General features: G+C 44.1%; 1 long non-coding RNA gene across 1 annotated transcript; it reads left to right on the plus strand.

Moving 5' to 3' along the window:
* Nucleotides 1-2782: 2782 nt before the first annotated feature.
* LOC131896070 (uncharacterized) lies at nucleotides 2783-8805 on the plus strand. Its single transcript, XR_009375356.1, has 3 exons — nucleotides 2783-2873; nucleotides 4938-5086; nucleotides 8354-8805. It is a non-coding gene; the product is annotated as an uncharacterized LOC131896070 (long non-coding RNA).
* The last annotated feature ends 63284 nt before the right edge of the window (nucleotides 8806-72089 follow it).

Consider the following 72089-nt stretch of genomic DNA (forward strand, 5'->3'; position numbering starts at 1 on the left):
TTAAATTTACCTATGTAATCTATCCATGGCCACAAGTTTGAGCAGGATTTACAGCCTGCCAGATATATTACAGCACGGGAGAGTTTCCTCTATCAAACTTCACACCGTCATGTCTATTTAGGAATAACTCAATGCCAGCAATATAAGCAAAATTAGCCTTCAGTCAGCTTGGCTGTAAGTCTTTAATGGTTTTCAATCTGTGGCATCTGAGAACCCATCTTTCCTTTATAAAGCTGCATTTTAGATTTTAACCACCAGATGTCAGCAGAGAGACAGTTTTTAAAAGAACAGTCGGCATTTGATTCTTTGCAAATGAGAAAACATTTCTCATCTTTCATGCATGCAAACTGGAATGTTCTTGGTGTGATCTGTCAGTGGCAAGAGAAGGAAGCATTCTAGTTAGAATTCTTAGGCAAATAAACACACTTATACTCTTGGATCCAGACTCTCAAATGGAGCCAACTGACATCTAGTCTCTAAAACAAACCCAGTTTCCAAAATTTTATATTAAATATTTGAATTCTTTGTTTGTGAAAAACCATTACAATAATTTCTTTGAATCATTCTATCATCCACCCCCACCCCTGGGAAAGCACTTGAATAGAGAATACTTCCAAGTGTTGTCTCAACATTGCCCAAGGACCAAGACAAGAACAGTTCAGTCAGTTATTCCATCAATATTCCTATAACTACATTGCACATCATATTTATATGAGCTGCCTTGGCCTCCAGCTGCTGGGACTATTGGCCTGCATTCCCCAACATGGCGGGAAGGTTCCTCAACAGTCCTTGGTTTGGTGTTAAGTGCTGAATGTAATGACCATATGATAAAAGCAATTGAATGAATGTGACTCAGACTTTCCAGGGCATTGAGTGGTACTGAGGTCATACCATTTCACTGAAGTCATTAGTCTTTTAGGACACACGTGCTTTGAATGAGAAATGCCCCCCAAAGGCTCATATATGTAAACACTTGGTCCCCGGTTGGCAATGTGCTGTCTGGGAAGTTCATAGAACCTTTGAGGTTGGTGTAGCCTTGCTGGAGGAAAGACATCAAGGCGGACGGACTTTGAGGTTTTTATAGCTTCACTATACTCCTAGTTCACTCTGTTTTCTGCAGGCGGTTGAAGATGTGATTTCTCAGCTTCTGACCCAGCTGCCTGCTGCTATGCCAACAGCTCACCCCCTGACAGTATGGACTCTGCCTCTGGGGCCATAAGCCAAATAAAACCTGCAAGTTACTTTTGGTCCTGGTGTTTTATCACAGCAGCAGAAAGTAATTAATACCATCGCTTGCTACCTTTGAGGCCATTTTGTATTTGGAGAATGTTCTAAATTCTCAGAGTTGGTGCTCCAAAGGTGAAGTTAAAAAAAAAAAAATCTCGTGACGTCTTAGACTTCAGGATCTAGGGGCCAGACCCTACCAGTCACTGTCATCTGACTGAAACCTCAGGAGGAGGGACGTGATGTCCCCATCCATCATGGCAGGCAGATGGAGATTCAGCATTTTGTACACCATGGGAAGAGATCGCTGCAGGAGTCCCTGGTGCACACAGCTGGCCGCTGGGCTGCTCTTGTCCGGGGACAGCAACTCCCAGATTTCCCTGCCGCCCCCCTGCTGTGTGACTCCTATGTGACGTCCATTTGTTGTTTGCTGGCCCCTCTCTGAGGCTCAGAGACCTGTTCAAAATCTTTCCCGAAGTTGTGCTCCTAAAGTAGCTAGAGACGGCTTATTTTCTGAAATTAAAAAAAAAACAAAAAACAAAAAAAAAAACACCTGAGTCGTGCTACATAAAAATAAACATTGAGCCGGGCGGTGGTGGTGCACGCCTTTAATCCCAGCACTCGGGAGGCAGAGCCAGGCGGATCTCTGTGAGTTCGAGGCCAGCCTGGGCTACCAAGTGAGTTCCAGGAGAGGCGCAAAGCTACACAGAGAAACCCTGTCTCAAAAAACCCCCCAAAATAAATAAATAAATAAAATTTTTAAAAAATAAACCTTGAGTTATCGTCAAATTATATTATAAGCCTAAAGTTGTTTATGTGAGGCAAAGCTCATGAATTCCTATAGTATATTCTAGAATCACAGAGTTTTAGAATCTCAAGAGCCTCTTTTATCATTCACCTTTTGCCTTTGAACAAATTTTCATATTACAACATTTGAGAAAACCAAGTTTCTACTGAACACAGGAAAAAAAGTCATTTAAATGGGCCGGAATGACTCCCTGTCAATTATTCATTTGGTGAGTAGAGCTGAAAGGGCACTCTTGGGAAATTTTATTTATGTGAAAGACAGGTGAAGGACCTGCAGGCTGTAATCTACTTTAATCAGAGGCCTCTGCCACAAAACAACAGTGACCTATAAAACTGTACTTTCTTCCGTTTCCAGGGAAACCGGGTCACTATTTCTAGTCCTGTTTTGTTCCCTGATCTCTTAACCCCAAACTATGTCACCAATCTCCTTTTGATAGGGCTGATTGGCTAATCTGTAGAAAAAAATAGAAACTTAGTCATAACTCGAAGACATATTTGGAAGGCATCACCCCAGAAGGGCCCACTTAACGCTCCTAGAACGTCACGCCTGTATTATACTAAGATCACAATTTACTAAACTATAATGGTTATCTTTCTTCCCTTACCATTCTTCTAAAAAAAAGAATCAGATGAAGATTGTCTCTGAATTGGAACAATTTCCGTCCTGAGGGGATGGAAGGTCACAGTAGCCCACTGTGTCGCCACGTTTGATCTTTGACTCTTTAAGGAACGCTAAATGAACAGCCTGTGAGTCAGAGAGCGTGGACAGTGAGTGAGGTTTGCCATCAGCAAGGACCATGTTACTGCTCTCCTTTCGCAAGATCCTCAAATGCTGTTACCAGGTGAGGGCGGCAAAGAAACAGAACTCTGAAATTATTATTATTATTATTATTATTTATTTTATTTTTTTTTTTGTTTTGTTTTGTTTTTCGAGACAGGGTTTCTCTGTGTAGCTTTGCGTCTTTCCTGGAACTCGCTTTCTAGACCAGGCTGGCCTCGAACTCACAGAGAACCGTCTGGCTCTGCCTCCCAAGTGCTGGGATTAAAGGCGTGCGCCACCACCGCCCGGCACATTTTTTTTTTTAAGATTATAAAAATGTGTTTATTGTAAAAGAAATTCAAGAATAACCAATTAAATTCTTATCCACATGCTACTCACTACAGCCAGGAAGCATTAGCCACTTTTATATCAGGACGGACACAAGGAATACTACATCAAGGCCATATTTCAGGGAAGGGTACTCAGGTCCCCCAAAGTCAGCTCAAGGGTTTGGTTTTGTTGTTAAAATGTAGGCAAATTAGTGAAGTTGTTTATAGGTGTAGCTTGGGGTAGGCAATATTGTTCTTTTGTGGGGGAAATCTGTATTTCCTGGCTTTTTACCATTCTATTTAAATCTTGGTTATCTCCTTTCTACATATGTACACACCATAATATGTCTATGGTAGTGTGATAGCAGAATGTATCTAAGGCTCCCCTCCTCGGTTTATTTTTTAAATGGTAGCCTTGAACATATGCATTTAGAATACATGACTGGTAGTTTATGTTTCACAAATAGTCAAAATTATGCTCCCCTTCTACAGGTAGAGTAGCTCTGTGGATGAGGTCAGTGAGGGTCAATAGTCTTTCTGGGCTTTCCTTGGTTTTATCAGTGTAGATGAGTAGAAATAACTTCTGACCTAGAGATATTAAAAGGCTGGTTTTCTGTCTGGGTATTGGCACACAGGCTGATCTTAAGAGGCAGACCCTCCTGTGGTCTGGCTCTCTGGTGGCTCAATGGGACAGATGTGTCTTTCCTACCTTTCACCCACCTGGACCTCACATAAGTAAGTAACGGGTTTCATCAGACTCCCGAAATTTCAGGGGATATCTGTTATAACCAGCATCCGTTACCTCATAGGAACCTGCTGCAGGAAAAGTCTAAAATAATGGACCATACACAAGAAAATCAATTACTGTGTTGTTCATTCTAAGAAAAAAAAATGGAATGTATTACTCATATAATGAAATACTACACTGCAGTTAAAAACTGTGTGTATTAATGTGGACGTACCCTTAGAACAGAGTAGAACAGGTGAGTCATAAAAGGGTGTGCATAGGATTTGAAAAAATTCAAATACTTGAAACAAAATATTTGTATAGATAGATAGCCATATGCTGTGGGATGTTCTGTATGGCAAATGTGTTGCTCTGATTGGTTGGTAAATAAATCACTGATTGGCCAGTGGCCAGGCAGGAAGTATAGGCGGGACAAGGAGGAGAATAAAGCTGGGAAGTGGAAGGCTGAGTGAGAGAGACACTGCAAGCCGCCACGACGACAAACAGCATGTGAAGATGCTGGTAAGCCACGAGCCATGTGGCAAGGTATAGATTAATGGAAATGGATTAATTTAAGCTGTAAGAACAGTTAGTAAGAAGCCTGCCATGGCCATACAGTTTGTAAGCAATATAAGTCTCTGTGTTTACTTGGTCGGGTCTGAGCGGCTGTGGGACTGGCAGGTGAAAGAGATTTGTCCTGACTGTGGGCCAGGCAGGAAAACTCTAGCTACAGCCATATAGTAAGATTACCAAAATATCCATGAGAATGACATTTGAGCACTGGTTACCACTAGGAAGAAAAAAAGGAAAATGATGTAAGGATGAGATTGGTGGATGCTTTAATTATAAAATAACTTTGACTCATGTTTTGACTGTTTTAACTTCATTTTTAATTCATTTGCAAATTAAATTAACTCATAAAGATGTCTTTCATGTTGGTGAGGAAAGCGTTCTTCAGTGACAATGCTCCATTCCCCCGAGACTCACTGGAAAAGTAACATCACTAAGGCTGAACATCTTTGCTGTGTATGGTCAAAATGAACACTTCCCATGCCCGGGAGTGTGTCCAAAGCAAGCCACTTTCCTCTAGGGAAAGAGCCAAATGGACCATCACACCCTCCTGAGTCACATCCAAGTTTAAATGACATTTCTCAACTGGAAGAAGCCTTAGTGAAGCGGGTGAGTGCTTCTGCGCCTAGCCAAGTCTCCCCGCTGGCCGGCTAACTGGAGGAGCCTCTGGTGAGTTTCTGAACTTGCTATTTCCATTGATTGTCTCACTTGTCTGGCCAGGTCATTTGTAAGGCTGCACCTGGCAGAGCCCAACAAACTTAGCAAACAAGGCTTTCATGGAACTACATTGTGTATCATACGCAGTTTTCCTCACAACTCGATAAATGCTCCTCTGTTTAAAGTCAATCTAATACTTTTCACGTGCATGAAGTGTGTCTATTTTGTCTAAATATAACCATATTTCAAGTACAATAGATATATGTGATTACCCAATAAAGAGATACGTTATATCCTAGGGAAGAATCTCGAAGACTCCTACGTCTTCCGTCACTGCTGCTCTCACTTACCTGTGTAGCTAACTCAGGAGCTGTTTAGATTTGTGATTCTGTTGTGGGATATTTATTTGATTCCCAGTGCGAAAGGAAATTTTAATTTAACTTTTTTTTTTTAAATGAATTTCAGTGCAAGGAATAAAACACAGGCCCTCACCCATGCTAGGCAAGCCCTTTCTCACCGAGCCGCATCTTCAGCCCACAGAACTTCCGGTCTAGGCTATCCCGAGGGCAACTGATAACTGTGCTTTGATGTTTGTGAGACTAATGGAGCGCTGCTCACAGCTGCAGGGCTACTTTCCTTGTTGGGCTTTTGTATGTAACCAACTTTTCATATGTTTCAAAGAGTGAATCAAAAGTTCAGAGTATTGTTTTCTGAAAGAGGACATTGACTTCTTGTGCGTGTGTTTGGGTTGTTGAGTCAGGACCACACTATATAGCCCAGCTGGCCTTGAACTATCAGTTGATCCCTAGGCCTCCAGAATATTGGAATTGCTGGTATGTGCCACCACTTCTGGCTTGAAACGTTCTCTTTTGACTATGACCTTTGAGATACTGAGAATAATTGTCCCAAGGCTTTAGGTAGCCTTGGTGTTTGGGGAATCCCCCTGGCTGCTGTCCTTAGGGCTGTTTGTGAAGACTAGTGAGGAAGAATGGTATTTCTAATTAACATGCACCTCTATAGCTTTCCAAGTAGGCTGTCTAAATGTCACAGGCTTAGATCTATTTATGAAAATGGATATAGAAAGCTCATCCTTAGAACATCTGTCCCTACCTGCCACCTTACTGAACCCCAGCTACACACTACACTCCTCCTTGACCTAAATTGGTTTTCTCCAAAGAGTTACTATTTCCTTCTTCAGACTTTCAAGCAACAGTTTCTTTTAGTTGCAGGGTAAAATCTTGTCGGCTTGCTCATTTATTGAACAACTGTTTATTAAGTACCTATTATGTCTGGTTAGAAATTCCAGCCTTTGCAGAACTTACATACTAGTAATGAAAAAACAGACAATTACAAAGCAAGCAAAATAATAAACAAGATTTTTTTCATTTGTTCTGAGTCTGTAAATAAGATATAATAGGATGATGTGATCGAGACTGCAGTAGGTGTGACCTTGAGAAAAGCCGGGTTGGGGACATGCCTTGTGGTTTGAGATCCAGCACAGAGCAGGAAGCAGCCCTGTGAAGATGTGAGGACACAGCATCCCAGGAAGAGTGCAGATTCTCTAGGACAGGCCCACACTCAGGGTACCCTGGAAACAAAAGATGTCTTCTGTGGTTGGCCACTGAGGGAGCGAGAGAATTGGAAGATTTGAGGTCAGTGGTGTAGACAGAGCAGGACCATGGAACTTGGGGTTTGTGCAATTTTATCAGAGAACATGATCTGATTTGTTTTCAAAGGTCACTCCCCATGCTGTGCACAGAACAAATCCATTTTACTCCAATGGTTTGGGTCGCCGTTAATTTATCTTCCTGGGTCAGTGAAAGGATTATTACTTTCATTTTCCCATTTGCAAACCCAGATTAGCATATGATGTCTCATTTAAAAAATATGATGTTATTTTTCTTCATTTTTAGATTTGACATCTAGAAATAACAAGGCCTTTCCTATGCCTGGAGAACATGCTCACAGTGACCTAGGCTAGAGAGACAATGGGTCCCTTGACTCCTACTTTGCTAGGAAACACTGTTGTTGTCTGGCTTGGAAAAGCCTCATTCAACCACGCCAAGTACCAAAAGTTTCTAATAAGTCAGCTCTACATGGCTCATCACGGTGGCCCTATAGTTTTCTTTCAAAGAAGGAACCCTTTCCTGTCAGGCTGATGACCTCATGACACAGATGTCCAACAACCAATTGTGTGTTTGTTTTGTGTTCAAGTCAGAGGCTTCAAAATTATGGCCAAAGGATAGACTATTAAATATGAACTGTATTAATAGATGGGAATGTCTGTTCTTCAAGATGTCAAAGTGAACCTTAAGATTAATGGTAACAATAGTCAGCACTTACTGTGTAGTCCAGTAGTTCTCAACCTTCCTAATGCTGCCACCTTTTAATACAGTGCTTCATGTTGTGGTGACCCAAAACTATAAAATTAATTTTTTTAAGATTTATTTATTTATTATGTATACAGCATGTATGACTGCAGGCCAGAAGAGGGCACCAGATCTCATTACAGATGGTTGTGAGCCACCATGTGGTTGCTGGGAATTGAACTCAGAACTTTTGGAAGAGCAATTGGTGCTCTTAAGCTCTGAGCCATCTCTCCAGCCCTAAAATTAATTTTGTTGCTACTTCCTAAGTGTAATTTTGCTTCTGTTATGTAAATATCTGATATACAGGATATCTGATATTTAACCCCTGTGAAAGGATTATTTGACCACCAATGGGGTCGTGACCCAAAGGTTGAGAACCCCTGCTTTAGTCGGTAAGTTTAGATTAGGTCTTTCCAAGCAGTTACCTAAATTAGGTGTTGGCAGATGTTTTCTGCCAAAGACCAGAGAGTAAACGTATTCACTGTGGTGGGCCATATGGTCTCTGTCACAAGTACTCAGTTTTGCTCCTGTAGTGAGAAAACAGCCACAGGTAACACCCAGAGAACAAATAAGCCAGGCACTGTTCCAACAGAACTATTTCCCAGAACAGAGCAGGGCAGGGTTGATTTGGCCTGTGGGATACAGACTCGTGTTCTGCATAGCTGATGAATATTAACTTGTTGGGTTGTCTGGATACCTGTTTGTTATTACCCTGAACTCACAGGTGAAGAACCTGGGGCAGCGAGGCCATGAAACTGGCCTCCAAAAGCCTGCTACACAGTTCAGAGCTCAGGGGCTACCCACACAGCGGCTCCAGGAGCTGGGCCGGGATCAGACCTTGCTTGGGGCTCTGCAGTGACAATTTTATGACTTACCCGATTTCTTTATCTGTAAAAATGCCCACTCACAGGATGGATGTTGGAGAAATGAACCAAGAGCACCGTCCTGGCTTCAGAGCCAACACCCTGGAGGAACTGTCGCATCTGTCATCCCATGCTTTTCAGTCCTTTGGATGCTTGGAGTCTCGGGGCTACTGGCGACGCCTATGAGCTGGCTTGGGATGGCTTTAGCCATTATAGAAGTGATACTATTAGCCTAAGACTTTTTTTTTTCTTCTTCTGTTTTTCTTCTACATGTCCCTGCAGTTGTTTGGAGAGGCAAATGGAAGGGAAAGAAGTACAGAGAAGTGTGGAGAAATAAGAAGCTGGGGGATAACAGAAATTCTGTAACAGAGCATGCGTATGTGAGAAATATGTGCTGTTGTTCTCTTTCTCTAAGACCATGAATATTTTAATAGCCATGCCAGGAAACGATGTAAGCTTAGAACCAACCCCTTGATTAAAGACAACGTGAGTCTTTCCACATTCTTCCCCCACTGCGCATGCTTCATGTGGTTGATCTTTACAGATGTTCATCCCTTTATTTTTATGAGAGCAAAATGGTCCCCATCGCCCTCCAGGGGTATCCATACTGTGTTTCTCCTCCTTTCGTAAACAAAAGATATAATCTGAAACCAAGAGATTCCGCCAACATTTTATAGCTTGACAGCAGAGGATGCGGGCTCTTATTGGATTATCAAAAGCGTGTCTGAAAAAAACACAGAAGAACTTGGTTTCTCCGCCCTCTTCTCCTTTACATTTGTATATAGAGAGAGATAAAAAGACCGGATCGCAGGAACTTCCTTTTTTTTTAAGTGCTTTTAAGCACAGCAAGCGTTCTCTCTATAACAAGCAAATAAAAATGAGGACAGGGGTGACACATTTTCAACGTGTCAGAGGGAAAGGATCCATAGTGGCAATATTTATAATCTGCGAACTCACGGTGTGCTAGACACTGTGGTGGGTGCTGTGGGAGGTAGACAATTTAGGATGAGAAATGGGATGTCTTCCCAACATTTACTGGCCAGCTGAGAGACAAGGGGATTGTGCTGGAAGAAACTGGAGCTCTACAGCCCTGAAGGGGGCGTGTGTAAGCCTCCTTACCATAGGCTCAGGGAACGTGGGAAAGGGGAATGGAAAGAATGCACGCTAGAGCAGGTGGATGGGGCGGAGGGCTGTGGACTCTGTCTTCCGGACATGACATGGCTGTATAGCTATTGCCATTATGATCTCACAGCAGCTGTGGTTATCTGAGTCTTTGTGGATTTTGAAAAATATTTCATGTTACGTGTACATGTACATAACTGAGTGTGTGTGCGCGGGAGTCCTTGGAGGTCAGAAAGGGTGTCTGATTCCTTGGAGCTGGAGTTCACAGGCGATTGTGAATTGCCTGATGAGTGCTGCGAACCTAACTCAGGTCCTCTGCAAGAGTAGCAAGTGCCACGAGCTGCTACGTCATCTTTTCAGCTCCCAGACTTGGGTTTTGTGAGAAAGGGTCTCACTATGTAGCCTAAGCCGGCCTCCAACTCAAAATCCACTTGCCTCATCTTCCTGAATTGTAGGGTTACAGCGGTGCACCACTGTGCCCAGCCCAAACACAGGCATGCTTTAAAGGCTTAAAGTTCAAGCTGTTGTTAATCATTCACACCTGAGTTGAAGCAAAGAATGTAAAAGATTTGAACAACTGGGGAAAAGAAAGTTAAAAAAAAAAAAAAAAAAAACGTGGGAAGAGGCAAATATTTTCCCAGTAGGGAAGGGGGCAAAGTAAATAAATGAAAGATGAAAGATAACATTCCGGGATCACAATGCCACCAAGATGCAGCCTCTGGTGTGGGGTTTGCGGCAGAGCCCCTAAGCAGGCAAATTCCAGTCAGAGCAGAGCACAAAGCAGATGGACAAGGACTTTGCCTGAACTGGCACTCAGAACCTTAAATAGAAAACACCGAGTGTGTGCTCAGCTCCCAGAATGTGACGGGGAACGCAAGGACATCCACCGCTTTTAAAAACAGGCAAATTTAAAAAAAAAAAAATAGATTTTTATTGCTTCCAAAGTTATTCTCTGTTCTTTGGAGGCTTTTGTGCTTTGGCACCATGTGGATTTTATTTTGGATTCTTAGGTTAAAAGAATATGATGAATATTTTCAACATTAAAAAAAAAAAGGCCAAACACCTAAAGCTCTATTTTTCATGGAAGGGAACTTTGCCCTTGTGTCTCTGATGTGAATCTTTGATATCCTGCCAGGATTTGATTTTGAGCCGTTAATCCATTCAAATGATATAAAAATATCTGTGTGCTCTGCCCCGTGACCCACAGCTGGAGACACTGGGGGGGGGGGAGGCAGCAGCACAGACGATGTTTCAGGGGGCCCAATGGTGGACGTCGGGGTCAGAGATTCCTGAAGAGGACCATTTCCTAGAGCGTCTCTATATAAAGATTCTTAGCAAGTGTCTTTCTTTGGCGTCTTCTGAGTCATTTACCTTCCCTTTTCCTCGAGCTGAAAGAGATCGATGAGACAAGATGTTAGACTGAACATACATGCCTCTCTTCAAATCCTTTTAATTATCTGGATTTTTTTTCTCCTTTTTTTCTGTTCTTCCTTTTTTATTTCTTTTTCCTTCCTTCCTTCTCTCCTTTCTTCCTTCTCTCCTTCCTCCCTTCCTTTTTTCCTTCCTTTCTTCTTCTGACTTGTTAGTCTTGTGATAGGTTAGTCTCTAATTCCTGGGATAGTTCTGCCCAGGCTAGTTTCTTACTTCCTGGACTCAAATTACTGGGACTCCTGGTGCATGCCACTATGTCTGGCTTAGGATGCACACACACCCACACACACACACACACACACACACACACACACACACACAGAGAGAGAGAGAGAGAGAGAGAGAGAGAGAGAGAGTTACTTTTGAAACTTTCTCTTTGAGCCATGGATTGTCTGAAAGCCCGATGCTGTTTCCAAGATGGATTTAGTTTCCGAATACTTGGAGGTCTGTATTAGTTCTCTTCCGTATTAATTTCCACTTTAATGCCACCATGGACAGAGAATTCATTATGTATTGTTGTTCCAATTGCTCTAAATTTTTTGAAGTCTGCTGTGGGACCCAGGATATATTTTAGCTAAAACAAACATTCTGCTGTTGTTAGAGGATTCTGTAAGTGCTGACTAACCCTATTAGTTCAAGGAGCTGAGTCTCCTCTCTGGTTTTCTATCTTATCTGTTTTATCTGATGTTCAAAGACGATGATGAAGTTTCCACAGTGGTTCTCAGTTTTTCTTGGCCTCTCTTATCTCTATTATTTTGCTTCATATATTTTTCAGCTCTGCATTTTTGATGCACCCGTTCAGAACTTTATGCACTTTCTTAGTGTGCTTTCTCTTTCTGTTTCTGATAATTTTCTTTGTTCTAAAGTCTACTTCATCTGACATGAACATGATAATTTTTTACCTTATTTGGATGAATCTTTAAATGATAGCCTGTTTTCAATAGTTTGTCCTTTTTCTTTATTGTTAAATTTGGAGTAAGCTCCTTATCAATGATGTATAGTTGGGTCATGTTTTTAATTCTATTCTGCCAATTTATTTATTTTCAAGACAAGATCATGCCATGTATTCCAGGCTCTCATTGGCCTCCTAAATTATAAGTCTCTGTCAATCTCTTTTAATTAATGTGTTTTGGCTGTTTACATTTAATGTAACTGTTGAGATGTTGAGGCATAACTACCATTTTATGTTTTGTTTCTTTTCTGTTTTCTGAATTTTTGTTGGCTATGATTTGCTTATGTTTTTTTTTTTCTTCCCATAGGTTATTTGACCACTTTTCAACGTTTAACACAACATTTCAATGTATGTGTAGCATTCACAAGTATACTGTTGTATAGTTTTTCAGTGGTTGCTTTTGGTATTAACAGTTATTTATCAGTCTATGGATGCTATCATTTCACCAGGTTCAGTGGTATATAGACATCCTACACTCTTCCTCTGTAATGTAATTATTACAAACATTTTCCCATATACTTTTAGGATAATACCAGACATATTTTTTTGGTTCAATCCGCAAGTATAATTCAGAAAAATCAAGAGAAGAGATTTTAAAAATTTTTTAAGTCTCTTTTCTTCTTGAACTTGCTAATTTCCACTGTTCTTCTTTCTAATTGACAGATTCTTCCTTCCCTCCATTCTGCTCTTGAAGCCAATTAGTGGGATTTAAAACTTAACTTTTACTTCTTGGTCCTCAAATTTCCACTTGTCATTTTAAAATATGAATATTTCTTTCCCAGGGCTAAGTTTTTATTTGTCTCAAGCAGAACTGTAATTGCCTTTTGAAGCAGCTTTGCTGTGGATAATTCAAACTGTTCTTAGCTCACTCAAAAATAAATAAATAAATAAATAAATAAATAAATAAATAAATAAATAAATCCCCATTGTTCTCAGTTGGTGAACTGCTTAGGAAGGATTGGGAGGTGTGGCTTTGTTGGAGGAAGTGTGTCACTGAGGGTGAGCTTTGAGGTTACAAAATACCATGCCAGGTCCAGTCTTTCTCTCTGCTCTGCTCTGCCTGCAAGTTTTGGGTCAGGTGTGAGCTCTCAGGTATTGCTCCAACACGCTTCGAGCCTCCCTGCTGCCATGTTCCCCAACACCATGCTCACGGACTAATGCTCTGAAACAGTAAACAAGCCCCCAATTAAATGCTTAAATGACCAAGACAAGGCCGGGCAGCGGCGGCGCACGCCTTTAATCCCAGCACTTGGGAGGCAGAGGCAGGCGGATCTCTGTGAGTTCGAGGCCAGCCTGGGCTACCGAGTGAGTTCCAGGAAAAGGTGCAAAGCTACACAGAGAAACCCTGTCTCGAAAAACCAAAAAAAAAAAAAAAAAAAAAAAAAAAAATGACCAAGACAATATGTTGTCTTGGTCATATTTTCTCTTCACAGCAGTAGTAACCCTAACTAAGAAAGTGAGTGTGAGCAGGTGAGTGTTTAAGAGCCATGTGGACAGCCCGTGGTAGTGTCTGCTTTCACTGTGTTGTGCACCACTGCCCACCCTTGAGGATAGGAGGAGACTCTCGCCATCTCACTGAAAGTACCAAGCAGACGCCATAATAGGCTGCTCAGTTTTCTCCTAGGATCAGGCCTCAATTTCAGTTTCCTGAGACTTGAGTAAGCAGTTTCTGGGAAGGCCATGAACAAAAGACATAGTCCTTGCAGTAGCTCCCTTTCTGCACGTACTCTGACTGTTCAAGGTCCAGTCAGTTGTTTACTATCTGGGACCCCTCACCAACTTAGAGCTGCATGCATGGGTCAACATGAACGTGTGAAGCCAGAGAGTCTCCATGGCAGCTCAAGGACAGAGCCTGGGCTACTGAGTCAGCCCCCACAGTCAGTAAGTGCTAGGCCAGCCAGCCCCCATGGCAGCTCAAGGACAGAAACTGGGACTTGTCCAGGCCTACCCAAAAATGATAACTGTAACCCCCAACCAGTAAATTCAAAGGTTACACACCCTCACCCAATCTTATGACACCAAGGCTTGTACCACCTGTTCATGGTTTTTCTCTTTAAAAATCCCTCACCCTGAGAGCTCAGGGCCATCCTCCTTCACCTGGCTAGCCAGTGTGTCGGATGTGGACCAAGCTCAAACTTGTAATAAACCCCTTTGTGTTTTGCATCGGATATTGGCTCTGTGGTGGTCTTGCTTGGGGGTCTCGAGGCGCAGCCACAACAGGTCCACCTAGGGTCTTGTTGGGATGAAGGAGTCCAGTATGTACGCTCAGTTAATCTGGATTAGGCAGTGCTAGAGACTTTATACTCGAGGCATGAATTCCAGTCCTGGCTTGCAGCTGTGACCTTGAGTCTTGTAGCTGTGACCTTGAGTGATTTGAGTAAGTTAGCCTTCCTCCTCCACTTCTTTCTCTGTAAAATGGGCATGGCAGATACAGGCTTGATGTGAAGGTTAAGGGGCTTGAGAATGAGGCCAGACACTCCTAAAATCCGACCTGCTTCACATCCGGGTTTTCTAAAGCCAGTGCTTTTTTTCAAGTCACAGAGGAGTCATAGTGCATCTTGGAACCACCGCCACAGCTGTCTGGATTTCCCTGCCCTCCTTTGCTTATTTTGGATAAAGGGGATGGACAGTCAGATGTGTAAGCAACCTGTGTGAGACAGGTTCGGGGCGTGATCTCTGAATAACGAAGGAGTCATGGACAGATGAGCGGGCAGGTATGTCTCCAAAGGACAAAGAAGAGGCATGCATAGACACTCACAGCTGTTTCCCAGGTTAAAACTGATTAGTGAGCTGTGCTTTCCCTATTTAAAAATATTGTAGGATGCTGTCAATCAACATCTCACATAAACGGTTTTCAGTGATGGAATTGCCATAAGCTATGGAGGAAGGCTTTTTTGTTGCCTCAGAGGATTCAGGGGAATATAAAACTGTCTATACAGCATCAGGTGGACGGGCATTGTTTCCCCCCTCTGACTGTAGACCGGCGATCTTCTTGGTTCAGGACGTCTTCCATTCCTTGTCCCTGTCCCCATGCTCATCTTCCAATTAGGACGCTCTGGAGACTTCAGGCCTTCTGATCATTTCTCTCAAAAGCAGACTCTAGAAAGAACAACACTTTTTTTCAGTCCTGTGTTCTGAATGTTGCCTTCTTATCAGATTTGGTAATTCCCCCCACCTTTAAACAGAGCCGGGTTAATTGCACTCAATTGTTTGAAGCCAGGCTGAAAATAGGCGCAAATTACACTCATTAAACCTTTGAGAGACGCACGAGTTAAAGAAGGCTACTGTTCTCTTCTTCAATAAATGGTACAACAGCTTGGAACCTGATTCACAGCTACTTTCCAACACTCTCAATATTATGAGATATATGAGCATTCAGCCTCCCAAAGCTATTTCCACCCCACCATCCTGAAGCATGGCAACGTCTGTTGCTGAGCCTATTCCAGGGATGTTCATGGATTTGCATACTGAATAGGGAACTTCCCATAAGAACACAAAGACGCTAGTGGAGAAATCCTTCCTTTCTTAGCAGTAGCTGGTGGGACTAGGTTGCAGTAGCACATTCATTGGGAGACCTATACCTGATGGAGAGTGAAACTTCATGACAGGCACCTACAAGGTGTTAGCTAATGAGGTGCTGTAGTGGAGCTCTCTCAAACCCACCGCTTTCCAAGACACACAGCAATTGCAGTGCGTCTTGAGGACATGGCCACAGCTTTCTGAATTCTGTCACTTTCAGTTGATGACTTCGGACAGAGGGACAGGAAATTAGATGTGTAAGCAAGCACGGCAGAAAAGATTGAGTGGTTTCTGAACATCCTTCACCAGGCACTGCCGTGTGCAATGTGAGCCCATGAAGAGAGTGAAGAGTTATCAGTTTCCTCTGCATAGGAGGTTTCTCTGCTCCAGTCCAAGAGGTACTGATACTGTAGTTACTGTTCTGTTGGAAGCTCTGCCTCAGCAACCCCCATCCTCTACAAACCCTGCCCCTTTCAAAAAGCCCACCTAGTGATGGCTCCTCCCCTGGAGCTGCTCAAGACCACCCTACAGGGTATTTAAGCTCTGGTCCATAGACCTGACATGTGACTTCTCCTTCCCCCAAGATCACCCAGGAATGCTTTGCTCATTAAAACTGGACTCTTAGTTCGGCTTAATTTGGCTCATTGCCTAGGTGGAGAAACCTAACACTGGGGATTCAAAATTACTGATTAGTTACCATAATTAGAACCAGAATGTCAATTTTCGTTCAGATTAAGAACCACTTCTGACAAGCAAAATCTCATCGACAACATCATAGATCAGTGTTGTTATTGTTTGTTTGTTTTAGGTTTTTTGTTGGTTTTTTATTGTAGTTGTTGTGATTTGGTAAATGTCTTAATCATTATTTTTGGTAAGCTTTTGATTTTTTTTCCCTGGGAACTTTGAGTCAGAAAATCTCCCCCCCCCCCTTCTCTCAAACCAAGTTAGAGTCTCTTAATTGCTGGGGGAGCATCTTTAACTGGCTGTGTCTGTTCTGCACATAGCTGGTTCCTAAGTAAGAATTCTGACATTCAGGAGAGTTGCTGCTCTCCTCACCACCCCCCATGACACACACACACACACACACACACACACACACACACACACAGCTGTGATCCTTTGGCCATTGTCCTCCATCTCATTTTGAAAAGAAAAATTTTGGCATGTGAAAAGATAAACAAGAAATAGAAATAAGTAATGTTAGATAATTGGCACCCAAAGACTCTGGTACATTTAAGACGGCACTTCTCAAAATGTTGTCACTGTGTCCTCCGCGTCAGGAAGCTTCATGGAGAGTTCTTTAACAAGGGAGATTACTAGGCACCACCCCAGGTAAAGTCACTTAGAGATTTTGTGGCATGAGCTTGGAAACCCTACATTTCCATTAAAAATGTTTGTTAAGCCGGGCGGTGGTGGCGCACGCCTTTAATCCCAGCACTCGGGAGGCAGAGCCAGGCGGATCTCTGTGAGTTCGAGGCCAGCCTAGGCTACCAAGTGAGTCCCAGGAAAGGCGCAAAGCTACACAGAGAAACCCTGTCTCGAAAAACAAAAAAACAAAACAAAAAAACAAAAAAAACAAACAAACAAACAAAAAAAAAAGTTTGTTACGGTTTTACTGAGTGTGTGTGTGTGTGTGTGTGTGTGTGTGTGTGTGTGTGAAGGGAGGGGCTGGAGAGAAGTACACACCACATCGGGCATGGGGAACTCAGAAGACAACCTGTGGGCCGGAGGGCAGGTGCCTTTACTTGCTGAACCATCTTGCTGACCTTGGGGACCCTAGGGACAAGCTTCCTGCGTGGTTCTTATGTTCAAGGACATTTAAAGAGAGTAAACTTGGTTGAAACAGTTGTTCCTCTTCAGCCTCCTCCTCCCAAGTGACAACTTAACAATCACTTGGACCAAACCTGACTTTTCCATTGATAAACACAGAAGGGATGGGAAGGAGGCAGAGTTAACAGGTGTGTGGTATGCGCTGGGCACAGGGCTAACTGGGAAACTTACTTAAATATTACATCTCTTTGTTGAGATGTTAATGAGATGGAGAGTTAAGGTTATAAAAAGAACCAGGGTGAGTATTCCATCTCTATAATCAGATAATTGCACCAGGAAGCATCTCCCGCAGCTGGGAAAGAGACCAGCAGCTGTGCAGGGTCCAGGGGATAGACAGACAGACACATTATTCAGAGAGACCTCGTCGTGGCACTCAGTGGCTAGAACCCTCCAGCATTCTGGTGAGTAGTAAGCTTTTCTGTCACGTGCCGGAGGCTAATCACCAAGACTATCACAGCTCCCTAAACTAGTCTATCAGCTACCTCCTATTGCAATCCTCCTCGGACATCCTGGAAGCGCCCTTCTAGCATTTTCTCTTCACATAGACCCTAGGAGGGAGGTGTCAGTATCTGTTTTAAGAAAGAACGTACCATGGAACTTCTGCACTGCAGCAGGGGCAGTGAGCAGCTGAGGCTGCCAAGTCTGCTTGATTCTAAAACCCCCGAGGCCCACACGCTGGGTTCGATGAGGTAAGGCACCGATGCTAATACCTGAGCGTTACAGAAAGTCGGTGCGGTTACGCAACTACAGAAAACCTTCCAGAGGTGGCTGTTTGTTATATATTCACTTTCTTCCTGCATGGGTCCCCTGACCCACATTTATTCTTTTAAGCCTCAAATTTGCACATTTAATCTATGATGAGAAGGCAACATGTTGCAACCGAGAAAGAGAGAGAGTGGTTCTGGGAACCACACTCCTCTGGCGTTCCAGTCAGCACTGCCCAGTTATCAGGAGCACCCCAGTGTGGGCGGAGCCTGGGAAATGACTACTCATCGTGACTACGGATAGATGGGCCCAGGATGTAACCCCACATCAAACAGACGGTAAGTCATACAGCAACACAGGTATTAGCCAAATGCTCCAAGGGAGAAACATAAACCCACCTGCAACCATATTTCACACGGGTTCTTAAAAGCAAAATGTGTGGACAAACAACAGAAACAACAGAAAATGATTTTCATAGCTCTTGGGTCTGGGAAGTCTAAAACTGAAGGTACTGGCAGCTTGTTGTCTGGCAGGAGCTACTTCCTACACACATGCTGTTTCACAATACCTTTACAGAAGCAGGGAAGGAGCTTTGGGGTGGTTTTAAAAAATCTGTTTTGAGAGTAATTTTTATGTGTATGGATAGTTTGCCTGCACCACCTGGATGCAGTACCCATATAGGCCAGAAGAGGGCGACAGACCTCCTGAGACACGAGTTACCTACTGCTGTTAGCCACTATGTGGGTGCTAGTGATCAACCCCGAGGTCCTTTGGAAGAGCAGCCAGTGATCTTAACTGCTGAGCCATCTTTCCAACCCCATGCCAGGGTGGAGGGGTAATAGGGGAATTTTTCCAGTCATAAGGATTTTGTCCTTATGACCTAGTCACCACAGAAGGTCCTGCCTCCTGACTGTAGTGGTCAAGAGAGGCCCCCAGTGGCGATCCTAGCTGACCAGAGCACTAGGAGGCTCCCAATATTGGTCTGAGATCTGCAGCAGCAGCCATGACTGAGAACCCTGGGTACAAAGGCTGTCAGATCTTCAAGCAGAAACCACATAACACACAGCTTCTGTAACCAGTTTGACAGCCCATGAGCACAATTGACTGGACAGGCAGTGATACCAGAGTTGACAGCCTTCTGAAAGCCAGGTGTCCTGGAATCAAGGGGAATCACACACACACACACACACACACACACACACACACACACACACACACGCCAGGTTTTGCAGACGCACGCAAGAACTCCCAATACAGCAAACTGTGTTTGAAAGCCTATAGCAAAAGTTGGGACAGCTCTAGGTGGAAATTACAGCTTTAGTCAGGGCAACCTGAGATGAAGTCCTTGATAGCCAACAGCCAAGAGCAAGCTCAAATCCCTGGCTAGCACAGCACTGGCCAAACCTTCAGAAGTCCCCTCCCAGGGACTGGGGAAAAGGGATAGAGCTGAGGACCTGATTGGGCTCTTTCTTCTCTTTGGTGTGACAACTCTCTCCTGATTGGTCCCATTTCACACCTCATTTGGCTGCACATGCATCCAATCAGAGCCCCCGGGTTCCCCAGGCCCTGGAGAGACAGGAGTGTCTGGTTGCTTGTTGGTGCCAGAGGAGAAGGAAAAGGTCAGATGGGAGCCTGGCTTCCTGGAGGGATTCCTGATGGGAGTCTGGCTCCCTGAGATGGCAGCACTAACCAGGGGCCGGCTCCCAGATGCCCGCACTCTCTTGAGAGGAAGAAGCCTAAAGACTCAGTCAGATCCAGCTCTGGCCGGGAATGGGTCTTAGACACTTGCAAGGAAGGGAAGACTATTCCAGAGACAGACCTTGCCACGGGCAGGGGAACCTGCGTGGGTTCCCATTGCTCTAACTCTGAAGGACCAGAGATACAGGTCCTGCTCCAAGACCCACCATTCCTGCCCCGGCCTTGTTGGTTACCTGCCCTCTGCAGGCGTGTTCTGCAAGGGGTTGTTCTTTGTTGAGATCTCAACATCCTCCCTGAGCTGCCATGCTAACTCAACAACAACAACAACAACAACAACGGCTCAGTTGGGATTTCTATAGATGTGATAAAACACCAGGATCAAAAGCAACTTGGGGAGAAATGCGTTTTTTTCGTTCTATAATCCATCATCCCGAGAAGTCGAGACAGGAACTCCAGGCAAGAACCTGGAGTCACGACTGATGCAGAGACCAGCAGAGACCAGGGAGGAGTGTCCCTTAATGATTTTCTCCCCTGGCCTTGATTAGTCTTTTTTCTGACACTATCCAGGACCACGTGCCCAGGGGTGGCACTGCCCACAGTGAGCTGGGCCCTCCCATATCAACTGTCAATCAAGAAAATGCCCTTCAGACTTGCTTACGTGGAGTCCTGGGTTCCGACACTCTCTCACGCTGTGATCTGCTACAAGCAGATCTAAAATCAGATCGCACTATCCTTCCCATCCAGAGGTGTAGTGGTGACAGTCGGGAGGAACAGTTGGCTTGGGGGACATTTTTAAATGTAGCACAACAGTCGTTCTGAAGTGTGGTCTACAGAGCGGCATATAGCAATCTTACTCTGGAGGGAATGCCACTTGTACTTGCTCATCCAAAAGAAATACATTTTTCAACCCAATTTTGCAGCCCACCTCCCTTTTCAAAAGAAGCCGCGCATTCCCATCTCTGTACATGACTCAGTTGCCACAAAATCTGAATCTTTCCCTGAGATCAAAGAGAAAAAGGAAGTCAGGAATAATGCTTTCTAGGTTTGGGCCAGAGCGGCACCGGGACAGGCAGGGCCATTTCAGGGCCATGGCACCCTAGGGAAGCATGAAGCTTCATGAAGAGCTACACACATCTGGCAAGATTTGCCTCTGCACAGTGGTCCCCACACCTCATCCTGCATGTATCCCCAACACTTCCTCAGTTTACACCATCTTTTCCCTTGGTATTGAATTCCTCCCGTTCAGTCTTCCAGGCTTCCTCTTCCCTAAGAGCTGACTTTCTCTTCCCTGCTTCAGAAAGGGAAGTAGAAACCCACAGCAGGCTAGGCTAGTTCTCAAAGTCGCAGGCGGAAGCTTTAGACAGGGCAGGCGGTTGTCTGCTGACCGTGGTCGATGGGTTGTCTCCGTCATGTGAACATACTCATGACACTCGCTTGGGTCCTGCAGTCTTTTGAACTTTGCATCCACGATGGCTCCCCGAACCTTCCTCTGCCTGTGTCACGTAACCACTACCGTGTGTACTTAACAAATGCCAACTGAATCAGGAAAGGAATCGGGGCTCAGGGTCGCGCACACACGTTTCTCACCAGCAGCAATCCAGTCAAGGAAAACTGGACATATTTTCATGCTGCTCTTTTTTCTTATATTTTCTTCTTTTGCTTTTTTGCTGATTTTTTTTCAATTAAAAAAAAAAAAACTAGGGATGGAGAAGAAAGATCTAAGGGTAGGGGAAGGAACTCTTTTCCATCTGACTGGTGATGTTATTCGCTCTGATTTTAAATAGCCATCTGAGTTCATTTCATGAGAAAGCAAATATTTCACGCTAGAACCGAAGAGCAGAAGGTAAATTTTATCTTCTCCTTGGTCAGGCAGGCTTGTATGATGAAATAGACCACTTCACTTTTAATTTAAAAGGAAAGAGAAGAATTGAGCAAATATTTTCACTGTAGACTATTTGGACAGCTTTTATTAATAAAATCCATTCCCAAGCCGAGCCTGGAGGCCAGACCTTAGGACTCGAAACAAGAATAAAGCAAATCCACTGTTTATTGAAATAATATTTCTAAACCTATCTGCTGTTCACAAACACAAAATGTTGCAAAGTCCAGGAGCAGCTTCCTCGGGGGAGGGTGTCAGGCTGTGGAGACCCAGTGACTCATTGTTTGCTCTAGCAGTGTTGATGTATCTCCTTGTCAGTCTCTGTGTTCCCGCTTGATTCCCAAATCCCCATCTTCTTTCTAATGAAAAAAAAAACATCTTTGAAAAATTGCTTACCATACTGCCATCTCAGAGAAAAATCTCACAGTGTAGCCCTGATTGATTACATTTTCTCAGAGCTGGATTTTGCTAAATTACCTCTAGGAAGCAGGCAGTGGAGAGAGGAAAGAAAAACGCTCACGGACATTAACTGGCGCAATAGATCACTTCTTCTCGGTGCATTATAAAATCAAGCTTTGGATTGCTTCCCAGCTCTGTGACTGATGTGCGCAAGTGCATGTGTGCGTGCGTGCGTGTGTGTGCGTGCTTGTGTGCATGCTCGTGTGCATGTGTGTGTATCTCTGTGTGTCTGTGTGTGTTGCTAGGGTTTGAACCCAGGGTCTTCTACATGCGAGGCAGAGTCTCTGCCACTGATCCATCTTACTAGTCTTCTCTCCTACTCTTCTTTTTAGAAATTGTCTTCAGGAGAGTATTTTGATGTATCTAGAGAGAAAGCATTATGGTTTTGTTTTATTTAAGATGTGTTTTGTTTTAAAATTATGTGCATCTGTGTGTGTGTGTGTGCCTGTGTGTGTACGTGTATGTGTGTGCCTGTGTGTGTGTGTGTTTGTGTTTGTGTGTGTGTGTGTGTGTGTGTGTGTGTGTGTGTGTAGACAAGAAGAGGGTATCAGTGTAGCTGGAGTTACAGGAGCTGGTGAGCTGCCAGATGTGGATGTTGGGAGCCAATAAGGATGTTGAGTAGCAATAAGGAAGGAATTGTTTATATTCAACCTCTCACAGAACAAGGGTGCCTCTTCCCAGCTAGAGGGTCTGCCATCTTGGGCAGGCAGGAGGTGACAGGGACGGTGCTTCTCCACAGATTCACTGGCTCACCTCCACAACGCTTGGAGACTCAGTCACAGCTGCAAGGCAGAGGCACCCAAAGATGCTTCTGAAGAGAAAGCACCTGCCCTTGCCTGTGAGGAGAGCCCTAAGAAGGAGAGAGGCTGGAGGTCGAAGCTGATCACATTGCCTTTCTCTGCTCACACTGGGCTCTTGTGGCACTCCTTCAGCAGCAAGGGAGAAGCCAGAATACCGAGAAAAGGGTTTCCTTCTTTCCTTCATGTTAGGGAGGCCGCCACTGCTCATTCTTTCTCAAGTTAAAATAATGCCCATATGCATGGATAGCCCTATACATGTATCATGTATACAACACATAGACTGAAAGATATAGAACATGTATTTTTATACACTGACATATACCCAGATGCTATGTATTCTATATACGTTGAGCATAGTGTATACATTTGTGTGTGTACATTTCTGGATAAATCACTAACTTCTTTTCTGCAGCAGACAAGATCCCAGTGCACAGATGTCCAACTCAGCCTTTCTCAGCTGAGGCTGTGTGAGAATTATTTCCCAAGAATGCATGTAATGAGTTAAGTCTGGTCTATGCATCCACAGTGATACTGGTTATGAATTAACTTGGGTCTAAGTGCCCAGAATGGTACCAGCTATCTGCCGTTTTTAGCACGATCTCTGGACAAAATGTCCACTTGCATAATTGTCTCTGCATGTCTTCTTGTCTTCTGTAAATGGCCTTGGATAGCTCCCCTTATTTAGAAGTTAGAAAAGGTAAGTCAGGGATGGAAAGACACTAAGAAAAATATGTCACCTCTGCACAACGGCCAGCTTCTTCTTGCCTTTCTTCTCCAGCTTCTCCCCTCTGCCCTCACCCCCAGAGGGCAGAAGAGCCTCCTCCTTAGACATGAGGAACCAGCATGGAGGTGGACCCACAGCGTCTGAAAGTGCACTTTGGATGCATTCCAGCTCGGCTGGGAGTGATGTGAGACTGATTTGTTCTCCTAGGGAGAGACTCGTCACTTATATAGTGATATAAAATGTACTCCACTTTATAGCATGTGCAAACGCTGCCTAGGTGATCAAAACAATGTAATAATAAAGGCTCGAGGAACTGCTCAAAGATAGGATGCATTATTTATGCTTCGAGGGAGTAATGCTTCCTTTCTCTTAAGCACTTGACTCTTGGCAACCCTGGCTGGCTGGCAGTTTACAAGGCTGAACTAATGTTTGTCATTAAGAAAAACCCCACTGCCTCCGCGTGTATCATGTAGTTGCCATGGGCCAGGTACAACCAGGGATTAAACGGAAGCACATATAATGTGGTAGTTTAAAAATAACTCTGACGGTGATAACAGTAGCGTGGATGGTTGTTCTTGCCACCACACAGCCTCTCCCCTACCCCGGTGGCAGCTCCTGTCCCTCAGGACCCCTCTTCCTACTGGAGTCTTTCCCTGGTCCTGGACAGAAGGCAGGATTCAGGCCTGAGCTATTAAAGGTGCTGTGTGTTCCTCTGTCTATAGTGATTGGTTCAGAGATCCAATCAGACAGTTGACAATACTTCTCCTTCTTGAGCTCAACTACAGCCTCGGAGAAGGGCCAGCCTGGGGGTGCCTAAGGCTAGAACCCAAGCAGTCTGCAGCAAATGGAGGAGATCAATTGATTGCTAACAACAGTCTAAGCTACTAAATCTATCCAAGCTGGAAGCCAGCCCAGCCCCAGGGCCTTCCAGCTTTCTGAGCCCATAAATTTGCTGTTTGCCATAAGCTGATCTGATTTGGGTTTTTTAACCATTGAAAGCTATGGAGTAACTAATCAATGCTGATGACAGCCACACAGAGACTGCGCCTGTGTGTTGCGGTAAGACAACGGGCTTTTGTGAAGAGGGAACTGCTATTAGGTACTAAGACCATAAAGATTTCATAGGAGCCCTGCCTTGACAAGATGCAGGCTGTAACAACTGAACCCTTAGGATAGGACACATTTCTGCTCCACCTTGGGGAGACACCAGGGTGAACAGACTGATAGGAGCTCCATCCAGACTAGCTGGTGCAGCATCGCAGTCGGGTACCTGCTCTAGGGGAGTCCACAGAGCCTTAAAGCAACGAGTCAAAATAACAAAACAAGCAAGACGGTCTGGAGGCTGGAGAGATGCTTCAGCAGTGGAGAGATGACGGGCGTGCGGTTCCCTGTGCTCACAACAAGAGACTCCCAAACACCTGTAACTCCAGCTCCAGGGCATCCAACACCACCCTCCTCTCACCTCCAGTGACACCCTCATGCATGAGCACATGTACACACACACACACACACACACACACACACACATACATACACACATACACACACACACATACACACACACACATACACACACACATACACACACTCACACACACACTCACACACATACATACACACACATACACACACATACACACAACTCACACACACACTCACACACACACACATACACACACACACAATCAACAAAAGCAAAAATAAATCTTTTTTTATTTTATAATTTAATTAATTTTACACATCAGCCACGAATTCCCTTGTTCTCCCCCCTCCCGCCCACCCTCTTCCCCCACAAAAATAAATCTTAACAAAAAATCTTAACAAAAGATAGTCTCCAGTCCTCAGATATTAGACGCCAGATGCACAGTTACATGCGCCGCATCCCTAAAGTAGAGCCGAAGAAAGGACCTGCCTGATGGGAAAGTAAATAGAACATTTGCCTGAGCGGCCACTGTGCTCAGTCAAGCTGTGTTCAGACATACTCTTGGTCTCTAACCAAAATGAGATGCTATCCTTTTTCCTAGACAGCCCCCCCTCAGTGTGTACATCACTGGGGAACCTGCTGAAGTTCAACAGTCTATTGATCACCCTCTTTATTTCCTTAGTTTGTTCATTTATTTTTGAGACATGGTCTCACTATGTAGCTCTGACTGTCCTGAAACTCACTGTGTAGATCAGTCTGGCCTCAAATTCACGGAGATCTGCTTGCCTCTGCGTCCAGAGAGCTGAGATTAAAAGCGTGCACCACCATGCCCAGCTCCTGAAGTGTGGCTGGCTAGGGGACTGACTGCAGACTTCTTTCCTTGGTTGATTTTTCAAAGTCATAGAAAGAACCAAAACCAAAACCAATGACAGAGAGAGAGAGAGAGAAAGAGAGAGAGAGAGAGAGAGAGAGAGAGAGAGAGAGAGAGCGAGAGAGAGAGCCAATGACTGTGCTCTCAGGCTCCAAAACTCTTTGGGTCCCCAAACTGCTGAAAAGTGAGATTAGGACTGGATGTGTAGGCAGAGGGAGTGGCTGCCTTGAGACTCTAGGGCCTACCTTTACCAGCCAGGCCACTGAACACTTCAGCGTATAACGTCCTGTGGATGCCAAAGGATGGTCACTGCGCTGTTAAAAACTCATGTCACTGAATGTTTTCTCTATAAATCCCCGAATGCCACCCATCCATTCAGAGAGTAAGACTGTGTTTCCAGAAGATGGCTACAGAACTCTCTCCGGCAGTGGCTGTGTGACCATGACACTCCCATTTCAAGAGCTAAAGTCTGGTTTTCTAGCTCACCGTGCCCTTGGAGCCCAGGCATGTTTCATGGCTGCTTTGACCAAAAGAATGCGGAAAGAATGCTGAGTCAGGCCTGGGTATATTGTGTCTGTTGAAATCCAGGTGTCCTGTGTGACTACTTTGAGAAGCCTCAAGAAATGAGAAGAGATGAGACATTCTGTGGGAAGGGAGAGGACAAGAATGGGGCGCAGAACTCAAGGAATCTCCTTGGATGATCTGCCCGGGCCAGGATCCAGGTGATCCCAGAAACAAACACTACCTGTCTACACCTTTGTGAAATCCAAAGAGGAAGCCATATGGCTGGACCCACCTCAAGACAATGAAATATAATCAATTAATGTTTAAAGCCACTAAGACCTGGGGAGGTTTTGTTAGAAGCAGTAATGGCCACTTGGAACAGACAGATAGTTTACCAATCTAACTGCCCCTTAAAGTATAGTGGATGTGGTAGCTGTTTTTAAAATATTGAATTTCATATAATAGCATGTACCATATTCATCAGGGTTCTTCACACACACACACACACACACACACAAAAAAAAAAAAAAAAAAAAAAAAAAAAAAAAAACCAAAAAAACAATTGAGGCCGTTTGTGGCTGAGTGGAGAAAAGCTTTTGGAAGGACAGGGAGTAGTTCATGAATCATCATAAGGCCTGAAAATTGATCTGTGGACAAGCAAGAAGAAACACTCAAAGCTATGGCCCCCAAATCCTTCTGGAGACGAAGACACTGACCCACTGTCATAGGGATGACAGGGCACTCCAAGTCCCTTTGTTTTGGCATCAATAGTCTATTCATAGTTTAGGCATAGCTGGGTGGCATAGGCTTCCATCCTGGCTATGAGGGAGGCTGGAGAAATAAGTTGTCAATATTTTGGATTTTGCCTTCAGGAATATTCGTTGTACTTATCAACTCCATAAGGAATAAGAGTGGTTCCTCCAAAGACAGAACATTAAAGTCCAGAAGCCAAAATGAATATCACTGCCACTAGGAACTGAAGCCTTACTATAAGCTTATGCGAGCATATGCATATCAAGAAAGGGGTATTTATTTCATATCGGGCCATTTCTATATTATTGCAACCCCTTTGCAATGAATACAGCATTCTAAAAAATAACATTAAATTTGTCATCCATATTCAAATTAATAGGGCTTACAAGCAAGATGTGAAGTGCTGTATCTTCTTAAAAATCTCTGTAGATTTGTAAGTAGGACATAACACAAATATTAATAGTCACACTGAAAATATTAGCACTGCAAAGGCAAGTTAAATTTGTGATGGAAAGAAATACTAAAATAAACATTTTTTTTTAAACAAAGTGAACGCCCCTTGATGGACGGGGAGGGAGGGAATACAGAGGGTAGTGAGTGAGGGTGGTAAGAGTCAATGGTGTAATGTTTGGGAGAAACCACATGGTAAACACTTTCAGAACAAAGAAGTGAGTCACGGTGAGCTGAGAGTAAAAATATGTGGAGGATTGTGGTTGGTTGTTTTTGCTCTTTTGGGGGACCTGCCATCCAGCTCCCAAATAAATCACACACGGAGGCATATTCTTAATTATAAATGCCTGGCCTCAGCTTGGCTTGTTTCTTGCCAGCTTTTCTTAACTTTAAATTATCTCATCTACCTTATGCCTCTGGGCTTTTCCCTTTTCTTACTTCTGTATATCTTACTTTCACTCTTACTCCATGGCTAACTGGGTGACTGGGTGGCTGACCCCTGAAGTCCTCCTCTCCTTGTTCTCTTGTTCCTTCTTCCTTCCAGATTTCTCCTTCTATATAGTCTCTCTGCCTGCCAGCCTCACCTATCCTTTCTCCTGCCTTGCTATTGGCCATTCAGTTCTTTATTAGACCATCGGTGTTTTAGACAGGCACAGTAACACAGCTTCACAGAGTTAAACAAATGCAACATAAACAAACACAACACATCTTAAAATAATATTCTGCAGCCGGGCAGTGGTGGCGCTTGCCTTTAATCCCAGCACTCAGGTGGCAGAGCCAGGTGGATCTTTGTGAGTTCGAGGCCAGCCTGGTCTACAGAGCAAGATTCAGGAATTGCACCAAAACTACACAGAGAAACCCTGTCTTGAAAAAAAAAAAAAAAAAAACTACAACAGTGGATGATGGGTGGTCTCCTAGACAGTGTCTTAATCCTGTGCTCATCATGACCATCCATGAAGGTTGTGGTGGTGTGAATGAACAATGTCTCCCAAAGGCTCATGTGTTTGAACACTTGATCACCAGTTTGTGGTGCTGTGTGGGAGAGGACATGGAACTTTGGTGATATGGAGCCTCAGTGGAGGAAATACATCACCGAGGTGGGAGGCTTTCAGAGTTTTTAGCTTCACCCCCACTTGCTCTCTCTGTTTCCTGTATATGCAGCCTGAGATGTGGCCTCTTAGCTTTCATCTCCTGTCCCCAGGCCTGCCACTTGCTGTCATGGCCTTTGCCACTATTATGGACTCTCCCTCTGGAACCACAAGTCCAAATAAACTCATTATACCTTACGCTGCCTTTGGTTATGGTGTTTATTACAGAAAAAAATAATGAATACAGAAGTTGATACTGAAAATGGGGTTGCCCTTGGGAAGGCCTATTGTGATCATGGAGTTCGCACATTAGCAGGCTAGTGAAGTCAAACAGGATTTCCATGTTATGTTAGCATTATTTTGATATTTACCAGGTATTCAATATATGCCAGGTAATGTTTACATGAGCAGAGTTTTGTCTGTCTATGTGTGTAACTTCATGCAGCCTCGCAATCTGGGTGTTAGTCTTGTTTTGGAAATGAGGACATGGAAACTAAGAGAACGAGAATGCTAAAGCGGGTCAAACAGAGGAAAATATTAAGTTGGGGTTCGGCTAGCACTGTCAGGATACCAGAGCAACACTCTTTTCACCCTTCCCAATGGAATGTTATTTACTAAGAAACCAGCTTCCACGTGGAAAATGTTAGAACCCCAACTCCATCTTGGTAAGCAGGTACAAATGTAGGTTTAAGCAGTTGGCCATGTCTCTAGGGGTAAAGGCTGGTCTAGTCTGGTTTTTCTCCAAAGTAGAGACTTGATTCCATGGACCTCCAGTGGCCCAGCTCAGCCCAGTCAGAGCTGCCTTCCTAAATCTATGAAATTGTCAGGTGTGACTTTCTTCTTTTCTTGTTCACTTGGCAGTTAGTGATCAATTAATTATATTAGACGAATTTTATTTCCAAAGGGAGTTTCTGATTTCTTTAGAAAATATGGTATTTTTCTTGCAGAGCAAAACTTCCCACTTCTCACTGAGACCAGGAGAGAACAATTTTCCCTTTTAAGCACAGGCTTCTGCTAATTTCATTGCCTGCGATCTCAAATTATGCATAGAACAATTAGTCAAACAAACAAAAATGCCTGAGTGGGAGCCTGCCAAGGAATGGATTAAATCCAATCTCTTGAGACCAGGAGACTCTGCCAAGTACTCTATAGCTAACGCTTAAACACGTAACACTCAAGGGATGGTGTTCCCAACTCAGCCAGTCAAGTCAGGGACTGCATTTGGTTGCATGAATGAGCTCCACGTTAAATGCACACAGGTTGGCAACCAGATTTAAACCCCTTAAGAACATTAAGTCCTGGCCAGGTCTGTAGTAAAGGATAATTGCTAACCATACTTTCCAACCAAGTCATGAAACATGATCAGAGGGAGGCATCACCACTGGACAAACCTGTGTATTCCTTCAGCATGGTGCTAAATGGCCCACTCAGGGACCTGCAGAGTTGCTATGTTCTCTGAACTGAACTTGCCTGGACATTGAATAGTGGCTCTCACGGTGTGCACAGACTCGGCTGCCGAGCTTCCTGGAACAGGATTGCTGGGCCAGGAGTCCCTTGATTCTACAAGTCTAGGGTCAATGTGAGGAATTTGCATTTCTACACATGCTCTGCGGGGGGTCCCCACATTACCTGAGAGAAGGCAGCCCCACTTGTTCTATGTGGCAAATCCAAGGCCAACAGTCCTCAACCCTCACCAAAATCAGTGCATTTTCAAAGAAATCATATTTTTTTCAAAAACCATATTTCACCATATGTGAACTGCCTGTCCTAAAGTTCTTTAGGTTTGATTATCTTGAAGTATAGAGGGAAAACAACTATTTTCAGTGACTCAGAGAAACACTCTGCTTGCCTTAAGTGAATGCTAATAGGCTGACCTCTTTGTTTATATCTGCATGCGAGCATGTGTGTGAGTGTGCATGTGTGTGTGTGTATGTGTGCATATGTGCATGTCTGTGTGTGTGTGTGTGTGTGTGTTTCTCAGAGCACATTTGTTTATTGGTTCTCAATGTATTATTCATGTGTATAAAATTACCAGTAACAATTTTTAATAAGGCTAGGGATGCTGTTTCCTGATAGAGTACATCCTAGCATTTGCAAAGTATTAGGTTCGATCCCTGGGGCCCACAACATAAAACAAAACAACAACTACTTACAAAACTTCTGGACAGAATTCTTGCTTTATCTGCCATGTTTTCCTGAAATGTTTTTGAAGCAAATCTCAGGTATCTTACCTCACCCCTGCAAACCTCAGCATGTGCCCTTTTTAAAAAAGAACTTTCTTCTTTCCTATTTTAAATTTTCCACCTCCCCCCACCTCTGTTTCTTCCTCTCCAGTTTTTTTATCACTATCACGCCAGTCTCATAACCAACAATGCTGACCACTTCCATGGTGTCATTAATGTAGCACGAATCTTAAAAGGTCTTATTAATAAAAACAAACCCGGAGCCAGGTGTTGGGGTGAATGCTGAAAGATCAGAGAAACAGAACCAGTCACAGCTAACCTCGCCTCGCCAATTCCTCAGCTGATCTCGTTTCCTCAAACTGGATGCCTTTGTGTCCTCATTCGAATGGACCTCAGCTGAACTGCTGCTTAAAAGCCTAAAAGCTTAACCAGGCTCTAATTCCTAGTCCTCAGGCCTTATATACCTTTCTGCTTCCTGCCATCACTTCCTGGGATTACAGGCATGTGTAACCATGCCTGGTTGTTTCCAGTGTGGCTTTGAACTCACAGAGATCCGGATGGATCTCTGCCTCTGGAATGCTAGGATTAAAGGCACGTGTGCCACCATTTTCTGGTCTCTACGTTTATCTAGTGGCTGTTCTGTTCTCTGACCCCAGATAAGTTTATTAAGGTGCACAATATATTGGGGAGCACAATATCACTACACATTAATAGTAAACTCTGCCCATGTTGCTCACTGACTCAATCTCATCCCCGTCTTTCTGCAACAAGCAGTCTCCACACACGGTCACAGCATTTATTTCTTTTGGTGTTGTTTTCTTTAAATAATGCTTTTTATGAATTCTTTGAGAATTTTTACAATGCATTTTAGTGATACTCTTTCCCTCCCAATCCCCTTCCAGATCCTCACCTATTTCTGCCTCTCTAGCCACCCAACTTCAAGTTCTCCATCTCTCTGATTCCCCCCCACCTTTCTCTCTCACCCATTGAGTCCACTTTGTGTTCAGCTACCTCTGGGTGTGGGGCCCACCCTGGCGTGTGATCAGCACACCAGATGTCACAACATCAAAGAAAACTGACTTTTCCTCTCCCGACAGCCCTCAGCCCGGGAGGTGGGCAGGGGATGGTTGGTGGGGGGACTTCCTGTCCATCTCCACTCCTCTGTGCTGGGATTTTGTCAGGTTTGAGCCTACACATATTTTTTTCCATACTATGATAATCATTGTGAGTTCATATGTGTGCTTTCCATGCTGTGGCCAGAAAACACTGTTTCCTTGAAGTCATCCACCACCTCTGGCTCTTACGATCTTTTTGTGGCTTCTTCCATGTAGACCTCTGGGCCTTAAAGGGAAGTAATATAGGGATGAGTATTTGGAAGTCTCTTATTCTCTGCACATTGATCATTTGTGGTTTGTGTTAATACTGTCTTTCAATTAGAGTAGATTCTCCTCCTCCTCCTCCCCCTCCTCCTCCCCCCTACTCCCCCTCCTCCTCCTTGTCCTCCTTCCTCTTCTATCTTCTCTTTCATTAAAAAAAAAAAATCCTAGCTGAGATCCTCAACCAAGCACCAAGCTGAGCTCTGGGAGTTCAGTCGAAGAGAGAGAAGAGGGATTATATGAGCAAGGGGGATCAAAAACATGATGGGGAAGCCTACAGAGACAACTGAACCAAGCTCATAGGAACTCACAAACTTTAGACCGACAGCTGTGGAACCTGCATGGGACCAGACTGGGCCCTTGCATAAGCGAGACAGTTGTGTAGCTTGGTCTGTTTGAGGGGCCCCTGGCAGTGGGATCAGGATCTGGTGCATAGGCTGGCTTTTTGGAGCCCATTACCTATGGTGGGATGCCTTGCTCAGCCTTAATACAGGGAGGAGGGGCCTGGTCTTCCTCAACTGAATGTACCAGGCTTTGCTGACTCCCCATAGGAGGCCTTACCCTTTTGGAGGAAGGGATTGGGGGGTGGGTCAGGGGGAAGGCTGAGGGGAATGGGAGGAGGGATGAGAGGGGGATCTGTGATTGGTATGTAAAATGAATTAAAAATTTTTTTAATTAAAAAATTGTGATTAAAAAATCTTAATGCAGTGTTGCAAAGCCAAAGCCCTCCACCTTGTTAAAGGGGCTAAGATCTGGTTTTGACTGCTTGCTTCTTGGAGGAATTAAAGTTTGTGCCTTGCCAGTGTATTTCCCACGAACTGCAAGCTGGACCTCAGGATTTTTTGCAAGAATACCTGACAGCTGGCACTGTACCACACCAAGAGCTCCACTGCTGGTTGTTCTGATCTTGGGGGTGTTGAGTCCCCTGGGTGAGTTCAGGCACCTGCCCTAGAGTCCCCACGGGAGGGGCTGGGGGGTGTGGTTGAATGATAAGAGCCAGATCTGGTAACTGTTGTGGTTCCATTTGTACAATTTCCCCTCAACCCTTGTCTCCTGCGTTCATCACTGGTGACACTCGGGCTGGGCTGTTGCATCCTAGACAGCTAGCACAGGCCGGATCAGATACGATTTCCTCACCCCTGTCAGCCTCTTTTCCTTTTCCTGCCTTAGCTAAGTGAAATGTGAGGGGGTTGGTGTCAATCATCTCAGGCCAGTGGGAGTGTGTGAGGATGGAGAGCTCCTCTTTTGGAAGGTAACTTTCTAGCTCATTCGGAACTTCCCCTCGGTACTGCTTTGAATGTTCCAAGATGACGGGCAGGGTCACTGGGAGGAGAATGGGTAATCTCACAGTGCCTACTACAACAGTGGTAATTAATAGCTGCCTGCCCAGTCATCCTCAGGAGAATTTCTACTTTATCCATGCCATGAATGTACAGAGAATCTTAGGGCCACATGGCCTTACGGTTAGAGATAACATTGCCTGTGTCCCGGCATATATTGGAAGCTCTGCAATTTCCTTGTCAATGAAAATTGGCCTTTTAACACCATCTCCTTTACTTTGTTTTGGTGAAGCCTTCTCCAGATATTACCCTGACTGTAACTGACCACAAAGGCAACATTTATGGCTCATTAAAGAGATACCCTATTTGTTTATTCTACTTTTCAAACGCTGGCCACCAATTACTTCTAGAAGATAGGATGAAATATGTGGGAACACGATAAGACCAAATTCTGCATTGGAGGAACACATCTTAGCCTTGGGGGCATCAAGTCTGTCCTCTCCTCCTCCTTGTATCTCATCATGGATGCTTGTTAGCTGTATATATCCTACGGTCATTTCTCTATCCTTATCACCGAGGCAGGGGACTGGATGCTTTGTTTGGTTTTGTGTTTCTTTCCAGCTGAACTCCACACACTAAAGCATAGCAGTTTCTAGCAAGCAAATTGGGCACAAAAATAGCCTCCTCCAGATGAGTGGGTGATGGCTGACTGGATGAGAGCGATGTGTGGGAGGCTGGTCTCAAGGATAGAACTACTATCTTGCAGGACAGCAGAGGATCTCCAAGTATAGAAAGAAATAAAGAAAGGGAAGCCTCGACATTTTGGACGGAACAAAGGAGATTTTTGCCTCTGGGATCTGGGTGTAATCTCTTTCCTAGCGTATGGCCTCACCATTTAGTTTTTTCTCCCAAAGGTTTCACGTTCCCATTCATCAGAGCTGGCCTTAGCCTGCCGTGATGATGGGAAAGAGGATAGGGCTGGGGACTGGAGCAGAAGGAACACTTTAGTCTCAAGACTTTAGGCCACGTCCTTGACTTCTTACCTGGAGGTTGGAGGTCTGACTTTTCACCTCAACTGCCGCTTTGCTCTTGCGGTTTGGGAAAGAATCAGGCTGGTCCCTAAGAATGTTAAAGGCTTACCCTTCCTCTTCATCCCTCATTGGCGGGGAGGGGGGGACGGGGGGGGCTCCCCTTCTCCTCTGAGCCCTTGGAAATCCAGGTTGCTTTGGTTTTTCTTTGGTTCCCTTGTTGACAGCAGCTCTCCATTTATTCAATGCCTAAGGGGCCATTTTACCCCCGGAAGAGGCTGGAGAACAGGAGACCAAGAATCTACAGAAGGCAGTGGAAGGGTAGGGTCGGGCTGCAGGCAGTGTAACTCCCTGCCCTGGGCCTACTCTGCCTGCTGGCAGGTGTAGGGACCACTCTTGGGGAGTGGAGGGACTGATTCCCATGCAAGACTCTAGACCCTAATTTCTTCCTGTTTTTCTATCTAGACAACTGTCTTTGATAATTTTTTTTTTTTTTTGGCTTTTTTGGCTCCCATGAAAAAAAACAAAAGTCCAGGGGGGTGTGGTGGTGTTTATGGTAGTGGTAACAAGTGATAGCTTCAGGGTCCCCAGACCTCCTCAAAGTTGAGTATCACCCTTGAGGGACAAGTGTCAAACCTACCAGGTGCAGAGTGAGGGACTTCCTTGGGACCCGGCTGGGCCTTGAGCTGCATGACCTACTGGATTTCAGCTGACACTCAAAAGCCTGTTGATCTGCATTCAGAGTTGCATGGGGGCATCTGGCTCCTCACAGAGGCTGCAGCCTGGCAGTTGTCAGTGGCTTCACCAGTACCCCTCTCACTGGGGAAATGGACTTACTTCCATGACAAAGTTGGCTTGGTATTTTTTTCCTTATTTTTTTTTCCCTGCCAGTTGTTATATAAGCCTATCTAGAAATACCAAAATTATTTCCAGGTGACTAAGTTCTTTGTCCTAGTGCCCCAGGGAGATAAAAGACCTCAGCATTCTCTACAGCACTGCTTGGCACCAACCATCGCACACATGTGGCTTTCAATCCACCCCTGCATGAGCCTCTGCAGGCTGGAGTGCTGCATAGAACAAAAAGAAGAGAGAGAGCCCTGGCCAATTATAGCTGTTATCATCCAGTGCCTCATATGTTTAGGATACCTAGATTCATTTTTCTTAAGAAAAAAAGTTCTAACATAGTTGTAGGCTGTTCTGACTTTTGAAAGAGGGTGACATTGAATTTACAAGGGCTAACACTTCCACTTAGCTCTCAGCTTATCGTAGCATGGCTACGAGGTAATGGAGTGAAGCTGGAGTTATCTCCAGTCCTACTGGAGTCTGCAGCAACTCAGACCCAAGTAAACACACAGAGACTTATATTACTTATAAACTGTATGGCCGTGGCAGGCTTCTTGCTATCTAGTTCTTATATCTTAAATTAACCCATTTCTATAAATCTATACCTTGCCACGTAGCTCATGGCTTACCAGTACTTTACATCTTACTTCTCATGGTGGCGGTGGCTGGCAGCATCTCCTGACTCAGCCTTCCACTTCCCAGTATTCTCCTCTCTGCTTATCCCGCCTATACTATACTTCCTGCCTGGCTACTGGCCAATCAGCATTTTATTTATCAATCAATCAAAGCAACACATACACAGCATACAGAAAGGCATCCCCAGCACTGGAGAGTAAAACAAAGAAGGGCTGGGGTGAAAGGATATGATTGTGATGAAGAGAAAAAACAAGGTGTATTTCATGGTAATACGAAAGCCAAAACCAAGGGGGGACTCATAAAAGGGGTGTTGTTTTTTTTTTTTACAATACCTTTAATTTGTTCTTTGACAATTTCATACATGTATACAATGTATCTTGATCATATCCAATCCAAATCTTTCCTCCCACTTCCTTTAATACTTCCCCTCTCACCTTCATCTCCTCCTCCTCTTCGTCTCCTGTCTCATCCCCTTCTCTCCCTTCTCCTCCTCTTTTTCCTATATTTCCTCCCATAAGCCTCTGAGTCCAATTAATGTTGCCCACACACCCATGGCTACAGTGCCATCCACCTAGAAATCTGGTGTGCGTCATCACACTAGCCAATGAGCAAACGTAGTATCATTGATGTGGCACCTGCCATTATGTATCCCCTGCCAAGATGCTCATTCACAGTGTCCTGGCTAAATTTCTCAATCTAAAGGAGACAAAAAAAAAAAATCTCAGCCCTGAGAAGGGGCCATGGACATAAGGTTCCATGCCTAACTAAGAAGCTGTTTACGGTAGATACATGCTGGAAGAGAGAAAATTAGTTCTCTCCAATGGAGTGTCACTGGGTATATCAGCCACACTTCACAGCAGGTACCATGCCCAGGAGTACTTCACCAACACAAAACATGTTTTATTTTGTGTGATTTTTGTTTTGTTTCGGTATTTTTTTTTTTTTTTGGTCTTACTGATGATCACGGTCTTGTGTTTGTTTGTTTGTTTTAATTTTAATTTTGTCATTGCTGTTTTACCTACGGGGTTTTCGTTTTGTTTTGTTTCTTGAGAGGGAAAGAGATCAAAATCACAAAGGTGGGTGGGTAGGGAGATGGGGATGATCTGGGAGGAGCGGAGGGGAAAGAGTATGATCGAAATACATTGCATGAAAAAAATGTGAATAGATAGATTTGGTTGTGAGATAGCAAGCCTTAATCAAGGCTCATATGCAAAACAACCAAGATTTTCAGGTAAAGACAAAAAAGAAAGGAATGCTTAGAGTGAGACATGGTATAAAAAAAAAAAACCAACATATAACCTATTCTTGTTTGGATCTTGAGCAAAATGCCAACTCTAAAGGCTTTAATTAGAAGAAGTGGGAGAGTTTGAATGTGGTAAGTGCTAACTAGATAACAGTATTGTGTCCACTAAAGGTCCCTTGAGCGGAGCAATTCTGCTGTGGTCGTGTTGGTGGCTACCCTGGTGTTGCAATGAGACCAAGTTTTCCCATCACTTGACCAGTAGCCAGAAGAACACGGGCAAGGTGTCCATCTGCCTGGGTCTCTTTGGGTGGCCTTGTAGGTTAGGGGTCAGATTGCTGACATGGCTTCAGTAGCAGAGCCGTGATGGGAACATTTAAGTTTTTAGTACTCGCAGACACTGGGTCTCCACCACATGTGTGGAGGTAAGGGAGTGGACCCCAGGAGAGAAGAGACTCAGAGGCCAGCACCTGTCCTGGGTTCAGTGCATTATCTAAACAACCTGCAGGGAACTGTAACACACAGTAGACAGAAGCCTCCCCCTCCCCAGGGACTGAGAGGTGGCCACAGTGGTCTACCTGCACAATCTATGTGGGTCCGAGGAATCTTTCTCTAGTAAACACCGTTGTTTTCTTGAAAAGATCATGACGAGGCCGCATGGGAACGGTGCTTCTTCAATACTTCAAAGGCTAACAATTTTAAGAGTGGGAAAAACAGATGCCTGCTTTATCTCAAAATAAGGAGCAGGTGAGTCTGAGATTTAAATGTAAAAATAGAACCATGAAAAATGCTCAGAGAGAACGTGAAATGATTTTTAATTTCAATTTTGGAATGAAGACCCTTTTAAGGGAGACACAGAATCTAGAGCTGGGAGTTGTTGGCACATTTGTCTGGATAAAAGTTAGAAACAAATAGTCTTTGTGTTCAAAAACACTTCAAAGAAAGTCCAAAGACAAACTACATATGAAAACTGATAATATCAAAGCAGATGGTTGAGGCAAATATAATCACTAAGTAAATATGTTTTACCAATTTAAAAGGAGATGGTTACTGAAAAGCTAATGGGAACACAGGTAGAAGACATAAAGAGTTCAGTGAAAAAGATGTAGAAAAGCTGATCAGATGTTACCCGTAATAAAACAAGTGTACATTAAAATTAAACAGACAACATTTGGAGAACATTGGCATCATTCTAGACCCGCAGCATTCCCAAAGTCTGATAGACACCATTTTGCCAAGGCTTCGAAGAAAGGCAGCTGTGAGGGGCGCTGAGGAGCTGGACAGGATGTGGCCTCCGAGGCCGTTCCCAGAAACATCAATCCCTGTGGCAACGTATGCTTCCAGAAAGCTCACTTCTCAGAATCTGCCCCATAGGCACATTTCCGCAGTGGGTGAAGATGTAGGTATAAGGTACCAGCCATGGCATTGTCTGAAGTTAAAGTCTGAGCCAACTTACAAATCCACCCTAGCACATGAAACAAATACTGGAACACCTGTATAGGGAAACTCCTACAGATTACACAGCTTTTGGAAGCTACATAGGTGTGTTCATATAAGATCATATGATCACTGATAGAGATAAAAGCAAGATGGAAACAGTTTTTATAGTATGGGCCCTTTATGCTAAAAATATGTGCATATACTTCATGCTTGGATAGCATCAAAATGTCATGGAAATACATAAAGTTATCAGTCATTATCTTTGGCTGGAATTCTGGATAAAACTTTCTTTTCTATTCTTTCTCTAGTTTTTTTTTTTTTACATTTTATCTATCTATCTATCTATTTATCTATTTATCTATTTATTTAGTGTGTGTGTGTGTGTGTGTGTGTGTGTGTGTGTGTCTGTGTGTGCATACAGAGGTCAAAGGACAGCTTGCTGGAATCAGTTCTCTCCTTCCACCAGGTGACTTCTGGAGATCAGTCCTTGGTGACCAGGCTTGGCAGCAAATGCCTTTGCTCCCTGAGCCCGAGAGTGCTCTTTTCAACTCTTTAAATAAGCAAAAACAAAAACAAAAAAACAAACAAATGCAAAAAAGGTAATAATAACCAGAGTTAGTGAGAGCATGAAGATAAAGGTAGTCTCATGAGCTGTTGTCTCATAAACTGAGTGCTTGATTAATCCAGCCTTCTAAAAGGCCAATAGGTCAATCTATATGGGACTTTCAAATGCATACATCCTATTTCCTACCGATTCCAGGCTCTCAGAATCCATTTCAACAAGCGACTCTAATGAAAAATCACAAAACTATAAGCATCTGCTGATGATATTTGTGCTAATTCAGAAATTCACATGAATTAAAAAGTGGTGAGGGCACAAGGTCTGGGGATGTATTTACCTGTGGGATTGACTCCAGGCAGCTGTGGGAATTGCCGTCCTGACTAGACTTGAAATCCTGTACACCCCAGTCATGCACAAGCTACAGTGTGACTGGTAACAACCAGAAGACAACAGGAGTGAGTGTGAAAAGCCAGGTTACAGCCCTGATGGCGTCTCTCTCACAATGGTGTGGGCAAGTCCAGCCTGTTGATTGAGGCGTACAGATGACAGAAAATTTGCCAACCTTTCTTTTGTCTTTCTTTTTTCTTTTTGTTCTTTGGGTTTTTTGTTTGTTTGTTTGTTTGCTTGCTTTTTCAAGACAGGATGGGTTTCTCTGTGTAGCCCCAGCTATCCTGGAACTCACTGTATACCAGGCCAGCCTTGAACTCACAGAGATGTGCCTGCCTCTGCCTCCTGAGCGCTGAGATGAAAGGTATGCACCACCACTGCCCGGCTAATCTGCCAACCTTTCAATCATACATCTGCTCACCTCTTTGTGTTTTTTCTGTAATCTAGTTTCCTAACTCCATAGGGATCATTAGGAGGTGATTTCTCTTATGTTAAAGAAACAGTTACACAAAGTCCATCATGCTTCCTGTTTGTCACTGTGGGGCAGAGGGTGGGTGTGTTATGTACCGCACAGCTATAAGGGGGTGATTTTTCTAGAGGCAAACCCTATAGGCAGCCAAGTTTTCAACAATTCTTGCCTCCTACAATATTCAAATACGTCACTAACACTTGCCCATGAAGCACAGCATATACACATGACCCTACTGGACAGCGTGTATTTCTTCAGAACAGCAGGATAACGTGGTGTTTAGAGCAGGTTTGGGGGCTGTGCTGCATGGGTTTGCCAGCTGACTAGCTATATAACTTTGGGCAAATGTATCTTTCCTCTGTCCCAGCTTCCCCACCTGTAACAAAGAAGAATTAGTGCCGGGTTGGTACTTGGGGAAATACGACGACATGATCCATGCAAACCATTTAGGCTGTGGCTGTCAGGTAAATTGGCAGCCTGGAAGTTAATCCTGCCTGTCAGGAGAGAAAGAAAGTGTCTAGTGCTGGCCTAGAATCCTGGAGGGACAACTTGGTTGATTACTATTCACCAGGGACTCATTCAATTCAGGGAGGGAGAGGTCTTTGTTCCAAAAGCCCGTGGTTTTCAGTTGCAACATGAATCTTTTGATAATAACCTTTGGAAATGTCAAGCAATAGTAGCAAATAGGAAAAGCCTTGTATTTTCCTTTCTTAAAAAAAGATTTAAGGATTGCACATAGAAGGTACTTTAGTACTTTTGTTTAGGAAGATAAAACTTTTAAACATGCTCTGTACACTGAGAAATGAGCTATGTGTGAGGTGATAAATATGCCAGTTACCCCGGTCTGATTAGATTATCTGAAGAGCTTTGGTGCCTGGACTGCACAGTGGCTGATTCGACATGCTGGTGGCCAACTGGGTGTGTGGGACAGTGGGACTTACTTGTGTGAGGTGACAAATTCTTCACTGTATCAAAATCAGTTGTCATCAAGTTGTGTGGTCCCTACTTTTAAAGAGGAATAAGACACCAACAAAATACTTGGATACAAAGGACATTAGAACACATGGGTCGTGTTTGTATACAGTCATGAACTGTTCGGTTTAAAAGTATGGCATTTCTCTTGAGAAGTCCAGGAGAACCTTCAGACTACCTTCATTATTGGGCTATCAGAATCAGACTGAAGGGCAGGCAGACCATAGTCCAGCCCGAGGCTTCTGTTGTAGGCCCAGAGAAATGGCAAGGGGCTCTGAGATCAGCAGGCACTCTCTCTTGTGGAGTTCTGCCTATGGCTCAGTCTTTGCATGTCTTGAGGATGGCATATATCTGAGGCTAGCCTGAAGGACAATCCCCATGACTTGAATCCAAGGAAGGAGAAGACTCAAATCACAAGAGATCTAGGCATTTTTTTTCTCTCTAGAAAATAGTACCAAAGTCCAGACTCAGATACCAGGCCACACACACGCAACACACCCGGGCATGTGCAAGGCCCAGTTGTCCATGTCTTTGAAACCTTGAGGTGAGAAGAACAAGAAAGTCATGGGAGATCTCAGAGCTTTTCTAAACCACCAAAGAAAGGGCAAACTAGTTCTAATACCATGGCTGTCAATACAGCCCATGGAATCCCAGTTCTCTGAAAGTCAGTAACCTGATGATCACGGCTCAATAAGACCCAGTGATTAATCAAAATACGCCAACTCCTAATCACACAACCAGGTAAGAGGTGACCGAACCAAGGAGTGTGTTAACAAACAGAACCACCACAGATATAGATCTACTTCTCTGAGCAGCATTAGGCACACACTTGAGCCTACTCTTTGAAAATAAGCTTCTGTGGGCTTAGGGTTTGCTAATTGAGTAGTGTCCCTCACTATTGTGGCAAGAGGACAAGAATAAACCAAACTCCAGTGAAGTCTTGTTCTGGGGTGAACAAAGGTCAAGGTTATTATAGGACCTGCCGAGATTTCAACAACAATGCCAAAATTTCTTATATTTAGAAACTGGTTCCCGCTTCGCCGTGTGCCTAGTCAGGCCTGTCGGTCAGTCACTGCTGGCAGGCAGCCACTGGAGGATCTGGCACAGGCCCACACCCCTTGGATGCTTCACTCTGCTCGCCGATTCTCTGCCCTGGCTCCTCAGCTCAGGTGCTGAGCTTCGCCTCTGAGGTCAGTGACTCGCTCTCACGTATTTTCCCACCTTTGCTCCAAGTGCCTGCTCGTGGGCATCGCAGAAACAATGACAGCTATTTTAAAAATGTAATTCTCTGAGGATTGGTCCGTGGTCTGCCATTTTGCTTTTTTAAAGACGGAAGTCTGCGTAAGATATGTTTTCAAAACCAGGCAGGGCAGCACGTTGCAGTAATCGCAGCACCGATGAGGTGAGTTGTTGTTAGACAGAATGGCAGAAGCATGTGCTCCTGTGGAAGGAAAAGCTGCCACCAGACGCAGCATGAAAACAGATTTGCACAAGAAATGAATTAATTCCTCAATGAGCACATCACTTATTTTTCAGATCCAAATGAAGGTAACAGGGCTATGAGTCAGACCCTTCCTGAAGCTATTTGAAAGCCTGTGAGGAAAATGACAGAGTTAATAAATACCACTCTGTGTGTCGTGCAGCTTTTCCTACAGAAGAAGTCGGTTGTGTGTAACTAGAATCTTTCCATAATCCCACTAGCAGTTGATGGCTGGAGAAGGAAGGTCCTGTGGCCTTGGCACTGCTGGCCACATCTCCATCTCTATCAGAGTACTTCCGGGGATTAACTCAGCTGCAGAAAGCCACCTTGCCCAAGGTTATGTTATTCCCAGAGAAGGCCTACATCCAGTATGCATGGTAAAGGAAGTGTTCAGTCTGAAGGCTTAGCCATACTGCCCAATCTCTATCAACTCTGACAGGCCTTGGATGCCTCAGAGCTCCCTCAGGGTCCACTGAGGCTACAGACCTGCAGGATCACTCAGCTCCTTCCCTGTCTCTTCCAGGGGAGTTGACCTCAGGTATGAAACCCAAAGAATGTCCCTTATAATGTCTACTTCAGTCTATCCAGAGAACCCGGCCTACAATAAGGATCTACAGGTACTATGGCCACATGAACACTATCATGTCTAAGGAAGGGATATTCGTTTAGTGTGGATAACCTAGGACAGCAGGCTAAACTGAAAGCTACTTCAGTATCTGCTCTGTTTGTGGCAGCCATGTTAGAAGACATGACTACCTACTATTGTTTCAAATAAGGGATTTATGCTGGTCATTTGTTGCCAGCTCCTCTCCATTGGAGGTGTGGTGAATTTTAAAAATGACTGACTCTCTGTCTCTGTGTCTTTAGGAATGTGACTCAGATTCCTGTCAAGAACGAGGCTGGCCAAGAACCTTGTGTCTTGGTCAACAGAATGTGCCAGATTGGTGTGACGTCAGTTCTAGGTTTGGCCTTGGAGTGACTCTTTCTCCAGGGTCCCTATGCAGACATGACATGGAGAAGCCAAAGTGATCTGCTGGACAGCACAAAGGCCGTGAAAAGCAACAACATACCAATCAGGCAGAGGGCCCCACAGTTCCCAGCAATCCGGCAGACCCACAGCTGAGATTGGCTCGTCTTAATTGCTGATCCACACAGTTGTCAGCCACATAAAGAGTCTGTTGTTCTACATCACAAGCTCTGGGGGCAGTTTATTATACAGCAAAAACTATCTGAGAGAGCAGTGTGTTGTTATTTCCAGGACTGATTCTATAAGGACAAGTGTTTGGCTAAACCAGTCCATTTTTAAAGCCTAGGAATCAATATTTTCAACTCCCATCTCCTATTTTTCAACTTCCAAGACAGATATCCAATTCAATGGTATTGAGTAGATGAAGAGAATGGATAAAAAAATTATATACAAGTGTAATTGGAATCCTACTTTAAAAACAGCTTAAGAAATGACTTAACAGACTATGCACCATATAGAATAAAGTCAAGTAGAAGTTTGAGACTGGATAGTTCAAAAAAAACTCCACATCATTCAATGTACTATGTCCTATAGACACAAAAGTGGGGAGTCCTAGGGGCTAGAGTGATGGTTCAGTGATTAGAAGCATTTGCTGAATTTCCAGAGGATCAGAGTTAAGTTCCTGCACCCACATCAGGGGGCTCACAACCATTTGTAGCTCCAGCTCAGGGGGACCAGACATCTCTGGTCTCTACAGGTGATTTCACTCATATGTACCCATATGCAGACACACATCTACACATAATTTAAAATAATAAAAATAAATATATTTTTAAGTGGAGAATTCTAGTGGTCACTTTTAGAGAACCTTTAAAATTTTTCTCTTTGCTTCTTATATCTGTGGGGAGAGGGGTCTTCTAGTGGAGAGAGGAGGAAGTGAGGTAGGAGGGAAGGAAGGAGGAATGGGAAATAAATAGTACTAATTTATTAAAAAAAAGTTCTGGACTATAGGGGGAATATTTTGTCCCACCAGCCAGCTCCCAAATAACCATACAGAGACTTATTTTTTTTTTTTTTTTTTTGGTTTTTCGAGACAGGGTTTCTCTGTGTAGCTTTGCGCCTTTCCTGGAACTCACTTGGTAGCCCAGGCTGGCCTCGAACTCACAGAGATCCACCTGGCTCTGCCTCCCAAGTGCTGGGATTAAAGGCGTGCGCCACCACCGCCCGGCTTGAGACTTATTATTAATTATAAATGCTTGGCCAATAGCTTAGGCTTGTTACTAACTAGCTCTTACAACTTAAATTAACACATATCTTTTAATATACATTCTTTTACATGGCTTGACTACCTTTACTTTGTAAAGCCCATGCTGCTTCCTCTTGGTCCAGTTGTTGACTCCTCCTTTCTTCTTCCCAGTGTTCTCTCAGTCTGGGTCTCCTGACTAACCCCTTCCTGCCTAGCTATTGGCCAGCCAGCTCTTTATTAAACCAATGAGAGCAACACATCTTCACAGGGTACAAAAGGATTGTTTCACAACACTGGGCAGAGCTTGGCTTTAGAACCTGTTTCTATATCTAGAGCTAAGAAGTCACTGGCTCTATAGTCATTTCCTAGAAAAGTCACCCGGAACCCAGGTCTTGACATAAACCCTTTTGATGCCATTGTGACCCATCTGGGTACTTGGCACAAAAGCAGCTGTTTCCACCTGCAGACCAAAGCCATGTTTCTTTGATCCAGTGCCCTGGTAGTTTGCTGAGTCATAGGCCAACCTCACAAATCAGACTCTTTCACTTTTACTCTTCAAAGCAAAATTACTATTAGTTCACTATCAGTTCAAGCAGCTCCTCTGACTTTTGGAAAGCATCCGATGCCTTGATACCTTTTGCTTCCCCGAGCAAGATGCTCGAGACCATCAGCAGTAGAGGATATCCTGCCAGCAGCAGCGGAAGCAGCAGCTATGGCTTGACTTTTTACCTGCCTCAGAGAAGGGCATTGGTCTGTTGACTCATTGTGCAAACGCCCAGAGGCCTCCGTGAGTGCAGCTGGCCCTGGTCAGGCGTATGTCATTAGCTTGTATGAGCGAGCAGTGAACTCAGAAGGTCCTGTGAGCAAATCCTATGAAATCTTCCTAAATGGGGTCTTGACCTCTCAATGAAGTTCACATAATAGCATGAGTCCAAGGTCATTTGCCATGAAAGTTTTTGCTCAGAGGAAAATGTGTGCACAAATGATACTGACTTGATGCTCACTAGCATCCAGAGAAACACTGCTTCACTTCTAACCAATTCCTCATGGATGTTTTCTACTTCAGCTGGCTCTAGCATATGCATGTATGCGTATAAAATATATGTTTATGTATGTAATACATTCATAAATGTTGGTTGTTGTACATAAATACATTCAAATGTGCATAAATACATTCAAAAGTTGTTGGTAAGGTAGAGAGTTGTAGGTATGGCCAGGCTAGTGTATTTCCATGGCACGTTTACATCCCTCTCTTTTTGAAATAGAATCTGATCAAGATGAGCTTAAGTATGGTCTTCAAGGTGGAAGCCTCTAAGGGAAAGCTGGGGCATGTGGGCATGTGCATGTGTGTACCAGAGGAGCAGAACCCCACTGGATCTGCGGCAATGCAATGCAACAGCAGAGGATACAGGCTTGTGTCCTGCTGACTCATCCAACAGATCTTCCTGTGGTCGGTCCTCCAGGGAATGAATGTGCAAGCATCTGATGATCCTGTAAAAACTGTAGCTGGTAATTAATGAAGTGTCGACAAGGTCAGATGATGGCTCATGATAATGCAACCCATTTCCAAGCATTATTTACTGTACATTTAAAAATAAAACATCCAGTTCCTATCACTGTAACTTTTGGTAAAGAGTGGACTCTTGCTTTTAAGACTTACTTATATTTTTAGATGTTTTCAGAAGAAAACAAATTTGTGCATTTTGAGCGTTCAGATACTTAAGTATTTTAAAAGTAATAACTGCAAAATCAGGTGCGCTATGGAAGAAACATAAATGCAAGATTAAAGACTAAACAAATATAAAATAGCACAAGGAAAGAGGGAAAAAACACTGTAAAATTCTGAAGAGTATGGGACCATCAAGACGGCTCAGTGCTTAAGTGTTTGTGGCACAAACCTGAAGGTCTGAGTTCAATCCCCAGAGTCCACATAAGGGTGGAAGGAGAGAACCAACTCCACAGAGCCGTCCTCTGACAAGCACACTGAAGCCTGTGCACGCCCACACTCATACCACACATACAACAGTAAAAGAAAAAAAAATAAGATGAGTAATCAGTAAGCGACTGCTAAAAAGAAATTTCAGAACTATAGACTATAAAGGAGAGGGCTTCAAAGTAACTCTTTGGGAACAAGAATCAAATACAGCCATTTTTTTAGTAGAAAATATTAAAATTTCAAAAGTAGTGGATAGAAATCTGAGAAAAGCTAAAGAGAATGTATGAAACCCCCAGGGTGCCTAGGTACCTGTGGAAGTGCGGGTTTGTTTTAACAGCAGCTATGAAACCACCATCTATTTCTCTCATCTGGCTGAGTCACTAGCCAGTCCAGAGCATGACTGCAGAGCATCTAATCACCATAATTGGTGGTGGTTATGTTTAAACACTTGGTTCCATAATGCCATTAACCAACAATAACAATAACAATTAGAAGGCGCGTTCATCGTCAGGTGCGGTGACATTTAGGAGATGGAGGCAGGGTGATCAGGAGTTCAAGGTCATACTTGACTATATAAAAAGTCTGAAGCTACTCTGGGCTACTAGAGACCCTACCTCAACACATACACACACACACACACACACACACACACACACACACACACACACACGCACACGCACACGCACACACACAGAGACAGAGATAGACAGAGATTGAGCAAAATAATTCTTAGTAAAGACCTTTCTTTTAAAAAATTAATGTATGGCCAGGCGATGGTGGCACACACCTTTGATCCCAGCACTTGGGAGGCAGAGCCAGGTGGATCTCTGTGAGTTCGAGGCCAGCCTGGTCTACAGCACGAGATCCGGGACAGGCTCCAAAACTACACAGAGAAACCCTGTCTTAAAAAACATATATGTATGTATATATGTATATATATATGTATATATTTATATATATATATGAAAAAGTAGGTTTCATGGGGACTTTTTCATACATGCACATGGCATATTTTAATCATATTCACCCCCTGATTTCTCTCTCTTATTCCTCCTCTCTCCTCTCTCTGAGCCTCTCCCTTGCCCCTAACAGTCCTGCTTTTCTGGGCATTTCCCTCCTCTAGACCCCACATGCAAGAGAACACACGATCCTTGTGTCTCTGGGTTCAGCTCCTTTCGTTTAACGTGGTGATCTTCAGCTCCGCCGGTTTTCCTGCAGACAGCATGAATGCATGCTTCTTTATGGGTCAACAAATACTCCACATTTTCTCCAGCCATCTGTTGGCAGGCACCAGGGCTGATTCTGTAGCTCAGCTGTTGTGAACAGTGCCACAAGACTCGTGACTATGAGAGTACTGGATGCTGACTTTAATTCCTTCAAATAGATACCCCAAGGTGGTGTAGCTGGAGCGTATAGCAGTTCTGTTCCTTTTTTTGTTTTGTTTTGTTTTTCAAGACAGGATTTCTCTGTGTAGCTTTGCGCCTTTCCTGGAACTCACTCTGTAGACCAGGCTGGCCTCGAACTTACAGAGATCCGCCTGCCTCTGCCTCCCGAGTGCTGGGATTAAAGGTGTGCGCCACCACCACCCGGCTTTGAGGACCTTCCCTACTGATTCCCGAAGTGGCTACCCTAATTTCGTCCTCATCATTGGTGTAGAAGGGTTCTTCGTTCCCCTGCAGCCTCGCCAACATCTCTTGCTTCTTTGTGGTTAGCCACTCTGCATGCAATGAGATGAACTCTCTGTGAGGCTTTGGTTTGCGTTCTTAGAATGGCTGGAGATGCTGAACCCTGGGCTGGTGGGCTGGCTCAGGGAGCAAAGGCGTCTCCTGCCAGTTCAGACCGCGTGAGTTCAGTCTTCGCATCCCACGTGGTGAAAGGGGAGAGCCCATGCATGCGAGTTATTCTGAAAGTGATCCTCTTACTTCCAGTCTGACAAATGGTAAACGGGCACACACCCCAAATAAATTTAAAAAACAAAAATTAATGAACATTTTTCAGGTATTTACTGGCTGTTTATCATTCTTTGGAGCTGTGACCTTTCACTTCATTAGCTCCTGTTAGTTAGATTATTTGTTATTTTGCGTTTCATTGTCTTGAGTTCTTTCTATATTATAGGTATTAATCTCCAGCCCTATGAATAGCTGTCAAAGATTTCCTCCCATCCTATAGGCCATCTCTTCCCTGTGCTGTTCCCCTTGCTGTGAGAGCTTTCTTTTTACCCGTTTGTCTCATCCACTCTACCTGTAAGTAAAACAGCAATGACCCTCACTGGAAATCTGAGGTGGGACTCGTTACATCATTTTACAGGCTGAGTCCCTAGACGTGGGCCCAGAGTTCCCTTTTCTACATTTCTAGGGTCAGCGTTTGGTAGGATACTCTGAAGTGTATCTCCCAAAGGCCTGAGATGCTCAGCCAAAGACTTTCCCAGCTCGCTCATGAAACACAGCAGACTGTGAGGTGTGGCAGCCTCCTGTCTGCGGTGCTTCCAAAGGCAGCTGAGATGCCTTGCCGACCCAGCTCTGCACCAGCAGCTGGAGAATTAAGAGTTTGTGGCCAAGACCGTGTGTTACCTTTAATCCAAGCTGGCTGGGAAGCCCACCTCCCTTGCTTACTGAACAATCTCATGAACTAGACAAGGCCGAATAAAAAAGGAGGAGTGATGTAGAATCAGGCCACAGTTAAATCTCGCATCTACCTTCTTCAAGGTGATCACCGGCAAGGAATTTAACCTCTTTAAGCTTTTGTTTCCTCCTACACTGCAAAAAGGCCGGCGGAATTGGGTTTTACCTGCAGCAATGAAGACATTAAAGTGAAAAAAATCAATACACTCATGTTTCCCTTGGTCAGCATTTCTGATACTTCGGAGGGTTTGCCAGGAAGATGACAGAATTCTCTTTCCTATGAGCCTTCAAAACCATGCAGAGCTCACGAGGCAGAGGCTTCAGTGGGACCTCTCCCTCGACTGTGGCTCCCTGCTGCTCTGTGAAGGGCTTCAGGATGGCTCCTTGTCTGTCACTATCAATACTAATGGTTCTTCTGCTTCTATTTGCTAGATAAAGACCCCTTGACTTAATGAAGTGACCGTCTTATCTGTCTCCATCCACACCCCAAACAATTAAAGTACACTGGGAAATGAAAATATTTTCACTTGAAAATTAACAGCCACTTTTCTGTTTCAAGAAGGTAGAAAACCCTTGATCAAAACTAAGACGTGTGTGTAGCTCTTAGTGTGCAAGTATATCAAAAGCAGCCATTTACTCCCAAGCACTAGTGAGGGAAATGAGCAGGGACATAGACGCAAAATAAGGAATGGTTATCTCACACAGAGAACTTCAATTTAAATTTACTTATATTTATTTATTATTCTGTGTATGTGCGTATGTGTGCACGGTGTGTGTGCACAAAGGCAGACTTGAACATGCTATGGCACACACGCGGAGATGAAAGGATAACTTTTGGGAGTGAGTTCTGTTCTTCCAAGGTGGGTTCTGGCATTGAATCCAGGTTTGCCAGGCTTTTGAGGTAAGCTAGCTATCACGGGATGACTCAGTTTGTGCACCAGGTAAGCGGAGGACTTCAGAATCACCTTTCTATGCCTGAGCACCAACATTGACTAAATTCGCTCTGGACGTACTTTGTTTGTTTGTTTGGGGTGGGATAGCCTGAAAACACATAGAGACAAGTAAGCAAATACAGAGACTATAATAACAAGCTTTTAGAATGGGAGGAAAATGTGGGCCTGAGTAAATGAATGACTTAGGCCGTGGTCAGTTTTACCTGAGGCCATTGCTGAAGAAAAAGAGCTCATGGTCATTCCTGCAGGGAAAACCAGGCCCACAGAGGACTTGGATCCCTGCCCCGCAGCATAGACATATATCCAATAGATCCAGACTCCCTCCACATATGCCACAGGCCCACCACCCTACCGTCTAGTGTTGAAAACTGCCCATCATGCTGGAGTGTTTAATTTAGCAAAGAGCAACCCCGGAAACCCATCCCAGCATCCAGAAACACGTGCACTGTTCTTTGAAAAACATGCAACTCTAGTCAACCATGTGATCAAGACACATTTATTAGGGGTATTTAAGTCCCTGAGCAGTACTCCTTAAGACCAAAAAAGGCTAGAGAGACAAGACAACTACATTTATATATATATATATATATATATATATATATGTATGTATGTATACATATATATTTATATATATAATGTGTGTATACATATGTATGTATATACATGACATACTGGATTTGAACCTGCAACAGAAAGGATAATAATGGAAAAGCTTGTGAGATCCATAGAAAGTCTAGAGTCAACAACAATGTGCCTTGGTTTATATAAAGTGCGAACAGTAGAGAAAATGGGTGGAAGGATTACGTGAAAGCTCTCCATACTGCCTTAGCAACTTTTCTGCAAACCTAGCATTATCCCAGTTTAAAAGTCTGTTTGCAATGTCCGTAAGTCATCAAGACCCCCTTGGCTCAAAAGTGACAGCAGCCAGACCACCTGCGCCCTTGAGGATTGCGGCACCACACAGCTCTGTCTGCTGGCCTGTGGAGGAGACAGTGCACCGTGCAGGTCAACTTTGCAGAAAACTGAAACTAACCCTTCAATCACAAAACCATGTTGTTATTTCCAGCTACTTTTTATAGCAAGCTTTCAAAAACGGGTTACAAAATTCAGTGCCCTCTGAACAGAGGTCACGGGTATAATTGGATCCTCCCTGAGTGAGTCAGAGGGACCAGTGTGAGCAGGTTATTAAGTGACAGCTTACAGAGCATGAATCTACCTTTTGTGGTTTTTTTTGGTGGCACAGAAGTAGAAATGCAGGATCTAGCTTCCTATGTAGCCCAGATATGGCTAAAGCAGTAGTTCTCAACCTGTGGGTCAAGTCCCCTTTGACAAATCTCTATCTTCAAAAATATTTACATTAGGATTCATAACAGTAGCAAAATTACAATCATGAAGTAGCAACGAAAATAATGTTATGGTTGGGGGTCACCACAGTGTGAGGAACTGTATTCAAGGGTGGCAGCATTAGGAAGGCTGAGAACCACTGGGCTAAAGAAAAGCTGCAGGAGACGGATGTGGCTGAAGATTCAGCAGATGATTTTGCAACCACAGGTGAGCCCGTCCTGGGAGGGTGGCCTCCAGCTTCTCAAGAATGACGGAGCAGCTGGCAGCCTATTTCCCCATCTTTCTATACCATATCATGGCTAGGTGATGCATCTCTGAACGATCTTTAGACAGGCATGGAAGGCACCAGTAAAACCTGTGTAACACGTTCATGGGAAGCAGGTGTCTGAGATGGCCAACTCATCAATGCTTTCATGAAGGATGTTTTTTCTTGAGACAGGGTCTCACTAGGTAGCCTGGGACCCTAGCCTTGAACTCACTGAGTTCTACCTGCCTCTGCCTCCTAAGTGCTGGGATCAAAGGTGTACATGACCACATTTGGCTTTCAATGAACAATTGTAAATCTCAGCCTTTCCCAGATCTACTCGGAGAACATTTTCTTTGGTAAACGTATCAGAGGAGAATTATTATTTCATTTCTATTACATTTTTTAAAAAGTTCCTACTTCAGCTAAAGAGGCAATATGATGTGGTTGATGATGGCAGAATTAAAAGGAATTCAGAGCAGGGGTTATAACTCTGTGCTCAGCAGCAGTGGTTACCACTAAGTATTTCCTGCAACCCTGTTTAGGATCCACATATCAACAGCTGGTGCTTCCTACTTAGAAAGGCCGTGTTTTCTCGACCCCAGAAGTTGCCCAGCCTCACAGCCTAATCCTACTCTCTATCCAGCCTCACAATTTAGTAAATCTATATGTTGAAATATAGTTACTCTTGTCTAGAGAAAAGGAATGATAAGAATTAGATGAGGCACCTAACGTGGGTGGGTGCTGGGAGCCAAACCACTACTAGATCCACTCAGGATCTAGAATTTCTTTCCCACCTATTAACCCCTGAAACTCCAGACATCTCTCAGGAGTTGTAATCTTTACTCTTTTTTTTTTAAATTAACTTCATTACAAAAATATTGGAAATGAGAAACATCACACACTGAAATAAACCAGACCCAAAGTCTATACATTTCAATGAACTTCTATACAGTTAGCATGGCCATTCTGAAGCTGTGGGGCTTCCTATTGAATTTTATACTTTCACTGTCAAATATATTTTCAATGCACTTATCTACCACCAAAAAATGAAAAATTCACAACAGAGTTAGAACTAGAAATAACAATTAGTTTTATAATGTCTTTCATAACTCATGTTCTTTACCTGCATTCAGTCCTTCCTCATGCCATAATAGTTAGCCTTTCTTGATCTCTTTTCTGTGTGTTATACTGTACCCACATGTGCATTTGTTTACATATGGAACTGGACAGATTATGCATATAAAGGGTAACATGCAGCTTTTTTCTTTCTGAGAGTATGTGACCTTACTTAGTATTATATATTCAAAGTCCATTCATTTTTCCCTGAAATTTTAATTTTGATTACATTCTTTAGAGCTGACAAGTATTCATATATATATATATATAATTATTTATTCATCTATTGATAGACATCTAAGATAATCCTGGTTCTTTGCTATAGTGAGTAGAGCAGCGATAAACATTGGGTACAATATATCCGTAGTAGGGTATGGAGTTCTCTGGGTAGATGTCTAGGATGGGATGGCTGGTTACATGGTAGTTCTATTTTTAACTTTACTGACCTACTGACCTTTATTCCACTTTCTGTCTCTATTCATTGCTCAAAGCATTTTGTGCAGTGTCAGCTTCAGCAAGTGTTTCTGGACTAGCTCGTTCATGTATGCAATAGTCTCTCCAAGTAACGTGACCAGGCGGCAGGTGGCCTGTGTTCAATCACCATCACAGTGAGGAGGTTATTAGGGAACCTTCAAGGTTTCCCACAGCACAGCCACTTTTGATTTGTTTGCTAGAAACAGGGCTTGTGTTTCTATCTGCATCACGGATGGATCAACTGGGCAGAGTCTGCAGGTTTGAGCCTAGAATCGCCAACGTCTGATGAAATTCAAGTTTTTCACAGCTGTTCTCTTCTCTTCGTGCCTCTAGGACATCATGGCAGAACTTGTATCTGCAGCAGCGTTCCTCAGTCCCTGAACTGGGCACTCTGGAGGCAGAGAGTTCTTTGTTCCTGGCACCCTGACACGCATTAGAACAGGGTTGGTGGTTAGAGCTGACAGACTTAGCCAATGAAAACACAGGGCTCCCAGGTCAACTGGAATCGCACATACAACAGATTACCTTCAGACAGACTTGGTCTTGTCATTTTTAGTTGTGTGTGAGTGTGTCTGCTGAGGCCAGAAGAGGGCATCACATCTTCTTGAGCTGGAGTTACAGATGGCCATGAGCCACACGATGTGGGTGCTGGGGACCAAATTCAGGTCCTTTAGAAAGGCAGCCAGAGCCATCTCTCCAGCTACTGTAAATATTCTTTTAGTATGCATGTGTCCCAGGCAGCATCGGCAAGTAGTATCCAGTGCATGCCAGTAGCATGGACTTCTCCTCAGTTGTGACAATACTAAAAGTCACCAGAGCAGATCAATCAGGCTCTGTTGAAGCGTCAATGGAAGAGTCATATGAAGACTTCCTCGCATCTTACTTAAAGCATTTTTATGAGTTTTGTTTGTTTGTTTGTTTGTTTATTTTTTGAGACAGGATCTCACTACCTATCACTGGCTATGAACTCACTACCTATGAACTGGAACTTGCTATATAGACCAGGTTGAGCTTGAACTCACAGAAATTCACTTGCCTCTGCCTCAAAACTGTTTGAACTAAAGGTGTATGCTACCAAACCCTTTTTAAAAGGTTCTATTGCCAGGCATAGTGGTGTAAGACTTTAATACCAGCACACAAAAGACAGATTCAGGGAAGTCTTTGTGAGTTCAAGGCTAGTCTGTTCTACATAGTGAGTTCCAGGACAGCCAGGGATACATAGTAAGACCCTGACTAAAAATAAATAGATATATAAACAAACAAAAAAAGTGCTATTATTTACAAACCTACAGAAAGTAAGATATCTATAGCAAGATGGCAAATTATCGATCACTGTTGAACACAGATGATAAATATACAGGGCTTATCTTGCCATCTCTCTAGTTTTATGTATCTTCTGATGGTTTTCATAATTTAAACATTTAAAATAAATACACCTATCAAACTCAGGGTGAAGATGGTAATAGTCTCGCTCAGAGACTTAAAAAATCATTCCAGGATCCCCAGAAAGACAACTGTCACACTTTAGGAAATGCTGGCCCATCATACCCTCTGGAAGGTCGCAATCATGGATAGGTCTTAGCTTGCATGCTTCTGGGGAAGGGGGTGGTGTCTGAGTGTAGCACAACCTAGTCCCTCAAATCAACGCCCAATTAAAGTTTACTCGACTCAGTGAATGAGTGATTGTGGAGTCTGTTCCCATGGGTTCCAGCTCATCGCCTCAGATTTCCTGTTTTACTGTCTCTGCCCTGAGGGGTGGGCAGTGAATTCACATGGATGTGACCACTGTAGAAGGATTGATACTACAGAAAACAAGCCTTCCCCCCGGAGTGCCTGCTGTTCTTTCTCTGCATACTGTTAGTGTGAAGGATGGATCTAGGAAGTTTCTATACATGTCTGTAATCACATCAGGGTGGCAGTGGATGTGATCTGCGAATGAGTTCAGAGGCCTGGTGTAACCCCAGCTCTTCCATATGTTACTATTGTGACCTCAGACATCGACTCCATATTGAGTGTTATTTTGCTCAAGACTGTTCACCAGATACCATTAAGGACAAACTGCACAGGTCTGCCTTGGGCCTGGAAGCGGAGACTAGCATGAGGCAGCCTCAGGATCTAGAGTGACTCACTGGCTTTCCAGTCAGATACGTGTCTGCCATGAGATGTACCAGAGTATATTCTCTCCCACTCAGACCTGGAGCCAAGCAAATGTTACCAACTCTTCCCAGACACTCTATCTGGGATACTCTGGGATATTCTGGGATCAGAGTCTGGTGCTAAATTAGACACCTCAGTTAAAGACTAAATATACTAGAAGTCTAAATCCATTCCATGGGGAAAGAAAAGCCATGGCAGAATCACCTTTTGTGTATATAATTAGTTGTCCTAAAAGACAGTAATATGTGGCTTCTTTGTAATGCAAAGAAATTGGTGTGTGCAAAACACTATTTCAAATTAAGAATCCTTCCTTTGTTGGAGGATATGGGCCAAACCCTACTGACTATCCACAAACCTTTTGAATCTACGTGTTCAGTGTAACTCCTGAGAACAATAGGAGAGACTACATGACTAATTTAAAGATCCAAAGTTGCAGAAACAATATTTGAAAGTCTGGAAAATGAGAACAGTATTTCTGTTCTGCCCCCACGAAATATAAATGCAGAAATCAGGCTTCTACTCTCAACCTCTCCAGCCTGGAAATAGCTTGCTGGCTTGCTTATAGAATGATGGCATTATTTTTACAGATCATTTTCAGAAATGAGGTGGCCCCAAGAATGGTTTGGGAATGAAGGGATGCGTGGTTGGTGGCTCAGCAGCCCTTAAATAGCTTTGGCACCATATGATCCAGGGCCTACACTATATCAAGCCAGTGCAATTGGACCGCTCAAGGCAGAGCTGAGAATTTCTTTCATGGCTCCTGCAGCTGTGTCCCTGATCAAGCATTTGGTAGAAAGCTGCTTGAAGAGGCTTCTTTGAGAATAGCAAGGAGACTGGCAGAAGGAGGGAGGGGGAGGAGGGGAGATAATGGGGGAGGAGATAAATATGAGCAAGTATAATGATACATGCACAAAATAGCATAATGAAAACTGTTACTTTGCATGCCAACTTAAAAGGTTAATAAAAAGAAAAAAGTACATGGAAAAAGGAGTCGTCTGCTTAAAAATACCGCATGGGAGATTAAATAGTGAGTTCAAAATTTTGGAAGGTAACTGAGGGAAACTGATTTGCTATCTGAAGGTTGTAAAGAAAAAAAACAAAAAACCAACAACTAACGGGACCTGGGCATGGGGCTTAATGGTAGAATGCTTATCTAACCCATGGAAGAGGCTGAGTTCAATACCCAGCATGAAAAAAATAAAATCTAATGGAGTGAAAACTAGAAACCTCATGGGGTGCTGGTGGGGTAGCTGAGAAGGTCAGGGCATGGCTAGCACGCATGAGGCCAAGGGTTCCATTCCCAGCATGGCCTTCCCCACAGATATATATGTACAGAAATTAAATGCAAATGATCCACAAACAAAGATGCTTGATCTCATTCATAATTGGAGAAATTGAGCTTGAAACAGAACTTTCTCGACTCTCTGTTAGTCGGTTGCACGGCCTCCTAGTTGATTCTCCTGTCTCTGTTCCTGCAGACAGAAGAACCATCTCAGAAACACAGAAGTCCACTCATGTCTTTCCACTGTGGAAAGCTGCCATTGACTGCCATTGGCTTCTAGTGCGCCTCATAGAAACATTTGACATTTATTTCTATATATAATTTTCTGCAGTCTTTTCTTTACAATGTCCCAGAAATCTTTTTTGTGGCAATACACTAAGACATGAATCCCCATAGCTACTATGTAAAATTTTACAGCAGAGCTCATGTTCATTTAGCTATTTTATTAGTGAATGTTTAGATTGTTAGCCACATTTTGCTGATATAAATAAGACATCAATGAACACCCTATTCGGTCCTCCATTTTATTATGTGAGAGTATTTAAGGCGGACACCAACAGGTAATTTTATTACTTGTTTATTTTGTGTGTGTGTGTGTATATGTGCCTGTGTGTGTGTGAGCATTTCTTGTTTCTCTCTCTCTCCACCATGTGAGTCCTGGGATTAAGCTCAGATTCTCAGGCTTGACTGCAGGTGCCTTTATCTACTAAGCCATCTTGCCAGCCCTCAATTGATAATCTGTAAAATTAATACTCACTTCCAAATTGCCTCCCAAACTAGCTACCTGTGATACATTCCACGGGTGAGTGTAAGAGGACCCATTTCTTATACCTTTAACAATATGTACAGATTCTATATTCTCTATATTGCTCCATTGATGTGTTTATTCATGAAGACTTAGACCTTTCCTAATTTCTGAGAAATTCTTGTTCATTTTTAAATGTTTCTTTAAATATTATTCTGTCCATTTTTCTACTTGAGAATGGTGGAACTCTTGAATATATGTATTTTATCTAATTTTCCTTTCGTAGTTATCTACATCTTGGTCTTATGCACTGCCTCATAGAGGAGTGCCTTGGCTCCATCTTTCAACTCTCAAACTTGTCCCCCAGCAGGATATAGTATTAAATGTCTTTTCCAGCTACTAATGGCCTCTTATAGGCCCCTGGTCCTCATAGTGGATGCTTCATGGGGGCTTGAGTCAGGCCCAGCTCTGCTGTGGTCACTCCCAGGACTCAGCATGGTTGCCTGGAGTTACCTGGGAGCTATTTGTGTCTGATAACATAAGGGGATCCATGTCCTGGCAAGCACATCCTCACTTCAAGGGGAAAAATAAAAGCTCGCTTCAGACTAAACCAGATATTCCAAGACAATTAGCTGAAGGATACAGACATTTGTGCAAGAGATCGAAATAGATGCAACACTCGCTGAGCAAAGACACTTCATTCCAGGTCGTGTCAGGACTATGCTCATCCTCCAGGAACTGAAACCTCTCCCCCAGCTTCCCTGGCTAGTGTGTGTCTCCCTCAGGACACTCCCCAAGACAGCAGCGTTGGATAACATTTATCAGACATCAGTGGTACGCACTGAACTTGCGCTTTGAGACCATCAACTAAGGCCAAATGCTGGAAGGAGTCACACAGCCCATGACTGGTCCACAAATTTGAATTAAAGCCTTTCTAAACCACCAGGCTGGGGCTTAATGAGCTGCCTGGAGAGACTCACTCAGCCAGGAATGACAATCCAGAAATGGTTATCCAGATACCGCCCCTCTCTCCAGCACATAAAAGATAAAGCATGAGCATTCCTGTTTTATTTAAAACAGAAAACAAGTGGCTGAGACTCGGAGGCAGAATACTTGCCTAGCATGTAGCAGGCCCTGGTCATGGGTGAGAAAAAGAGGGAGAAAGAGAGAAGAAAGGAAACAGGGGACTAGGGAAGGAATGAGGGAGGGAAGAAATGAGGAAGAGAGAGAATGAGGGAGGGAGGGAGGGAAGGAGGGAGGGAGGGAGGGAAGGAGGGAGGGAGGGAAAGAAGGAGGGAGGGAGAGAGGGAAGGAGGGAGGGAGGGAGGGAAGGAAGAAGGGAGGGACAGAATGAGGGAAGGAGAGAGGAAAGGGAGGGAGAGAAGGAAAGAGGAAGGGAGAGAGGGAGGGAGGGAGAGAGGGACGGAGGGAGGGGCAAAGGTAAGGAGGGAAGGAGAGAAGGAAGGAGGGAGGGAGAGAAGGAAGGAGGGACAGAAGGAAGAGAGAAGGGGAAAGACAGAAAGAGGCAGAGAATGGAGACTGATTGGCACGGAGTTCCTTTCCCACTCAAGACTGTGTCAAAGACTATGAAACTCAGATCAACTGGTTCTAGACTATCACCAGAAAAATTGCTGGAAGCATTCTCCAGAACAGAAGCCATGAGAACTGGCCTGGGAATGTGCTCCACAACTATCCAGTAGCCCTAGTTCCCTGTGAGGAAAATGGACAATTAGCAAAGTGAATACAGGTCATTGCTTCCTTACTATGCCTGGAGTGTGAAAATCACATGGCTTTCCTTCCCACTGATTTTGCTGTCTACCCAAGGATGTCCCAATGGATCACATACTATTATGTATTTTTTAAAACTCTCTAATATGTTTCATCTAGTCATCTGCCACAAGAGCAGAATCCAGAAACATCAGAGATGTCTATCTACTAAAAACTCTTTTAGACCGAAATTAGAAGAACAGTTGTTAATAAAATAACTTGTTCAGAATGTGTAAGAGGTTGTTAAGGTTACCAAGGGTTTTGCTTGCTGTACTTTTGGCTTTTTTTTTTTTTTAAGATAGGGTCTCACTGTGTAGTCCTGGCTAGCCTGGATCTTGCCATGAAGATCATGGTTGCTGTGAATTGACAGATCTGTCTGCCTCTGCTGCCCAAGTGCTGGGACTAAGGCATATCCCACCACATCAGGCCCCAGGTCGCCATGTTTCTTTGAAAAATTAAAGATTGTTTTATACTCACCTGAAGAAAGTTTCTCAACAGAAGCTTTTCACAACCTGGTGTCAGGAAAGATCTTTCTAGTACTAGAACAAGACTTTGAGACACTCTAGAGCAGTGGTTCTCAATCTTCCTAATGCCACGACCCTTTAATACAGCTCCTCATGTTGTGGTGACCCCCAACCATAAATTTATTTCCGTTGCTACCTCATAACTGTAATTTTGATACTATTATGAATTGTAAATATCTGTGTTTTCCAATAGTCTTAGGTGACCCCCTGTGAAAGGTCATTCAGCCCCCAAGAGGGTCACAACCCACAGGTTGAGAACCGCTGCTTTAGAGTATTGCAGAGAAAAACAACTGAATTTACTGATCAGAAACAGAAAGCAAATTGACTGCTGACTTAATCAAAGAACCCATAAGCTGGCAGCATACACTGTATTTATTTTGCTGGTAAACACTCTTCAGTTTCCACACTTGGGATTTTTAGTTTGCTGTAAAAAAATGTATCTGAGTACTTAGCTATAACTTGCTTTTGAAAGTATGTGTACTCTGAAATATATAATGCGTATCAGAGAGTGACACTGTGGTTTAAATGCTTGGAGAGGCATCAAAATGAGACTTTCTGCAACGGAAAATGTTGTAGAAGCCTTGTGTTTTCAGGTGATGCTTAGTTAAGAAATAGGCGCTTTGCTTTGGTAATGGGACATAGACGAATCACGCTAGAACTGACACGAGAACTTCCTTCCTGCTGGCTGGTGTTTATCGTTCCAGAAGGTGCCGTGCAGGCTTCCAGGGGAGAACAGTCATTAACGGTATTACCCAGCAGTGAATCCTGACGCTACAGTAGCAATCTGCCAGGCAAGATGTACCACTGCTGTAGTAGTGACCTGGTGGTTATGGGAGTAACCAACAGATTTTAGGTTGAATTTGAGGATGCTCCACAGGAGGGCTCTTGTGCCTCACACTACAAACACAATCAAAAGCCCACAGCTAGAGAGTTTATAGGCCCAAGGGTGAAGCTACTACGGTTATCCTACCAAACGGACATGTCAAACTGACGTCTAAGTATTTATGCTTCTACACATAAATTAGTGCTGCCCTCAACCGTGCCCTGGGAAGCCTCTCTTTACAGTGGCCATCAGTTAATACAGTGACTGATGAGGGGTCAAAGAACTGAGAAAAAGTGACTGTTGAGTTCTCAGCCCCCGATGGGACGTCTTTTACAACACCTAACTCCAAGGCTCAGAAAAGCATTGCAGAAAAAGGAGCAGAAAGAATTTAAGAGCCAGAATACAGGAAAGGGTGCTGTAAAAGAATGTCCATTTTACTCATGAACTCACTGCCACTATGGTTACTTATCCAAGATCAAGTCAACAAGATCGGTCAACATTACATTAGGCAGACTGACAGAGCTGAAAGAAAGAAGGAAGGAAGGAAGGAAGGAAGGAAGGAAGGAAGGAAGGAAGGAAGGAAGGAAGGAAGGAAGAGAGAGAAAGAAAGATGAATGAACAGAGGACATGAAGAAGGGAGTGGGGTGTGTTAGGGTTGTCTAGAGGGAATGAGAAGGGGAGTTGGGGTGCATATGATCAAGATACCTTTTATGTATAAAACTGTCAATGAATAAATAAAGGATGTTCTATTTTAAAAATACGTGTACTTCAGTCCTGAAGGCTTTGTTAGGAGGATTGCCATGAGGGTAGTAACAATCTGGACTATATGGTGAGTTCAGGGCTAGTCTGGGTTACAATGTAAGGCTTTGACTTTAAAAATAAACTGGAAAAGGAAAATGAGAAGGAGAAATGTGTTGTTTAGCATCAACTATCCACTTAACTGTTTGATCCTAACACACAGCAGTCTTAATAAGTAACAAAATATACTTCTTAAAAAGACAACAAAAAAAATCAGTGGGATAATTTTTGGAAACAGAAATACATTAGGCCTTATGAAAGACCCCCCTGGACACAACTAGCAGTCATAATTAGTAAATAGATGTAGAAATGAAAAGGCTTCGAAAGGCAGGTTTAAAAGGACCAGAAAGTAATTGAGTTTGCTCAGGGAGGAATTACTTATTCTGAATCAAAGAAGTTGATACCTGATCATGTTTAATTTATCCCAAGGGGAAGAAACTCTGAAAGTATGCTGAATTCGAGCAGATACTTCTTCATTTTTTTTTCTCATTCATTTATTTTGAGACAAGGTCTTGCACAGCTCAGGCTAGCCTTGAACTCACTATGTAGCCAAAGATGACCTTGAATTTCTGATCCTCTTCCTCTCTCTTCTATCTCCAGAATGTTGACTTAGTTACTTTTGTATTGCTCTGATAAGACACTATAAGCAAGGAACTCATAAAAGAAAGTGTATTTGGGGGCTTATTATTCAGATGGTTAGAGTTCACGATGGCGGGGAACAGGCATGGCAGCAGGAAGGGCTGAGAGCTCATATCTTGATCCACAAGTTGGAGACAAAGAGAGAGAGGCTCAGAATGCTGTGACTGTTATGAAACCTCAAAGCCCACCCCCAGTGACACACCTCCTCCAATGAGGACATGCCCACTAATCCTTCCCAAACAGTTCCAGCAACTGAGGACCAAGTATTCAAACATTTGAGCCTATGGGGGCCATTCTCACTGACATCGTCACAGGATAATAGACATGCACTGCCACAAGCAATTTTATGGAGTGCTGAGCATAGAAACCAGGGCTTTGTGCATGCTAGGCTGTGGGATGTTACTACTGTGGGATGTCTTTCTGTATGTTGTGAATACATGTGGCTCCCATTGGATAATGAATAAAGCTGTTTTGGCCATGGCAAGAAAGCTTACAGCCAGAGAGGAAATCCAAGCAGAGATAGAGAGAAGGTGGAGTTGGGAGAGACGTCAGAAGGAGCAACAAAATGCCAGCAGACCAGTAACGCCATGGCCATGTGGCAATATATAGATTAATAGGAATGGGTTAAATTGAGATGAAATAGCTAGCTAGCAAGAATCTGAAGCCACAGGCCATACAGTTTGTAATTAGTATAAGCCTCTGAGTGATTATTTTGTAAGCTTCTGCCGGAACGAGGGTGGGAGAGATTTGTCCTGACCGCAGGGCTGGGAAGGACTGAGAAACATTCCATCTACAGTTATATCCCTGGTCTTGAGTTACTTCCCCAGACTTCATGCTAATATTTTTTTAAGATTTTATGTTTATTTTATTTTTTAAGAATTATTATTTTAAATATGTGGGTAAACCTTCATGAGTATAGGCTCACCTTGTGTGTTCAGGAACATGTGGATAGCAAAAGAGGGCACTGGATCCCCTGGCTCTAGAATTACAGGCAGTCGTGAGCTGTCCTGCTGTGGATGCTGGGAACTGAACTTGGCTGCACTGGGTGAGCAGTAAGCCCTCGTAACCACTGAGCCATCTCTCCAGTCCCTGCAAACCAACACTTTTTAAAGATTAACTGTCCTTTGAAGTTTTAAAAGAAATTATTATTTGTGTGTGTGTGTGTGTGTGTGTGTGTGTGTGTGTGTGTGTGTGTGTAAGGCAGAGGACAATTTTACAGGGTTGGCTCTTTCCTTCCACCTTTCTGTGGGTACCCAGGATGAACTCCAGTCCTCCTGCCATGCAGCGAGCACTTTATCTGATGAGATATTTGCTGGCCCCTCTCACTAAGTCTTAATTCCTGCTTGGATGGATCTCTTATCTCTTATTGCTGGTGTCACCTCCACAGTGTTGGTTGTTCGGGAATGTGTGGTAATCTTGCCTGCCATCTTCCCTAAGGTTGAGATGATCAGTAGACTATACTCTCTGTCAGGGACTGTTGGATGCTTGGGGAAATCGCTGCTTTGTTTACACTCTGGCTGGCTGTTAGGAAAGGACACTCTGGTACCCCGTGGCTGTAGCCAGTCTCATAACATATGGCCATGCCTGAATAATCTGGGCTCTCCAGCCACAATTCCTGTCTAGAGGATGGAACTTCGTCACTGTTTGGTCCCAGGGCAGGAGGAGGGGCACCCACGGAGGATGAGTTGCCTGCTTCTCTTGCAGCAGGACCCCCAGGGACCTACATGCTGAGGGGCCAGACACATTGCTGCTTTAGGGATGTAGCAATCTTGCACCTTTCACCATTTTAGTGACACTATTCTGTGCAAATTTTAGATGGCAGGTCCTGTCTTTGGATCATCTGTGTCTACACTCCATACATAGGATTTATCCCAGTTCCTGACTCACTGAAGATAATTCTTCTCACTTAGGACCCCTAATGGGGGGAGGTCCCTGCAATACCCTCAGCCCACCCTCCTGACACAGAATGAGGTTCCCTTGTCTGTCAAACTGCCAAACAGCTAAACCTTGCAGACTGTGGCATTCAGCTCCAGCTGCACCGTGGAATCATCTGAGCAGCTTTTAGACGCACACTGACATAAGATGGGTATTTTGATTGATTTAAAAAGGTTGAGAATCTGTACGCATTACTGCGGTTGGCTCGTTCCCCCAGCTTTTGTGGACCATCACTTAAAAGAGCAGAGCTGATGACCTCAGGGAGGTCAACACAGGGTTGGGACCACCTGGCAGACTCACCAGCTGGAACTTTTACCAGCAAAGCCTCTGGCCTCTTCCTCACATTTCCCTCCCACGCGTACATAGTAAAGCGATGGATAGCTTATCATTACTTCATCGTTAGTCACCACCATGGATAATTAACATTTTCATTATGTCTGTGTTGCTCATCAAATACCACTCTAGTCAAAGATTTTCCAAAGCTTTCTTGAATAAACAGCTTTTCCTATGTGGCCAGGCCTTGCTCTGATGGGTAGAGTTCCCTGACATCTCTGCTGTATTTAATATCAGCTAATGATGCTCATTTTTCCAGTGTGTAGGTTGTAAAACCAACCTGTAATAAAAGAACAATGTACAAACATCCCTTGGTACCCACAGGGGGTTGGTTCTAGGAACCCTCAGAGACACAAATCTGTGATGTTTAAACACCTTATATAAAATGGTGTAGCATTTATATACATTGGATTATCTTTGGATTACTTTTAGTAACACAATACAATGTAAGTGCTACACAAATACTTGTTTAAGGGGAATGTGTGCATGTGTAAGCACAACTGATTTGTGAAATATTTTTAAACTACATTTGCTCAAATCCATGGAGCTGAGTTAGAGATACTGAGGGTTAATTCTATTTTATGTTTTCTGATCTTCAATACATTTGGTTTTGTTCTAAGTAAAAACAAGAGAAGACCAACTAAATGGATTCTAAAGGGGAATTTTGACTTTAAGCACGGCTCTACAAATGATCCAGCTTAAGTTTGTATTAGTCGATTACATAATGATGTATAAATGGCAAGGGGAAAGTGTTTATCTGTAGCACCGGGCTGTATTTATTGTCTATGGGGGCTATAGTCAGGGCCTATGTCATCGTCTTGTGAGGTTCTTGTGCACTTTGGGTAGTAGATCGTCTAGCCTCTTCCAATCTTCCAAAGGCCCTTTCTGCAGCACCAGATAGGAGACACCAGGCTTTCAGGCCAAATGGACACTGCGTTAAGGTGAAGTACAGGTGGAGAGTCAACACTGTGGAGAAGGACTGCGTTAAGGTGAAGTACAGGTGGAGAGTCAGCACTGTGCAGAAGGAAAGAAGGCTGCGGTTGTACAGAAAGAACTTGATCACTGTGCACAGCAGCACTGAAAAAAATCCCAAGGTCTGGACACCTGAGAAATACACTGAAAATTGGTAGGGGTGATCTGATCAAGCACTCGAAAGGGACTTGGGTTATCTATTGGTGGTCAGTGTGCGTGGTTGGTGAAGAGGGTACCAGGCCACCTCGACACAGGCTTTGGAAACTTATCCCATAGGCTCTGTCTTAGCCAGTTCGGTCTGCTATCAAAAAGTACCAAAGATCATGTGACTCTTAAACAGCCGAGCAGGGTGACAGTGTGGTGGGATTTTGCTGAGGGCCCAGTTCTGAGCTACAGACTTCAGACTCCTCACTGAGTTCTTACGCAGTAGAGAATGTCGGGCCAGTTCAGTGCTCTGTGCTGGTACTAACCCATCCACGGTTAGACGCTACTCTCCTGACAGACCTGACCTCTCTAATCCCAGTCTGCTGGAGATTAGATTTCAACATCTAGTCTTTTTATTATGGAGGGGACCCAACCCGTCCCTAACACCCACCAAGCCAGTGGTGGATGCCTGAGGCCCACCACACTGTGACTCTGTCAGTCAGCAAGAGTCACAGAGTGGAGGAGACCAAGAGGAAGCAATGTTGATTGGAAAGACTCTCTGGGTGGGAGATGGGAAAGTGGTATTTTGGCAGGACGTGGGATGTGGGGGCGGCATCAGTTAGAAGAAAACGTTTAGAACTAAGAAAATAAACAAAACTAGAAAATACTGGCAAGGGAACTGACAGACGGTAGGAGAAAAAGGAACATGCCAACATTCAGAGAAAATGTTCTAGGTCTAACTCAATGTTTTTATTTCTTCTTGATAAGAACCACTTACACAGTGGATGTGGATGTGTGTCCATGTGTGTGGTCTCCAGAGATTTTTCTCTTACCCCATGTCATCCTTAGAAGCCACTGTGTTGTTGCTATGCTGGAATTTGGTCATTCTCATAAACAACCAGTTCCTCTTGTCCACGTCCTACTTCTTGGGAGGGTTGGCCACTCAGTGCTCTGCTGCGTCTCTGCTCTGCATTGCCTCAAGTTGGCTCATCCTCTCATGGCTGGGACGACTTAAGCACAGACATCACCGCATTTTCTGGGGGTCATGAGACTCCCCCTTCAGTGACTCAAAGCTGGACAGTAGATTCAGAGTCTGGCCATCAGTCCTCTAGCCAGTACCAGCTGTGTTCTACGTGTGAACGTCATGGGAACACACTTATGCAAGTGTGTATCGTCCCTCAACACATGCTCTAACAGGATAAAAATCCCAAACATGCTTCACCCAGTCTTGAACTGTGTCTAGAGAGCTGGTGCTTGCTTAGGAATCTCCATGTTGGCACAGTTTATCAGGAAGTCAGACCACAAGGATGTGACTGCTTGATTACTGTTCAGACTCTGGTGCAATCCGCTTGTCCCCACTCTCCCAAAGGCACCAGATGCAGGTCTATCTGAAGAAAACCACCTCTGAGCTAAGCCGGCTCACCAGGCTCACCTACCAATTGTACCTCATCAATTTAACAGTAACTGAATGGAGCCTTACTAAGACTTTAGACTAAGGGGTCACACTCTCCCTGGCAAGGAACTTGAATTGCTATTGTGTTTGGCCTGCCTTGCCCACTCTTACCACCTATTTTAGACAGCACATGACTCTGAGTCACAAAAAAAAAAAAAAAAAAGAGAGAGAGAAAAGATTGCACAAAGGCTCTAAAGCATGCCACACACCCACTTCCTTGGGCAAGAGCCCTGACACACTCCAATGTCCCAGTGTCCGAGTTAAGGATCCATTTCTCTGTTGCCATCGATAAACTGATCTAGTGAACACAACCATCGAGATTGGGGAGTGGGGAAGCAAGCAAGATTTACAAATATTCAAATAGCTCCCAAGCATGCAGGTTAGCCATTTGAGCAAAAGTGTGGGTGCAAAACTAAAAGTCAAGTCATTTATAGCTTGATGTCTTTTATGGTATAGTTAGCTCTACCCAGATGCTGTGGGTGGGAAGAAGCCTGCAAGAAGACACATCAGCAGGACTCCTGAGACTGTCAAAGAGGCATGTGAAGGCATCATTAAAGGCGTTGGGTAGCTCCAGGTGACATCACAGGTCACAGGCAAATCCCTCCTCCACACATGATCTATTCTTTGTGAGGGTAATTCTCACCCATTGTTTTAGTGAGAGCCTCGTGGGTAGTATCCTAGCTTGCTTTCAATTGCTGTGATAAACACCATGACCAAAAGCAACTTGGGAGAGGCAGGGGTTTATTTCAGCTTACGGTTTGTGGTCCATCATCTAGGAAAGTCGGGGCAGGAACTGAAGCAGAGGCCTTGTAGGGATGCTGCTTACTGGTTTGCTCATCTTGCTTTGTAATATAACCCAGTATCACCTGCCAGGACTGGCACCACCCACAGTGGGTTGGGCCCTCCCACATCAATCATTACTTTAAAAAAATGCCCCACAGACAGGCTAGTCTTATGGAGACATTTTCTCAATTGAGGTTCCCTCTTTCCAGAGGACCTGTGTTGAGTTGACCCTAAATAAATGGATGGATGGATAGATAGATAGATAGATAGATAGATAGATAGATAGATAGATAAAATAACCAGCACATGCAATAAAGCCTAAAACCCACTCCCATTGGCACAGATGCGTTGTGTGTGGTGTGGGTACAGTAGGGACATGGAGGAAGGCTCACTCTAAAAGCCCTTCAAAAGTTCTGGAACTGCTAAAGAACCAGAGCTCCAAAGGGGCAGGAATGGGCTACCTTGGAAGCCCTCCACAGGCACAACAATGATCCTTCACATCTGGCATGGTTCTGAGCTGCAGTATCTGTAAGTGACTCGGTAAGATCCGAAATGGAAACTCACTGAGCCTGGGGAGCTACTGAGGGTGCTGCGGACTCTGGGCTACCTACATGGACTTATGGAAAGGACTTCTTTGTCTAGCGAGTCCCCAGTGAGTCTCCTGGAGGTTAGTTACTTATTATGAGCACCAACAGAGTAGAGCAGGTCCATTGCTGCTCCAGATGGAACTTTCAGGAACTACACTCATGCATATTCTGGAAGCCTGAAAAGCCTCATGTACCTGAATTCTGGTCTCTGTGCTGTCAGTGTGCTCCCATTTTAAACAGCTACAGTTTTTGTGTAGCTTTCTCGGTAGGCCCAGTCACTTTAAAATGCAGAACAGCCCAGTTCTTAGATGCTGGCAACCATTTCAGATGTAAACCCTGGGGGCCAAGCCAACGTACTGGGTATCTGATAGGTCCTGTCTGTGGCTGCTCTGAAGTCACTGGTGCCTTGTGTGTGGACGTATTCCACACATCTGTTTCCTTATGATCCTCAACCCATTGGAAAGCTCTGTCACATATCCGAGTCTCGAAATCCACAAGAATAATACTGTGGATTTCTTGCTTGTGTAGAGACCACCCTGGTCCAATGTGGGTAGGATTGTTGTTTCTTTCTTGACATTGTAGTCGAACAAGGAAGTGTGGTTGATATGCTGAGAGTCTTCTACCAGTAGGGAGACATTTTCAGATTTTGGTCCCTCTTTGTGTACGTCTTGAGTTGAGAAGGAAGAGGATTTAGGTCGCCCAAACTTTGAACGTTTCTAAGCAAAACTGAGCAGCCATGATCCAGTGCTGTGTGGCCCGATGCAGATTGCACAAGGTGCCAGTCCAACTCTGACAGGCACTGTCCCTGCTGGGCTCTTCTCAGTTGGTGTTGTACAGATAAAGATGGGCCTCCCCTGAGCTTTTCTTGTCTCCAGGATGCTGTTAAGTAAGGCAATCCTCCAGGTCAAATCCCACAGCTTGGCCTGCTAACTGCTGACATCCTTCTTGGAAGGAAGGGTCAGGGAATGTCTTGGGACCCTCCTCTGAGTATCTAGCCACTCCTCACAACCAGTTGTATGCAATTCTGCTCTAAGTACATGGGGCCTCAATGTCTCTGGGAGGTGCTAGTGTTTATAGCAGGGAAGGAAGAAGGGAGGGAGATCCCCTACATAGCCATGGGGAAGCCATGTCACTGATGGGCACAGAGCTTCCAGGATGGCAACTTTAAGGTGGCCTGTGCTCCTGCCCATAGCCCAATACCCATTGCTCTGTAAAGAAGCCTAATAAACTCATTGGTTCCCCTGGGTGAAGTGTGGTAGAATTGTACCCCATTTTGTCATGGGAACCTTGGAAGGAGGGGTAGAGATTGTTTGTGTCTCCCCCTGGGAAGTAATTTCAGCAGTAGATGATCTCTATTTTCACACTATACCACCTCCCCCTCCTTAGTAATGTTTGTTTTAAAAACAGGTCTACAATAAGAGTTATAGCATATTTCATCAGTAAGAACTAGTAGTCACCAGTTTCTGAGGTCAGCTAACAGCCTCCTAGAGTTCCAGAAAGCAGTAGGGAGGAGGGCATGGGCAGGTTGCCACTCTTTAGGACTATCCATCTGCTCAGGTAACTTACATTTGGATCCAACATCTAACATGCATTGTAAAAGTCACTATGGTCGATTTCATTCCTCTGAATGACAGTGTTTCATGTCACACAGCTTATTCCTGCAATGGCACCAATATTCTCTGAAGCTCTGTCTACCTACCCACAGCAGAGACAGAGGAGCCTGGCTGGGACCTGGAGTCAGGAGGCCAAAGCATTAACCAAGCCTTGTCTAGCTGGCTGCTGTGAAAGACTCAGCTTATTGATCTGTGTAACAGGCAAAAAGGGAACAAAAATAACTTGAGCTGGCCCCTTCACCTTTCAGGGAAGGAATTCAAAAGCCCTTAAAAAACTTTCAGTTGACACCTAGGCCAGGAATTTTCTCAAGCCTGGAGAATATGTGTATATGTAGTCTAGTTCAGATCCTTTTGCAAGTCAAGCACATGGGATAATCCAAAGACTAGAGTAAGCCTCAAGTCTCTAGCCTATCAGAGAAGGATCATGTAGTGTACTGATAGCCACCCCCCACACACACACACACACATAGGCACACACTTCTTCTTTTCATTTATTTATGGGGAAAAAAATTGAACTATGAAGTCTTCCCGGAAACAGTGGATATTTAGTTCTCTGCCAACCATCTCCCTCTCCCTGAGGACATTTTCATTTTCTTTTGTTTCCCCCTGCCAGACCACTCCCTGGTCTGGAGTGACTCTTTCTCCAGGCCTTGATATCTGGTCTGGACCTGAGCAGTCACAGAGGCAGTTCTGAGCACATGCTCTTGGTTAAATCAATGAAAAGCAGCCCTGCGGTTATTTAAAGAGGTGTCTGGGGATGATGAACTGGTAGATAGAATGATTGGGAGCCATCTTTTTAAAAGAAATTTATTTTTAATGTGCATACCTGCATGTATATGCACCACATGTGTGTCTGGCGCCTGGGGGGTGGGACAGAAGAAGGTGTCAGATATCCTAGAACTGGAGTTACAGGTGGTTGTGAGCTGCCTGATGTGGGTGCTGGGAACTGAACCCAGGTCGTTTGCAAGAGCAGCACTCCCATTCCTTGGTGGCCATCTTTGCCTCCTTAAATAGAATGCCTGATTGAGGATGATCATAAACAGCAAGCCTGAGAGGAAGAGGGGCAGAGTGCCCTTCACGCACTGGTGAATGTTCTGGCTCAGGCTGTGCCTGCAGCCCTTTATGGAATCTCCCAGGTACCGAATCCATGAATCTGCCAACTTGACTTGGGCATGCATTTCATAAGCAGTGCACCTGGCCTCATAACCAATCCCGGTGTCTCCCTCCCACTTACATCTCCTTTCATGTCTTAGACTGGATTCGCTCACATTAATCTCTGTGAGAATCCATCCCTGACTGGTACTCATTAGTCTGTGTGAGCATCCATCCTGGAGCAACCTAGACTATACCATTGTGTAGACAGGAATTCCCTTGATCATCTAGTAGTATCCTTTCTGGATCATGGATTGCCAGTGTTTAGACCTTGTCATGAAAGCCCACAGCTACCTACCGACTGAGGTCGCCTCTCATGGAAATGACTGTTCTGAAGCTAAAGGCCAAACGAGCTTCTCTTGTGAGTTCACAAAAAGCCCTTCTGCCATCTGCTCGTCGCACAGGCTGGCACACGGCATCGTTCCTACTGAGCTTCCATCCTGCTCCCTTAGGCAGCTCTGTGCTACAGGAGAAGTCAAAATAAACCTTTGCCTCCATATGAAGCCTGAGTAAATAAACCCCTGATCCCATGCCAACTCCTGTCAGAGCACACACGTCCTCATTCATCGGCAAGACACAAACAAGCTGGCTGCAACTACCTGAAGGCTGCTCAGTGTTCCCAGGACACTGTGTCCCGACAGAATCACAGCACTCAGCCCAGGCCCTTCCTAGGAGATGCTCTCTTGGTCCTTTGAAGGGGCCCTGGGACGATTAGGTTCTTAAAGACCTCACATTACGTTTTTATAGGAGGGAGTGGGGGAGCAGAGGGAGGAGGGAGGAAAAGAAGTGAAAGAGGGGGGGAGGCCGGGGAGAGAGGGCTGGAGGGGAGCCAACAGTGCCTTTATTGTGACTATTTAAAAATCCCTAGAATGGAAGTCAGGCCGTGCCTTAAGACAGTTAAAGAAACTGCGACAAGTACAGACTCTTTGTGCTATTAATTCATGCAATTAGACCGTGCACAAAGCTGTGTTACTAGAAATAGTTCCAGTATAGAGAAAGACAGATGATAGAGAAATAAATTTAACCCATTAAATATATATATATAGTCACAAATGCCTCTCTCCGTGA

The sequence above is a fragment of the Peromyscus eremicus genome, chromosome 19, assembly GCF_949786415.1.
Source record: "Peromyscus eremicus chromosome 19, PerEre_H2_v1, whole genome shotgun sequence".
Classification (NCBI taxonomy): domain Eukaryota; kingdom Metazoa; phylum Chordata; class Mammalia; order Rodentia; family Cricetidae; genus Peromyscus; species Peromyscus eremicus.